At 40.5% G+C, this 72,089-nt stretch overlaps 1 long non-coding RNA gene across 3 annotated transcripts; it reads left to right on the top strand.

Moving 5' to 3' along the window:
* The first annotated feature begins 9,532 nt into the window (after nt 1-9,532).
* LOC139706385 (uncharacterized) lies at nt 9,533-47,791 on the top strand. 3 transcript variants are annotated; one of them, XR_011707921.1, is made up of 4 exons: nt 9,607-9,689; nt 21,242-21,355; nt 22,090-22,179; nt 47,258-47,791. It is a non-coding gene; the product is annotated as an uncharacterized lncRNA (long non-coding RNA). The 3 variants fall into 3 exon arrangements; XR_011707920.1 differs by lacking the exon at nt 47,258-47,791 and having other exon boundaries at nt 9,533-9,613; nt 22,090-22,802; XR_011707919.1 differs by lacking the exon at nt 47,258-47,791 and having other exon boundaries at nt 22,090-22,802.
* Nucleotides 47,792-72,089: the final 24,298 nt, after the last annotated feature.

The following is a 72,089-nucleotide window of genomic DNA, read 5'->3' on the forward strand; positions in this document are numbered from 1 at the left end:
ACGGCCCAGCCCAGCGCGACCGAGACAGTTCCGCTGGCGCCGCCCAACTCCTGGATCTCTGTCTCGGCCACCGCCACCGAATATCACGCCTTGGCGACTTCCGAGGATCAGACGCTCCCATAAAAGCGGCCACCAGGTGGAGCTCGACAACCGTCAACCAAATCAGGCGGAAGGGACGCGGAACCTCGGGCGGCGTCAGCGGGATCCGCTCCGCAGGGGTCGTAGAGAGTCACCCGGACACATCCCACCGGCCGGGTCGCCCCGCCAGGGGCGAAGAAGATGAACATCCTCTGATAGGGTCAAGAGACACTTTTCAGAACTGGATATACACTCTATCTACAAGCTGTCTACAAAGTGGAAAAAAAGGAAGAAAAAGAAAGAATTTGTTTTTCCTATTTGGTCACAGTTAATAAGGTAGAATATAATAAAGTCAGTCAATAAGGATAATGGACCAAATTAAGATTTTTCTAACAAACGCAAAGGCATCTCCAGGATGTTAGCTTGTACAATCTTTCCAAACAAGTTTGTTTCACATAATGGTGGATAATTGGAGTGACTTGACTCATTGGATAATATGGTAAGACTCAAACTCAATTGTTAAAACGCCAAAGCCAATTAAAATGTCATGGGCCAAGCTTACAGCCTTTGTACATTTCCAAAATTTATTGACCACAAATTTTAAACAACAGCCTCAATACTAGACTTGTGTATCTACCTGTAAACTGGTTATCAGGTTCCCTTTATTTAGCATTCTAAGTGTTCTGTCATTTTTACTCATTTACATGAATCTTACTGCTTTTACTCTTGCCTTCCTTTGTTGTCTGTGGGTTCTATTCTTCAAATTCATGAGATAAAAGTTAAGAAACAAATCGGCAGTAGGCTGCTAGTGTCATCCAATAAGAGCTGAAAAGTCACTCAACTTAAAGAAATCCCTGGTTCCATCAAAATCCAGTCTTTAAAATGGTCTTAAAAAAATACCTCAGACAAATGAACCTATCACTCTGCCTCTCAGAACAAAGATGCCTCCTTCACAGAATAAACAGTTATCAACTATCCCTGCCACAGCGACTTTCACAGTCTGATGGAAGTTTGTAACCAGATTTCTGAAGATCCCCAGAGGTAAGGTGGGTGCTCCTGGGGACAAAGGAATCTGGCGTGGGGGGAGTTTCAGAGCAGAAGCACAGAAGAACCTTGACCAAATTTATGATGACTTGGTAATCACCATCCCTAAGTTTCCAAAATTCACCTTGTAAGAATATTACTGTCTAAGCAATGTTTGAATACTTGTTTAAACGTTTAAACAACATTTTCCAGCGGACCTGTCTCTCAGAAGGTGTAGCTCTCGCTCCTCAGGCTCAATGGGGATCAGGGAACATAGAGAGTTAGCATGCCTTTACCCACAGTTGTGCTTGTCCAGAAGGTATGGGCACCGTGACAAAGCTCAACCCCAGTATGGAATAATGAATGGCAAAATGTCACAGAGAACAAAGTTGGCTTGGATTTTACCTTACCTTCTCAATCCTGTCCAGAAAGAGCTCTTGGGCACAAGTTCAGCTGCCCTACAGCAGGACTCTCACTTGGAGCCCAACACAAATGCTGTGTCCATGGTGAACGCCGAATGCTTGCAGCTGCTCAGAAGGCGCCATCACTACCCTCCAGACGCCATGCTGATCAGCGCTGGCACTGACCCCCGTGACTCCACGGAACTGTGCTGCTGCCCCAGGGCATGTGTGTGCACACCCATCAGGCCTGCTGGGAGATGGGTGGGGTAATCCTGGGACCTCCGGGGCAGGGCGTGGTGGCATCTGTTTGGCCAAGGGCAATTGAGGCCTGGAGAAGGCTTTTGTGAAATACCAGCACAGTCCGGATAAAACCTAATTGATCTCAGGGTGCTCAAAAGTTGGATGGTGGCCCAGAAGCCTCCTCTATCCTTTTTCCTGTCTCTTTTGATCCCAAGATCTTGGTAAAATAGAGGAAACCTGAAGGAGTGTACCAGATTCGCTTCCCAGGCTTTTTGGCAGGAGCTCACGGTATGAGGAATATTTCATTTTTAAATGGATAATATAATAATGGAATCGCTTTGTTTCGCTTCCTACCCTGCAGATGTTAGAGTTCAAGTACTCCAATATGGCTGAGGCAGGTTACCACTACATTGATACAGGATGACAAGACAAGGAGATTAATCATCACGTCCCTATTTACCATGACAACTCCCGCCAAAGGACTTATCGCCATGGCAACTCCGGCCTCAGTTTTGTCTTCCTAATATAACCAATGAGGATAAAGCAGACAGAATTCAATTTTGCCTTTCTAAAGTAACCAATGAGGGAATAGTGGATGCTCTTCATAACCAATGGGAACAAATGGGGTAAGTTCTTCAATCAGGTCTGTGTAGGGGAGTGATTTCTTCATACTCAGCATGTAAGACTAATTTTACTGAAATGTGAGCCTTGAGCTTCTCTCTTGCTTGGCCCACTCCACTTTAACCTCACAGAGTGCTACTTTCACTGTCACCTTCAGTAACCAAGGACCTGAACCCCAACTTCACAACCCATTTACATGACATCTTTTCTCAGAATACACCAAAGTTAAAAAAGGCGGCTGGAAAGAAGCCATGCACAGAACTGAGAAGGGATAATACTAGATGGAACACAACATAGAAAATGTTAGTGTAAAAAAAGAAAGAAAAAAAATTACCAAAGATTAATTGTAATTATTTGGGAATGACATTCTTTTCCAATGATGGTACTTTTATGTAGAATTTCAGGTACTAGAAGATGCCAGAGTCAGGTAAGAAAAAAATGCCACTTGTGAACTAGACAGGGAGATGGGTCATCACATTCCTATGTCTCATTGCCATGACAACTCCCACCACTAAAGACTTATCACCATGGCAACTCCTGCCTCAGGTTTGGCATTCTAAAACAACCAAGGGGTTTGAACTGGAGAGTATTCTAATTAAGTTTTCTGAAGTAACCAATGGGGAAAAACTCAGATGCTATTTTAATCAAGATAATCAATGGGAGCAAATGGATTAAGGTTTTAAATGAGGTCTCTATAGGGAAGTAAATGGTTTACAGCTAAGTATATAAGAAATTGCTTTCTAGACTTTCTAGATTTGTGGACCTTGAGAATCTCTGTCAACCCACTCCACTCCACCTCCTTCACCTTCACCTTCAATAATTCTGTCCTTTGCCTGTTACTTCTGTGTGTCTTGCTCAGGACTTGAACCCCAACAGGAACCCCAACAATAACAGTACGTGACCACTGCAGTGGTAAAATGCCTTGTGTTGTAACTGTAGGCAATGATGTTAAGGCAAGGACAGAAATTTAAAGGCAAAACGCATGAGAATTACAAGAGCTAACTAAAAGCTGAACCTTGACCACCATGGCTAAAAACATGAGTGGAATTCATCTGAGGCTGCCCAAATGATTGTTGGGCAGATCCTTGTAGAAACACTTTCTGTATAAAGCTATGGTGGTCTCTGTGCAAATTGTGATTATGGTGCCATATTTTGTAATACACTAACAAATAACTATTGCTCCCTCTCTGTTTATATTCAGTTTTAGCCAGTCTGAAGTACAGATCAGGGGTGAGGGTGCATGAGTTTGGGACATGAGGACCACCTGTGCTCATTTCTCAGAAACATGGCTAACTTCACAGACTGCAGGTGTAGGAAAGAAAGGCATGTAGTTGAGGCATTTGAAAATACCTTTATTTTTGCTTCATTAAAATTTCCAGTAACAGGCAAATGCACTGTTGCCAGCTCTTGTACTGAGCCTTGCTTTCCGTCCCTCACACCATACAGAGGCAATTGGGCTTCACACGCAGCAGCAACAGATAGGTAGATAGCACACAGGCCTGGTGTCTCTTTTTAACCTCTGGTGTTGCATATTCTGGGAAGGGACATAAGAACATTAACACTGGGCAAAAATCAGTAGAAAGCCAAAGGAAACTAAGTAGAAAGCAGTAATGACCAGCTGGGTGTGCTATGTCGTCTCCTCAAATCCCTGGCATTTATCTGCTCTCATCTCGTTTTTCCTTTTCCTTGTTTACCTTCACAGAAACAGGTAAGTCCTCCCCAGCCCTGCCTGTCTCAGCCCATGGGTGCACCAGCTTCTCTGTGCTTGATACACTTCTGGCTTTCACTGTCTCTTTTTTTCCACCAGAGGGCAGTGGTTCTACATTTTTTAGTTTTCTTTCCAAAGTGGTTCTACATTTTCTAATTTTCTGTCCCCTGTAGTTACTAAAACATTTTTTTAAATTTTATTTTGTGTGTGTGTGTGTGTGCGTGTGTGTGTGTGCGTGCGCACAAGCTGTGGCTGTCAGTGCTGTTTTGTGGGAAGGTGCTGGAATGCATGCTCAACCTATGCTCTCTCTCTGTTGGATATTTTGCTCAAATTTTGTACTCTAGGTTCTGCCATCCTAATTAGTGTTCTGTGGAGATAGGATAGCTAAGTCTGCAGCCAGCATGGCATGAAACTGCTTAGCTTGTAAGAGGAGGAGCACCAGAAAGACATAAAGAGTCAGTGGATTTGTAGAGATGTCATTTGCCCACCAGCCTCCTCTTCAGTACTATCTACATCTTAACTTCAGGTCGTTCTCTGGGTGTTCCCCCCCCCCCCCCAGCTTAGTGGAGAGATCCCAAAAAGTTTTTTCATCAAGATTTAAGCAGCGAATTTTACAGGTACATTCCTCCTAATTTATTCCTCTCTATACACAGTTCAAAGGGACTTCCACCCAGTCACTTTGACCTCAGACAGACCTTAGGGAGGCAGCAGGGAATACATGCTCATTTGGATTAGAGTAGAAATTTTACTTGTGCTGAAGCTGCTGCACAGAAATGAGATCAAAATTCTTCCTGCTCCCAACCCCACTTTTGTCAGTGTCAAATTCCCCAGCTGCCTTGCATGGTAGCATGACAAAAGGTGAGAGCCTGAATCCAGAGTACTCTGTCCCACCTCTTCTACTAGTGAACTGAGATAAAGATTTGGTGAAATTTTGCATAAAAATACTTCTGATGTATATGTTTTCAAATCTTTCTTAGTATTTATTTCTCACTTGTGGGGATTAAACACAGACGCACATAGCCACTAAGATATACCCCCAACCCCTCCCCCAGCTTTTGAGACTGTTCAACCAAGTTGTCTCAAACTTGAGGTCCTCAGCTTTCAGTTCACTGGTATAGCTATTCATCACCATACCTGGCTAGTTTTAAAATCTTTATTTTTGATTTTTATGAATTTTCTTTGGAGGAACCCATAATTACCAGTTCTCGCATGTGATACAGAACTACATCACCAGAGGAGTATCCATGTCACTCACTCTAATCCATGACTAATTCATGCTTTCTCCTAGATTCCTAGTTTGAAGAAAGATATTAAAGTTCACTTAATAGGTCTACCACCTTTGGCCTCTGTTACATCTGCTGATATTCACCACTTCTCTACCATTTATAACATGGTTGCTGATCATTATCTGGGGTCTACAAAGAACCTAATGCAAGTCAACGTGCATGGGCACCATGTCAAGGACAGGCACATGTGTCATGACCTCCTTTCCTCACCAGGACAGCACATCCACTCTGCCCATCAGTACCTTTGTGATCTCCACTAGAGGGCACTCATCCAGTAAGGTATATATGGATGGCAAGAAACTATTGCCTTCTGACACCACCTGCCACAAAATCCATGTGGGATTAGAGTCCACCGTCACTGTAACACATGACAGCAATACAAAAAAAAAAAAAAGAGTAAAATAAATAAAGACTTTTTAGGTCACAAGTGCTATGCAAGTCAGAGGACACAGAGACCAAACAAGCCATAAAGGATATTCAGGACAAAAAAAAAAAAAAAAAGTCAATTTTGTAGTCAATACAGGCTATGTAGTCTGTAGAAAATACTAATGACATATTGTCTTAGCAAGTCATAGACACTAAGTAGTTATAGGGGCTATTATGATCACTTAGGCTACTCAGGTCATAGATTACATGTAGGTCATAGAGGTGATATAGTTTTAGAGGCTACTGGTGCCATGATGAGAAGAAAGTTCTGAAAGGCTACAGAGGTATTTTAGAACAGTCATGCATTAAAGAATCTTTTTGCAACATAGTCATTGTGGCCACAGAAGCTATTCAGATAGTAGAGACTCCACAGATCATAGAGAATTGCAGGTCATGAAGTTTACTCAGGTTTTAGGGTTAATCATGACACAGAAACTGCTGAGGACACAGAAACTACAGAGAGCATAGAGGCTTCTCAGGTGATAGGAGCTACCAAGGTAATTTAGAATTATAAGGACAAGGAGATTAGGCAGGTAATGTCGAATTCTCCAATTATAAACTCTATGCAGTTTAAAAAGGCTGCACAGCTTTTAGAGAATATACAGATTATATAAACTACACAGCTGATAGAGGCTATGGATGTAATACTGCCTAAAAGAGGTTATAAAGACTGCTAGGTAATTTAGGCTACTCCAGCCACAAAGGCTATGCAGGTCATAGAGCTTATGTTGGGAGCAGTATCAAACCATAAGATAAAAGAATTTTTTTTCTGTGCTTACAACACTGCAGGGCTATCTGAGGTGATTAATTGCATTTTCCTGAAGATCTCAAGGAAAATGGTTGATGGATACAGAGATTAGCTTCTGAGAAACTCTTATACCCTCCTGTGGCTAACTCTCTAATTCACCTGGGCAAGCTTGAAGTGGATGGTCCCAAATATAATGGATTCTTTTGGCTGCCTTAGCAATAGCTCATTTCAATTTTTCTCAACTGGGAAAAGCAATTTTGAAATGTTTGGCTAAAACAAAAGTGGTTTAAAAGACATTGGGAAATAATTTAATGTTTTTGAAAGAAAATCTAATCCTATTAAGGTTTGCTAAATTATGATCACATATAGACATTATTTTCTCCCTTCATCTCTCTCTCCTTCCTCACTTACTTTTAGAGCGGGCAAATGCTTTCTCTAAGTATATTTCTGTAAATTAAGAAAGAGGGGGCTGAGGATGTGGCTCAAGTGGTAGCGCGCTCGTCTGGCATGCGTGCGGCCCGGGTTCAATCCTCAGCACCACATACAAACAAAGATGTTGTGTCCGCCAAATACTAAAATAAATAAATAAATATTAAAATTCTCTCTCTCTCACTCTATCTTAAAAAAAAAAAAAAAGAAAAAAGAAAGAGTGGAGGTCCCATGAAGCTGATCTTTTGCAAATTTCACTAAACATCTATAGCAGAAAAAATTTATACTGGGCTTTTGACATTCACAGATTGAATGCTCTCCATTTTGATTACTCATTAAGACCCTGACAGGGATCCACAGGCAAATGTCCTGTAAATAAATGTGAATCATGAACTTGCAGCTCGCTGAAGATCTGAAGAATTCCATCATGATTACAAAAGTATCAGTATACATTCAAATGATATTTGAGAAAAACCAACTTCCTAAAATAAAACTATTTACTACTGTTAAGGTTGGAAATAAAACTGAAGATTAAGAACATTATAATTGATAGGTATAAAATGAATTTTGAGTGAAGTCAATCATAGTTTAGATCTATAACATGGAACACCAAAACAGAAAACCTACTTTTTTCCAACTTCTATTATTTAGTTGTGGTCCCTTATTAACTAACTTACGAATTCAGAAATGTAATTTTAAAACAGGCTTTCATGAAAGTTTAGAAAAATGAATCTTTATTTTTTAAAAATTACTTATACATGACAGTAGAAAGCATTTTGGCATATCACACATAAATGGAATATAATTTCTCATTCTTCAGGTTGCACATGATTTAGAATTGCACAGGTTGTGTAATAATATATGACATAGGCCAATAATGTCTTAATCATTTGACTATGCTTAATGTTTTAATCATTTGACTGTGCTTCCTATTCTCATACCTCATATCAGAAAGTAATAATGAAGAAGATAATGTAATAATACCTTCAAAAAGCCAGGGGATGTAACTGTCAGGATAGAATTCTGTCCTGCTAAACCAGCATTCAAAGGTAGAGAGAAGGTGAAAATATTTTCATATAAGACTGAAAATTTGATTTTGGAGATAGAAGATGGCAGCGAGGGGAGTGCACTGCCCCCGTGTGCTGCTTCACTGTGTGGGAGTATGACAAGTCAGGACGGCTAAAGGCTATCTTGTTAGGAATTTCCAGCAATAGTGGGGTGCTCCGGAACCTGGAGGAAGGATTTCCATCGCACGAGGATTGGCTACGGGGACTCAAACGCGAGAGGTTTGTCGCACGGAGGGTAACACTGCTTATTCAGCAAATCGCCCCGCGGCTAGAGTCTGCAGCGCGCGCTGGGAAACGAGGAGATAGCGACGCAGGAATACAGCGCTGCAGTTTCTGCCAGCCGTGCAAACACGGTACTCAGGGCTGAATTCTGGGTTTGAGACGGGGGAAGGAAGCGGTCCATCTCGGTTCTCCACACCGGTCAGACCACAGAGGAGGCCAGCAGCCACCATGTTGGAAAGCTGACGTCACCATCCCTGTTTTCGACTGACCGCAGCTCATTCAGCCATAGAACAGGTAATTTCAGGCTGCAATTCGCCTGCGGCTTGCAGACAGATTGCTAGGGTTCAGTGCCTGGGGGCTTCTTAGAACCTGATCTTATCGGAGCGAACACCGAGCTCGGGGCGGCCGAGCCCGGAACCGCCCTGGCCCAGGGCTGGGGAGCCTGCGGAGGCTGCTTCTCGGACCCTGCTCCTATCAGAGCTTACACCGAGCACGGAGCGGCCGAGTTCCGGCTCCCGGAACTGCCCTGGCCCAGGGCTAGGAGCCCACGGAAACTGCTTCTCCATCCGGGTCCTGCTGAGGGCTGGTCAGGACTTGCCACAGTCTGGCTGGGCACAAATGCCGCAGTCTGGCTGGGCACACAATCATGAGCCACCACACAGCTTGTAGATTCAAACAGCAACTCTTTATTCCCGAACTCACACCAGCCGTCTACAATCACGTTCTGGGGAAATCCACGTTCTCTGCCCAAATCCACTTTCTCTGCCCAAATTCACCTCCACTGGGCTTCTATCTCCAAAATATACTGTCTGAATCCCGTGAGAACTCAAGGGGAACTCAGGCAGCAGGATACGCCCTATTCCCAGCAGGAATAATCTTAAACTTTAAACCTGGAACCTAAACCGGGAAACGCCCTAATCTGCCTTGGTCCTTGAACAAGGTCACCTACATTTAGTGTCACTGCAACATGGGGTACGCTGGCAAGGAAATTGTCATACCTACTTGGCTAATGGCTCCCAGCAAGGACTCACCCGTTGCTTTGGTTGCCCGGCAAGGGGAACGAAATGCCGCCATTCGCATAGGATACCAACATGGCAGAGATCTGATGTCATCAGAAAGTGGCGGAGGAGAGAACTTCATCAATACCAGCGGCGACAGAAACAGTTGGTCTCCTGGTAGGGGGGGTGAGGCACAGACACCCGAGTCTCCTCAATTTGTCGAGTCTCCTCAATTTGTCGTCGAGCCAGAGGGGAGGAGCCGGGCCGCCGCCAGCACCCGGAGCAGGCCCAGCGGCTCGCCAGTGTGGTGACCGCGTGACCCCAATTGGAGAGGGGGCGGAGCGGAGCCGCCACCCGCACCGCAAGGTGGGCAGACCCGCGACCCAGTGGTACATGGGCGTGGTAGGAGGCGCAGGGCAGAACCGCCGCCCGCGCTTGCAAGGTAAACAGACCTGTCACAGACTGGCGGGTCAGGCCCAGTGGCCTGCCAGTGTGGTACACACGTCACCCCAACTGGAGTAGGGGCAGAGCAGATCCTTCTCCCACGCCCGGATCAGGCCCTGCCAGTGTGGTGGCCACGTGACCCCAATTGGAGTGGGGGGCGGAGCGGAACCGCCACCCGTGCCCGCAGGGTGAGCAGACCTGTGACCAACCTGCAGATCAGGCCCAGGGGTCCGCAGGCGTGGTAGGAGGGGCAGGGCAGATCCGCCGCCCGCGCCTCCAAGATAGGCAGACCTCCGACAGACCGGCGGATCAGGCCCAGTGGCCTGCCGGCGTGGTACACTCGTCACCCCAATTGGAGTAGGGGCAGAACAGAGCCGCCGCCAGCGCCCAGAACAGGCCCAGTGACCTGCCTATTGCCTGCCTATCACCTGCCATTTGTCCCCCATTTATGGATCACCACATGTTAGTCTGGAGACTGCTTGCAGACTGCAGGTGGATCATGGATCACTGCCCTCTGATGTCTGCAAGTCTATTGTCACAGTACTCATAGATCTGTTTACACATGACCACAGCAATCTTGGGATACCCACTGGGGACTGCAGGTTTGCTGCCAATACTGCCACCATCTTGAGGCATGGCCACCTCAGTCTGGAGACACTGGCCAGGGCCTGGAGATACGTTGGCGTGGTACTTGTGGCTCTGGTTGCACCTGTGGTCTTTGTGCTGGGTGTGCTAGTGGCCACCATCTTGATACCTCTTTGCAGGGTCACTCCTTAGTGTAAGTGCATGTCTTGTGGTCTTTATGCAAAATGAAATGGCATTGAAATCTTGGTACTGCAGTAAAGGCTGGGGAAGCTGAAACACAGTTTCATCAGATTGCAGCTAGGTTTGTGTGGCCAGTCTGAGTCTGGCAAGCTGTGGAATGTCAGAGACTAGGGGCAGTTCCTCAGGGGAGCTCAGGTTGGAGAAACTGGAGAAACCCAGACTCTGTCCAGCTCACTGAGTCTTGAACTGCATGGGGAGAGAAAGGACTGGCTAGAGTGGGTGGGAAGACTGGAAGAGGATGTGAGAGCATATTGCCATCAGCTCATGCACCCAACTGGTCTGGCACCCAACTGGTCTGGTGTAAGGCCAAGCCCCAGCTTCGTGATTCTCTAAAAGGAAGTTTGGCATGGATGGGGCAGGGGATCTATTTTTGACAGTGTTATCATTTAGGTTTTTTTTTTTCTTTTAAACATTTATTTTATTTTATTTTTATGTGGTGGTGAGGCTCAAACCCAGTGCCTCGAACATAATTGGTGAAAACTCTACCTCTAGGCATAACACAGCCCTCATTTAGTTTTATATATGGAAACATAACACCTTGAATTTTAAAATAAAACTATCAATGCCAGGCTTTGTTCTAGGCAAAGAGGACATAGACATGAACAAAACAGCAAGGAACCTGTACTCCTATACTTGTGAGGGCTACTATTCCCGAAGTCTGACCCAAGAATTCAAGCACTAAAGAGATCTGGAGTACCGACCCCTTCTATGATGATCTAAGGTTACCATCCATGAATGTTTTACCTTCTCAATTATTCTAAAACACCCCTCTCCATGTCATTTACCTGCTCCAACCCTTTTCTACCTGTGAGATAAAGACCTCCTTAAGAAGCCCTCCCTTTCTTGCTTCTCCACTTGCATCTCCCACCCCTTATTGAGGTTTCAAGAATTCTTGTCTCATCCCTACTTGTAATTTTGGGTACTTTCCATTGTTAGACGTGCTAACTCCTTATTAGACACCAGATGGCGCCAGAACTATACTTTTGACTTTTTTAGCGTCCAACAGAGTATCTGCCTACTTATTGACTGACTTGTTTTCTAAAAATTTTAGAAAGCCCTTCAGTACTTGTTTTACAAGTAGCTTTTTAATTTTTTTCATACAAATCTTCATTAATTGTATGTATGAAATTAATCATCCAGCGGTGAAAGGGAGTTACACTCACCATCCAGTGTGTGTGTGTGTGTGTGTGTGTGTGTGTGTATGAACATACATATTTATATACATATATGTATATTTATTTTTCAAAATTTTATTCAGAAGTGGGGTAAGGGTTTCAATGCAGTCATGGCTTCTTCCTACTCCTGTTGTGCCTGGGATGTTTCAGGAGTCCTTACTAATATTGCAGGCATTTCTTTCTCTTTTCTATGCTGTGATTATTATAAGCCAATAAATAAAATAAATATATCTCAGAGATGTCAAGTGTTATCTCACTTGTGGTTGTCCATTGGGCATCTGTAGGCATCAGTGAATAATCTGTGCTTTTTGGCAAAAGCAGCTTTTAAGTCTCTTGGTATGACAAGGATTTGTGGCCATTTAGCAGAACTGTCCCCATGGATATGATTATCAACAGAATATGTATTATATAACATGATGGCATGACTTGGTAACAGGAATAAAGTGGTTTAACCTGATTTATGTATTTAAATTTATATATTTTATAGATATTTAATATACATATAATTGTATACTTATATATTTTGAATATATGTATCTCTCTGTCTCTCTCACACACATATATGTTTATAATATTGTCTGTAGGATAAGCTGGTTTTGGGGATGGATTGAGGTGAGTGTAATGGTGAAAACACCAAGGGCAATTGCTGAATTTTTGACGTGAGCACTCTAGGGTACTTGCTGATACCCAATCCTGTATGGGGCAGAAAGACCGCATGAGACAGGGAAAAGAGTGCTGTCTTGAGGAAGGCTTTTGCATTGATGTTTGTGATTTCTCTTAGATATCCACATGAACATGTCTGAAGGTGAGAGGAGAGGAGTGGGAAGAAAATGGATATTTGGAGGCAGGGGAATGTGGAAAATTCTGCCATGAGACTTAGCATAATCCTGGGTGTGGGTGAAGATACAGAAGTACAAGGAGCATTTCTCTGAGCTGGGGACACACCTATATTTAGCAATGGAAAAGAGAAGTCTATGAAGGAGACGGAGAGTGAGGGCATCCAGTTAAGGAGATAGAAAACCAGGGAAATGGGCTGGGGATGTGGCTCAAGAGGTAGCCCGCTCACCTGGCATGCATGCGGCCCAGGTTCAATCCTCAGCACCACATACAAACAAAGATGTTGTGTCCGCTGAAAACTAAAAAATAAGTATTAAAAAATTAACTCTCTCTCTCTTTCAAAGAAAAAAAAAAAAGAAAAAGAAAACCAGGAAAATATAATGACATGGATTTCTGGAAGAGATGATTTTAAAAAGAAAGGTAGAACTTCTTGTTCTGAAAACCACTAAAATGTGAACTATAGGGTGACAAAGGAGGGACCTTGAGATTTGGTGCCCTAGTGGTTTCTGATGATCTCAGTGGAACCCCTGTTCTCATGTGGTGAGAATTGAAGCCAATTGGATGATTTATGGAAAAATTAAGGTCAGCATAGTAAAAGCAGTAGCTGGAGATTGTTTTTCTGATTGTGTACAATGAGATAAAGGGGACTCAGCCAGGTGTTAACATTTATGGTCTCTGAGATGTGGGGAGAAGTTCATTCCAGCAAGTGCTTGTTTGTAGCTGCAGAAATCTTTTTTTCTATTACTGTGTTTGCCACCTACACCCTGGAATTGATTTTTTTAAAGTAATATGGAAGCTCAATAGTAATTTCTTGAGAGTAGAAAGGGTGCTGGGGCAGGACAAGGGATGAAAGTAGAAGATAGATAATTAGATATGATCACTGTGTACCATGCATTTGGAAATATTATGCTCGATTCCATTAACATGTGCAATAAATATTTGTTAATTAAAAAAAATTAAAAGTAATTATTCTATTTGATTACTAAAAGGTAGGCACTCAACATCGAGGGAGAGAATATCCTATAGTTTGTTTCCTGCTTGCGAAAATGGTCATTGTCAGTTACTTGTAAAAATAATTGATTAAATAATTTTGGAAGGAATAGTATGGATTTGAAATGCCTTTTTGCCACAGCATAATGAGGTTACCTGATGGTCACTGAAATATTTGAAGTGCTACAGTCCATCCATTTTCAAAGTAGTAGTTTGTGCCAGGTTCATCCTTTGGGAATGTAATACTTTCCCCTTATTCCTTAACTATTTGTTGCATTTAAGTCACTGAGTCTGCCCACTCCTAATAAGACAAGGATGCTAAGCTCCACATGAAGGAGGGGATGCTATTCTCCTGTATTGTTTTGAACTCTTCTATATGAAAGATTTGTCTGTTCTCATCACTTTTTATCAATGAAGTCAATTATTTTTTTATCACTAAATACATATGAGTTTGTTGCTTTCACTGATATTTTACTGTTAAAGGTTTTTATTTTATTGCTCATATTTTTTTCAGCTTTCACTCTTTCAGGATCTTTTACTTTAGTTCTTATGCCATTTGTCAGGCATCCACATGTGGGACACCTTGGGAGACTCTCCTCCTACTCTTTCTTCTCTTCCTCCTTCTATGTTCAGGCTCATTTTTTAGTTTATCTTACCAGATCCTAGAATCAGCACCTTCTGCAGTGAAATATGCTCCTTTTTACTGGTATTTTTAGGGCAACTTGTGTAATTTGTCAGGCCCAATGCAAAATGAAAACTTAGAGTCCCTGTCTAAAAGCAGGTGACCTGTGCCATTGACAGCATGCCACAGAAATCTATTTCTTTCTTCTGTGATCTCTTTACATGTCATAGTACACTTTATGTGTATTTTAGTTGTCCTTCTTATTACAGCATTTTAAATTATTAGCAAGACTTCTAACATTTATCGTTAAGTATGACATATCAATTCTAAATGCAAACTTACAAGTAAGTCATATTGTAGCGCTTGCACATCCATGTTGTGTTCATTAATGCCAAAGCATTGAATATGTTACACAGAATCGGTGCAATAGTTTTTACTACACTTTGATAACTGTGGACAGTTTCTCCAACTGATTTGTAAATGAGTTTGAAAGAACTGGAAGAAAAGTGACTGTGGATCACCCTGCTTTACCTTTCCCTTCACATCCTCAGCTGGAGAGGTGGGTTAACACACAGAAGTATCTTGAGTGACAAAGCTGTCTTCTTTCTGTATTTTAATCTAATTCTGGTTGGACGTTAATGTGTGGCCTCCCTGGGTTTCATCACCCTCCCTTTTTTTACTTATTTGTGGTTAGAACATGGTCATGTTTTACCGAACTCTCTCATAGCTCCCATATTTCCTTGGCCCACTGGACTTCTGTGACTATGGGAATGAAAACTCAATGTGCATGAGGTGGCCAAATGCAGTACACCTGCAGGTTACATTTATGTGCTGGGTTCATACCAGTAGTCCATTGCCTTCTTGGAATTTACTTATGAAAAATAAGTAGTAAGATAAAAATCAATAAAAATTATGATAGCAACAGCAGAATATTTATTCAAGGACAGGTCCACTTTGAGCAGAAATCCTGACTGTGTAGGAAGAGCATCTTGGGGCTAGTCCACCTTTCCCTACCTTCTGCCTCCTCCTCTCTCTCTCCATCATCCTTCTCTCCCTTCATCCCTTCCTTCCTTCCTCCCTTGCACAATAGTAAGAATACTAAGTAGGATATATGTACTCTGAAAACATAAGTGAATATTATAGTATTGTAAAGCTTTAAGTACAGAATTATTCTGCAAATATCTAGAAGTTGTTTATCTTATACAATTGAAATTTTATATCCATTGAAGATTCAGCACCCCATTTTACCCTAGCCACATTTCTTTGCAAACAACATTCTACTCTCTGTTTACATTTTTTTTTGACACTAGGATTGAACCCACAGCATTTAATCACTGAGCCACATCCCCAGATTAATTTTTTTTTTTTTAATTTAGAGACAGGGTCTCACTCAGTTGCTTAGGGCCTGGCTAATTTGATGAGGCTGGTTTTTAACTTCTGATCCTCCCACTTGAGCTTCTCAAACCACTGGTATCCAAGATATGTCCCACTGTGTCCAGCTTGTTCACTGTTTTTTCCTCAAGTTTTTTTATTGTAATAGAGACATAGGGATTTTTTGTGTGTATTTTACACTTTATACTATTCTCAGGTGATGTGTAAGTAATTTATCTCATTCCAACAGTTGAATCTTTTCCCTGTTCATGCTTTACTGTGCTGTGCAGAAGCTTTTGGTTTAATGAAATTATACCTGTCTGTTAATAGATCCTGTCCCCTGTTCTTTTACTGTCATAGCCAAAGGACCATTTCCTAAAGCAATGTTGTTAAGTGTTTCTTCTGTGTTTTCCTTTTATATTTTGCTTACAAACTTATGCTCTTCTTTCTTTTTTTTCTATTTTAGATTGAAAAATATCAACTTCAACTGCTTGTGTGGTATAGCATGATACTTTAATACATGTAACACTGTGTAGTGATCAAATCAGAGTAAAAATCATATTCGTCACCTTAGTAGGATGGGAAGAGATTGGTAAATGGGACCCCAGTATTTTATTCCAAGAATTTTACAGATTCATATCTCACTGTTACATTTTTTCCTCTTTGAGTTGATGTTTTAATATGGTGTAAGATAGGTTTTGGTTTTCTTTCTTCCACATGTTGATAGTGAGTGTCCTCAGCACCATCTGTTAAAGAGACTATCCTTTATCCATTCTGTGTTATTGGCCCTCTTCTCAAAGATGAGTGTGAAGTGAATGTGTGGGCTTATCCTTCTTCTCTTTACTGTGCATTGGTCTGTATATTGCCTTCTATTTCAGTAAAACGGTGTTTTAATTCTTATAGTTTGTAATTTGTTTGATTCTATCTTTTTTGCATTTGTTACAATTAGCTATACATAACAGTATAATTGACACAGCATATATAAATGAAGTATAACTTCACATTTTTCTTGTTGTACATGATGTAGAATTGCACCAGTCATGTAATTGTATAAGCATGCAGGGTAATAATATCTGATCCATTTCATTATCCTTCAAAACCTCATACTTCTTTACCTCCCTTCACTTCCCTCTCTCTAATCCAAAGTGCATTTATTCTTCTCTAGTGCCTTCCATTGTGAATTAGCATCTGCACATGAGATAAAATATTAAGCCTTTGGAAGTTTGCTATTGGTTTATGTACCTTAGCATGGTATTCTCAAGTTCCATCCATTTGCCGGCAAGTGGCATAATTTTATTCTTTTTAGGGTTAAGTAATATTACACACACACACACACACACACACACACACACACACACATATATATATATATATATATATATATATATATAACATTTTATTTATCCATTCATCTGTTGAAGGGTACCTAGGTTGTTTCCATACTTTAGCTATTGTGAATTTACCTACTCTACATTGACGTGGCCGCCAGAAATGCATGAGTGTACCTTTTCTCCCACATCCTCATGAACACTATTATTGCTTGTATTCTTGATAATTGCCACTATGGCTGTAGTGAAATTAAATATGGAAATAGCTTTGATTTGCATTTCTCTAATTGCTAAAGATGATGGTCTTTTTTTAAAATATATGTTTGTTGATCAATTGTATTTCTTCTTCTGTGAAGTGTCTGTTCAGTTCCTTAGTCCATTTATTGATGGGTTATGTCTCTCTCTCTCTCTCTCTCTCTCTCTCTCTTTTTTTTTTGGCATTAAGTTTGTTGAGTTCTTTACATATCTTGGAGTTACTGCTCTATATGTGTGTTGTAAAGATTTATTTTCCCATTCTGTAGTCTCTCTTTTCATGTTATAGATTGTTTCCTTTGTGGAGAATAAGCTTCTTAGTTTGAATCCATCCCATTAATTGATTCCTAATTTTACTGTTTGTGTTTAGGAGTCTTGTTCAAGAAGTCAAGTCCTAATGATGAGGATGTGGATCTTCTTTTTTTTTCTGTTAGGCACAGGGTCTCCATTCTCATGTCTAGGTCTTTGATATACTTTGAATTGATTTTTGAGCACAGTGAGAGATAGAGGTTTAATTTTATCTTTCTACACATGGATTTTCAGTTTTCCCAGTACCAATTATTGAAGAGGCTATCTTTTCTTCAATTTATGTTTTGGGCACCTTTTTCTAGTAGGAGATTGGTCTACATGTCTTTTGGTATCTTTTTTTTTTTTTTTTTTTTTTACTATTTCTCTGTAGTATAGTTTAAGGTCTAGTATTGTGATGCTTACTGATTCACTCATTTCAAAAGAAAAATAGATACAACTTTTTTTTGTTTTAACATATCTCTCTACTTTTAATGTTTTTGCACATTTCTATGGTATGTTAATTACTATGACTTTAACATAAATTTAATATACTCCTTGTTTCTCATAGAAAATGAAAATAGATCAATGTGAAATACTTTTGAGTATGAATAATTCTGTCATTTTTATATGTCCAAATCTGAGAAACTAGAGAAATGACCAGTTATTACAGTATGGGATACCTGTGGCCTCTGGAAGTAGGGAGCTTGGACTTTTCTTCACCGTTGACCACGATATTTTTTCATCATGACCATGTAATGTGTACTACCTATTTTCACATTTTTTTCTATGATGAAAAATTTAAACATATATTGTTGATCCTTGATTTTCTAGGTTCAACTCCAAGCCCTTGTAAGTGATGTTCTTCTCTAGTATGTGCCTTCATGTCCCCTATACTCAAATTCTCCAGCCTGTGAGGTGGGTTTCTCTCAGCTACCCATTCAATGGGACATCTAATACCAAAGAAATGAGGAAATTCATCTTTCTTAATGTGGCCAGATACCAAATATCAGTTTTTATTTTCAGGAAGGCAATAAAAATGAGGACTCTCAAACCCTGAGGTACTGGCAAAATGTATCGTCCTAAGATTGGAGCAGCCAATTCCAAAACTAGTTTGTGCCAGTGTTTGTAACAAAGAAGAAAGTGAAAATGTAAAAGACCTTCACTGTTGCAGCCCCTCTGGATGTCCCTGAAGCCCCATAAGGCCTGTCACCAATGACACCACATCTCATGACCCTAGTAAAGGCCATGGCTGCTAAGTTAAAAACTATGTCTCTTGTCTCATTCCAAAGTAAATTAGTCAACTAAAGCTAATTTCAAGATACAAATATTATATTTTTATTTTTAATATTTATATTAAAGTAAAAAATTAAATCTACATTAGTAAAAATTAAATTTCTATTCACTATAATCCCTCTCCAACTCATTAATGTTAGACTTAACATAGCCAATAGATGACTTTTGTCAAAACTCAGGAACAAATAAAGATGTTAAATTATTATTATTATTATTATTATTATTATTTAAATACTTGTACTATTGTCTATAAATTAAGCTAAATACTATTGCTCTTTTCAATTTATTAAATAAAAAAGGGGGAAAACAAGACCCCATAGGCACACTTAGATATTAGAAAATTTTTTCTTAATTGTGACACTGAGAGTCTTACTGCTACTAAACATGATTCAGTAAATTAAATCAGATTTCAAAGGAGACTTTAAACTTGTTGTCATAATAATTACTGAAAAACCTGGCACAGGAAGGTAAATTTCCAGCTGCAAAATTTACAGCATTGCAGCTTCATGAGTTTGCAAAGTAAGTAAAAATTATGGGGGGGAAACTTCTCTGACCCAATTTCTCAGGACCATTTTTAATGTACACTGCGGTGTGTACTGGAAAGTCCACCCATAAATAATTTGACTTAAACTATACTTCCAAGATCCTTCATAGTAAGATAAATGCTGATGGAAGGGTTGAAACTAAGTTAAATCCTAGATTAATTGTACTGACTATAATGGTCAATTTTACCTATGTTTATCATATGGTAAAATGTCTGTCTGGAAGTACCTTTTGAGGAAAAGAAAGCATATAAGAAACCTAAACCAGCCCATCAGGCTAGTTCTTAAAGATTAATACTATATTTGCTTATTTGGACAATAGTCAGAAAGATTATTAAAATAAATTTTGTTCCTATACAGGCCAGTTATTTACATAAAATATCCACCAATGTAATATTGCTCAAAACATTCTACAATAAAAATTGACACCTTTCATAAATGGATGGATTGTGAAAATGCCTTGCCAGTATAACAAAAGCTGCCTAGAAATAGTGTGTATATTTTAGACTGGTCTCCCAGAATAGACAAAGGTAATTATTTAAAGATGCCATTACACTTAGAGGTTTATTGGTATTACCCTAACTTTCAGTGAGATGGCACTCAGAAGGATGTTTAAATTCTTGACTTCCGCCTTCAGATTTTTACATTTACTAAAAAACCTAAGAGACCCCTTAAACATGAGAAATAAAACTTTTCTCATTTTATTACTAGTTATTGTCAGCTAATATTTCAGAGCTTTAATGTGCTGAAGTTACCGTTCAGGCTTCAAAACAGGTTCATGCCAATTAACCAGACCTAAACAAAGTCTTGATCTCATGATCCTGGAAGTTACTACATTAAATATGACTCTTTGCTTCTACAATCACAGCCTTTGTGGCTACGTGTCAAACTTACAACATATGAATCCTCTTCATAATTTGACTTAAATTGTACTTCCAAGATCCTTCATAGGAAGATAAGTGCCGGCTCTGGTGCGGGGAGTGGGCTTCGCTTTGGGGTCGCAAGGCCTCATCTCTCCGCTGAGGCCGGTTGCCGCGCGGGGTTGGTGGCCAACGGCGCTGCACCTGCGGGCCCCCTCCCGCCCCCATCACTGCCTGCGGGGCTCAGGCCTGGCGGGTCCTGCCGGCGCGAGCTTCCTCCCCGCGGCCCCTGTCCTGCCGCCCGCCCGCCCGTGCGCACCTCGGCCTACCCTCCCACGGGGAGCCGCCTGCGGGGGGCGGGGGGCTGCCCTCCAGCTGCGAACTTTGCTGCTGAACATGGATGAGTGTGATCGGCGCTTTCGGGAGGTGCTGCCGCAGCTGCGGGAAGGGGCGCCCCGGGCAGGCGGTGTCGGCGACAGCCACTTTGTCAAGCTGTAGCGGCTGCTGCTACCCTGACTGGGCTTCACCTGCCGCCTCGCTTTCTCTTTTTGCCGCGTGCTGGCCTATGGGCCTGCAGCTGTGGACAGGGCAGTCCTGCAGTCGGGAAGGCGAACTCGGGGTGCATCCGCCTCGGCCGACTTGCCCGCGGCCTGGGCACTGCCGCCGCAAAGGCTTAGGCGCAGGGTGCAGCGCTATTGGGACCGCTGCGCCCCAGCGAGCCAGGAAGGAGGAGGGGTACCTTTTTGTGCAGTGTCCAGAATCCCCTCTGGAATCCCGCAGCCCCCTCCCTTCAAGAGATCCGGCCGCTGGACCCTGGGCGGGGGAGGACGAGGACAATTCCTGTTTTGAGATTTTTAGGAATTTTGATAGCCAACAGGATTTTAATTTTAGTTTAACCCAAGCGTCCACCAGTCTGCAGTGCAGGAAAAAGGGACGGGCTGTTTCTCTGTGGCAGGATTTGCCAGCTTCTAAAAGATGGGGTTTGCTGAGGTTCCCTGAGGCCATTTTTCCACCTTCAGCCAGGAGAACTTTTTACACCCTTCGAAGTACAGCAGAAAAGCAAAGAGGCCACTAGGCCTTGAGAAATGACTGCCATTTTGAAGAGAAGAGTCATCTTCTTAACTTATCTTATTAGCTCAGATTGATTACTGTGATTTTGGATTCCAGGTTGATGCTGGCCCAGGATGGATCAGACCTGTGAACTATCTAGAAGAATTTGTCTGCTACCCTTTTCCAGTCCAGTGAATTTAGATGCCCCTGCAGACAAGGACAGCTGTTTCGGTAATGGTCAATCCAATTTTTCTGAGCCACTTAATGGGTGTACTGTGCAGTTGTAGGCTGCCAGTGGAACATCCCAAAATGCTTATGGACAAGATTCTCCATCTTGTTACATTCTACTGCGGAGACTACAGGATTTGGCCTCCATGATCAATGTAGAATATTTAAATGGGTCTGCTGATGGATCAGAATCCTTTCAAGACCCTGAGGAAAGTGATTCAGGAGTTCAGTCGCCAATTGTTTGCACTTCCTTGAGTCCTGGTGGTCCAACAGCACTTGTTAAGAAACAGGAACCCTCTTGTAATAACTCCCCTGAACTCCAGTTAAAAGTAACAAAGATGATCAAGGATGGCTTTCTGCACTTTGAGAATTTTACTTGTGTGGACGATGTAGATTCTGAAATGGACCCAGAACAGCCAGTCACAGAGGATGAGAGTATAGAAGACATCTTTGAGGAAACTCAGACAAATGCCACCTGCAATTATGAGCCTAAATCAGAGAATGGTGTAGAAATGGCCATGGGAAGTGAACAAGACAGCACGACAGAGAGTAGACACAGTGCAGTCAAATTGTCATTCTTGCCATTAGCTCCTCAAACTGAAACACAGAAAAATAAGCAAAGAAGTGAAGTGGACGGCAGCAATGAAAAAACAGCCCCTCTCCCAGCCCCCTTTTCACTAGGAGATACAAAAGTTACCATAGAAGAGCCATTAAACTCAATAAATTTATCTTTTCAGGATGATCCAGACTCCAGTACCAGTACATTAGGAAACATGCTAGAATTACCTGCAACGTCATCATCATCTACTTCACAGGAATTGCCATTTGTAAGCAGTTTTGGTACAAATTAAATATATACATGAATGTATATACACAGGCCACTTAAAGAGAAGCTTAAAACTAATTTGTTTTTGGTTATCAGTTCACAGTTGAAAGCTAATTATAAGCTTTAATGGGGGAAATTTTACTTTGATTTTAAAATTTGTGTCTTATGAGTGGTTCCTTTTGGCTTTTCCAATAAATCTCCATTGAGGATTGACTAAATGTTAAATTTATAAGGGCATTTGATTGAGTTCAAATTTAAGTTTTCAAGATGTAGGAATACATTTTATTATCTCTTACAAAAAACAAAAACTTGGTATTGCTAGTATCATGAATGTAGGTGAACCAGTTCCTTACTTCAGAGTCCTGTTTCCACATAAGGCATGGCTTGTTTTTTTTTTGGTCAGTGGGTGACTTGCTGTAGGTTGAAGTACATTTTAAGTACAGATTGAAAATGGCTAAGAAGAAAAAGGTTTCCTGGATATCAGTCAACTTAAATTAGGTTGATTTTTCTGAACTCCTTGTGAAGGTATAGGACGTCCTAGGCTTTTGATGGTTGCCACCATCAGGGTAGGCTCTTTAGTCTTTCCTGATTTTAAAATTTGAAGCATATTTATATGAGTGTGTATGTGTATGGAAATGGAGAAGAACTCACTTGAGTTTTTCAGTATTGTAATACTGTTAAAGGGTGGTAAATGATAAGGTTATTATTTATTAGAAATTAATGTAAAATTTCTTGACCTCTTTATTTAACTAAATGATCAGTTGACTTCTCTTAGCCTTGGTTTCATCACTTCTAAAATCCAAAAGTACTTTGATTTCTAAGATTCCTGCTCCTTTCAGCTTTAAATATGATTTTGTTTCTCTCTAAATATCACATTGTCGTGGTCAGAGGTAGTGTCACCAAGAAGATATTTTTTCTTAATTTTTTTTTGCCAACAAATCCCTCATAATATGAAGATTTTATAAAAAGGATTTTGATAATATGTAATGATTGCTTTGAGTGCCTTAAACATTCACTGTAGCACACATCCCTGTTGTTCTTTATAGTTACAGAGGGAGAATGTGGGTATGTTGAGTTTGTTTCTGTTGATTCATATCTTAAACTTATTTAAATATACTTTAATAATCTGGTTTTTAGTTTGGAAGTTGCAAATTTAAAAAATATTACTGTGGTGGTTATCATGAGTTTGTATTGTCCCAGACACATTGAGGTGGATAGGGTGTTTTGAAAACCTTCCAGTGGGGGTTGACGATGGTGGCAGCACAGGCCTGTAATCCCAGCAGCCCAGGAGGCTGAGGCAGGAGAATCTCAAGTTTGAGAACAATCTCAGCAACTCAGCAAGGCCCTGTCTCAATGATAGAAAAAGTTGGGGAAAAAAGTTCAGTGGAAAATAGACCTGGGTTCAATCCCCGGTACAACAAAACAAAACAAAGCAAAACTCCGACAGCTGATGAGAAAGATCACTCTGACAGCTGATGAGACAGATCTTTTTTTTTTTTTTTTTTTTGGTATCAAGGATTGAACACAGGGATGCTTAACCACTGAGCCATATCCCCAGCTTGTTTTATTTTTTTATTTTGAGACAGGGTCTTGCTAAATTGCTGAGGCTGGTTTTGAACTTGTGATCCTCCTGCCTCAGCCTCTAGAGTGGCTGGGATTACAGGCCTTTGCCATTATTCCTGGAGAGACAAATCTTTTGCTTGGGTTCATGTTGGAATTTATTGTAGGCTGGGCACAGTGGTACATGCCTGTAATCCCAGTTATTTGGTAGGCTGAGGCAGGAAGATTGAAGTCTGAAGATGAGCCTGGACAATTTAGTAACACTCTGTCTCAGAATTAAAAAAAAAAAAAAAAAGGCTAGGGCTAGGCTGGGCTCAATGCTCCTGTAATTGTAGTGGCCAGACGGGAGGCTGAGACTGGAGGAATAGGAATTCAAAGCCTCAGCAAAAGCAACTCAGTGAGAACCTATTTCTAAATAAAATACAGAATAGGGCTGAAGATGCTGCTCAGTGGGTAAGTGCCCCTCAATTGTTCCATCGCCATACCAAAAAAAAAAAGGGGGGGGGGGGCTAGGAATGTAGCTGAACACCCCTGGGTTCAATCTGTACTGCCACAATGGAAAAAAAAAAAGAGAGAAAACTTTATTGTACATGTATGTAGTTTTGTCTTTGTTTTCACATAAATTTTAGATTGAGGATGGAGATAAAGGTATTATTGAAAGCATACAAGCATAAATGTAAACCTGTCTGATTCTCATTAAACAGAAGTTAATTGAGTACTGGTCCTTTTTTTTTTAATATTTAGTTTTTAGTTGTAGCTGGACACAATACCTTTATTTATTTTTATGTGGTGCTGAGGATTGAACCCAGGGCCTTGCAGGTGCTGGGAAAGCGCACTACCACTGAGCCATAACCTCAGCCCCTGAGTATTGGTTTCATTTGAGAAAACTGAGAATCATGGAGCCTATAGATAGTATGCTATGGTCTGTAACATGGTAGTTGACAAATTTGTTTAAATGTAGAAATTTTTTTTTCAGGGAGAAAATCAAGAGACTACAAGTTCCTGATTTATTCATTTAGATCTTTGGTTCGAGCTTCTGGTTGAAATTTGTTGCTTTATTTTCGCCATTTATTTGTTTATTTATGGTACTGGGGATTTAACCTAAGGTCAGTTTACCACTGGGCCACATCCCTAGCCCTTTTTTCAGATTTTTTTTTTTTTTTTTTTTTTTGGTCCTGAGGATTGAACCCAGGGGTGCTTAACCACTTAGTCACATCCCCAGCCCTTTTTTATATTTTACTTAGAGAGAGGGCCTCACTGAGTTGCTGATGCTGACTTTGAACTTTTGCTCCTCCTGCTTCAGCCTCTTGAGCTGCTGGGATTACAGGGGTGCACCACTGTGTCTGGCTCATTCCTAGCCCTAATTGTTTTTTTTTTTTGGTGGTGCTGGAGATTTAACCCAGGGCCTTGTGCATGCAAGGCAGGCACTTAACTAACTGAGCTATATCCCCAGCCCAGCTCTAACCCTTTTTATGTTTTATGTATTTGTTTTTTAAACAATATTTTTCTCAGGCATCTGAGAAATTTTCCCTGGGATTCTAGTCTTCTCCCCCAAACCTGTCAGTAACCAGTTCCCCTTCAGCTGTCAACCCCTTGTAGCTGGGGAGGCCAGGAAAGGGTTTCTGCAGGGCAGTGATGTGCACAGTTTAGCCAGCCTGTAAAGTTAGCTCAAGTGAAGAGGACCAGGAGGCATGTGGTGCAGGGGTGGAGAGTCTGCCATGGACATGATACCTTTGCTTAACTCATTTATATGTGGCACTGAGGATCAAACAGTGCTGGGCCAGCGCTCCACCACTGAGCTACAATCCCAGCCCTATGTTTATTTTGAGACAGGGTCTTGCTAAATTGCTTAGGGCCTTGCTAAGTTGTTGAGGCTGGTCTTGAACCTTATGATCCTCCTGTCTCAGCCTCTAGAGCTGCTGGAATTATTGGTGTGTGCCACTGTGCCCGTTGACATGGATTTTAAACTGAGGACTTAAAAGTGAAGTCAACCTCAGAATGCAAATTTGGCTAAACAATATAATTTGGGAAAGATGTAATTAAAAATAGTTCTTCTATGTAGCCTTACAGTTTGTTGTTTTTTTTTTTGTACTAGGGATTGAACCCAGGGACAGTTAACCACTGAGCCATATCCCCAGCCCTTTTTATTTATTTATTTTTAAAATCTTATTTATTTATTTATTTTCTATCTTTATTTCACTTATTTATTTTTATGTGATGCTGAGGATCGACCCAGGGTCTCGCACATGGGAGGCGAGTGCTCCACCGCTGAGCCACAACCCCAGCCCTTTATTTTTGTTTTGAGACAGAGTCTCACTAAGTTTCTTGTGTCCTCGCTAAGTTGCTGAAGCTGGCTTTGTTGTGATCCTCCTGCCTCAGCCTCCCAAGTTACTGGGATTATGCCCAGCTGTCACCATATGCTACTGACATTTGAATTCACTTTTTTTTTTTTTTTTTCCTGTGGTGCTGGGGATTGAACCCATGGCTTTGTACATTCAAGTTAAGTACTCTACCAACTCAGCTATATTCCCAGCCCCCTGTACTGTTCACATTTTAAGTTCATTGATACCACAGGTATGGAGCCTATGCTCAGGGATAGGAATTTTGAAAATTCTTAGCATTATTGCCTTTTATTCTGTTTGTAATATTATAAAATTCTTTCTCTAGACAGTGGGAAGGAGTAGTTATTATGGTTGTAAACCCAGTCTAGAATTAGAAAGATACATCAATCAAGAAAATCTGTAAGCATACCGTTTGCATCCTGTCACAAAGGAGCAGCCTCTTCACTTTACTCTCTGGTGTTCTTCAAGTTTTGTTTAGTGGTGCTAGGATTAGACCCAAGGTCTTTTGCATGCCAGGCAGACTCTCTATCACTGCACTATATGCCTCCTGATCCTCTTCATTTATTTTCTGGGTACAGTGATATAAAATGATTGTCATTACGATTTATTTTTTGGGTACCAGGGATTGAATTCAGGGGTACTCGACCACTGAGCCACATCCCCAGCCTCATTTTGTACTTTATTTAGAGACAGGTTCTTATTGAGTTGCTTAGCACCTCGCTTTTGCCGAGGCTGGCTTTGAATTCGTGATTCTTCTGCCTCAGCCTCCTGAGCTGCTGGGATTATAAGCGCGTGCCACTGTATCCGGCTCTCATTATAGTTTATAATCCTGACCTTGTTCTTATATTTAATCTTCTAATTCCTCCCAGTATACAAAGGCTTTGTGCATAGTATGTGTAGATAATATCTTGAAGAAGAATTGACCCCAGAGCTACAGCTTCTTGTTTATTAACTACTTTGGTCTATATCATTTCATTGGGTCTTTATAATCTTGTGTGTCATAAAATTGGCAGAATCGTGCACACCTGCAATCCCAGCAGTACAAGAGGCTGAGGTAGGAGGATAGCAAGTTTTTATTTTTTTATGGTACCTATGATTGAACTCAGGGGTATCTAACCACTGAGCCACATCCCCAGCCCTTTTTTTTTTTTTTTTTTTGTATTTTATTTAGAGATAGGGTCTTGCTGAGTTGTTTGGGAACAGCTTGGAAGCCCTTGCTAAACTGATGAGGCTGGCTTTGAACTTTCGGTTCTGTTGCCTGAGCCTCTCAAGTCTCTGGGATTATAGGTGTGCGCCATGCCAACCCCATCTTTCTTTTTTGAGAAGAAAATTGATCTCTCCATATCTCTGTTGATCTGCTCTCTGACATTTTTTTTAAAGATTTTGTTTTATAATTACTCTTTTCCTCTAGGATCTATGTTCTCATTCTCTCCATTACGTTACCATTTCCTGGGAAAATAAGGAACATTTAAAGGAATCTTACCCTGTCCTATAACTCATGAAGTTATTGTGCCCATTTATAGGTGATGTTCTCAAAACAGGCATCTATTTTATTTATCTCTAATGTTCTTGTTTTGATTTTGTATCCTCCACTTTGCTGAAACTGTTTTTTAATAAATCATAAATGACATTTAAAAAAAAGCCAGGATGTATTATTTGTGATACTGATTATTTTATGTTCCACAGGATATTTTGCTCTCACCATTTAAAGTTTCAGAAAATGAATTCAAGAATGATTTAAAAGACACTAAACACTACACAATAAGGAGTATAGGAATCCCTTAATACACATGTGACACTCTAGGATGTGTTAAAGATGAAAAACGTTCTATGTGGACATACTGAATTTATGTCTTGACTCTCATTTTTTTTATCTACACAGTAACAACACACTTTAGAGAACATTCAAGCAAAAATTCACAACATTATATGTATTCATCAGAAGCCCAAGCACATATGCTTTTTTGGCTTTTTCTAATTTTTACTATTTTTACACATTTCATTTTCGGTGATCTTAAAAATATCTACTTTTCAGAATCTGTTATTTCTCATTTGGAGAAAGAACAAAATTACAAAGCAAGAGACACAAGAAAGCTACTTTGTATATTCCTTACTTTGACCATATTACATTTGATGATATTAACATCAGTGGGAATTTCACAGGGCTACAGTTTAGAAACAAAAAACAAGACCACCAAACAGACACAAATACATTCACTCAGCACAAAGTGAAAAAAACATGAACCAGCAAATCCCCTCTTCTCACTTAAGTAGAAGACACAAGCAATACAGAAATCTGCCAGTCTTCAAAAACAAAAATATATCTGATTAGGAAATTTGTCAGAATCAGCCATATACTTTTGAACACTTCAAATAATAAAATATGTTCAAATTTATTTTAGAACAAAATATTTTATAAAGAATAAGGACTGAGAAGTTATTTAAAGGATAGAATACTTTCTAAAGTCACATAAATAGGTCACATTGTCAGTAAGCAACAGTTAAGAAAAAAATCAAAATAAAATAATAAAGAATTTGCCTTACCATGCTTTTACTGTTTATAACGACAGTGTTGGCATCTTTCAATTATAATTTGCAAATATGTACACAGCCTGAACAAACACTTTCTATATTTGATACTACCACTTTAGCAGAATTCACTTTTGTCTCATAGTCAATTCAACTTGCAAAACATCCATGGACATTCCTAATGCTTCTAAAAGGAATAATCAGAAATATAACGTCTTAAAATAATAGAAACTCATTCTTTTATACTTATGGATGTTTTCATATCATGACACAGGATCATTCTAGCCTATAGTGGCTACTAGTATTTTTTTCTATGGTGACAAATATTTTCTTCTTTTTGTGGTGATAGAGACTTTAAAAGACAAACTGCATTTTTATATATAGAACATGGTGCTGTCACAAAAGTGTAAAACATTCAAATTGCATAGAATCCGAGAACCATAGCAATATTGGTGGTAGATCCTCCATTGAGCTTATTCTTATTCTTGCACAGAAAATGTAACAGAATTACACAAAAGAAAATTCATGCACAGTGGATGAAGAAGGAGAGGGGACACTGAGCCAGCAGAATAAAACAAGACAGGTCAAAGACCCACAAATCTGAGCGAGATGGACAGAGAGAGGACAGAGCCACGTTCAGAGTGCAGGTCTTTTTTTTTTTTTTGAACTCGTGAAACTCTCCCAATTCCATGGAGCCTTGGAGTATTCCAACTAACACTCTATTTACACTTTCTTCCAGTCCTTGGTCATCCTCTGACCATAAATGTGCATGTTACTTATTTGAATATTGGGAAGGAAGAAGACTACATATTATCAGTTATCTCTGTTACTAAAATTCTAAGACATTTCCCTGTATATTTCTATGGATTTATAAATCTGAAGGCCATTTTAAAAAAATATTTAAATCAAAGAACACCCAGTGATCAAAGTTAAAACATAAAGTGTGAGAAAAATACTTGCAGAATACATATGTAGTGAAAAGTTGATATGTCAGAATGAATGATGTGTTATATTTGTGAGGAAAAAACATAAAAGACATACCAAAAGAGTAAAGCGTAGTCAAAATGTTTCTAAATAGACTTAACAAAAGTGGAAATATTCAACTGTCAAATAAATATATAAAAAGGAGTACAAATCACTACTACTAAGGCAAGTTAATACTAAAGCCAATTCACTATTGCATACCCATCAGGAAGAAAAACAGAAATACAAAGACAAAAAGATTAAAAAAAGACTAAGATTACAAACATATTAATCGACTGGAATTGTCATTTTCCGTTTGCCAATCAAAATTTTAGAGCCAAAAATAAATAATTGATAATGTTGAAACTGGACTTTTGAGCTGTAACTATAATCCCCAATTTGCCAATTTCTTCTGGTTCTTGTCAAACAATTTTTGAAGAATAAAATTTATGGGCCCTCAGGAAAAGTAAGATTAAACAGAGTAGAATTCATTTAAGCAAGAAGAGATACCCAGATGCAGTGGCACATGCCTGTAATCTGACTGGCTCAGGATGCTGAGAAAGGAGGATCATGAGTACAAAGCAGTCTCAGCAAAAGTGAGGTGCTAAACAGCTCAGTGAGACCCTCTTTCTAAATAAAATACAAAACTGGGCTGGGGCTGGAGCTCATTGGTCAAGTGCCCCTGAGTTAAATCTTTAGTACAAAAAAAAAAAAAAAAAAAAAGAACTACCAACATACATGAGAGAAGATGATAGGGAAATAAAAACATTATAGTGTACCAACTTATGAGTTTATATATGGTTTTGTTCAGAGCATGGAGCGAATTTATAAAATACTTAGTGAAAAAGGCATCCTGACTACCATTTGAGTTCACTTCCATCCTTTCTTTCACTAATCTTCTTTTTTATAACATTCATCTGGGTTTACCCTTGAGACAAAGAACTTTGTTGAAGGTGTTTCCACAAGTGAACCTCAAGGTTTATTTAAATTTGAAATATGCCTTAATGATGCTCATTAATATATGAATAGGTTAGTCCCCAGGTGTGGTTGACTGATGCCAATTATCTTGGCTACCCTGTCATTTTTCTCTCTATTCTGTTTTATCCTCATTCACTGGGAACAGGAACCCTACATTGGAAATGTAAATAAAGAGGTGGAAAACTAGGAGTTTTTATCCAGACCTATGAAAAGCTAAGCTGAAGTTCTGGGTTTCTGATTGTTGTTCTGGATTTGAGATACTGCTTCCCCAACATTTAAAAAGCTCAGGAAGCATGAAGCTTGTTGGTTTAAAGCCAGTCTGAGCAATTTAGTGAGGCCCTAAGAAACTCAGTGAAAACCTGTCTCTAAATAAAAATATAAAAATGGGCTGTGGCTGTGGATCAGTGGATAAACACCCCTGTGTTTAATTCCCTGTACAGAAAAACAAAAAGCAAACAAACAACATTACAACAACAACAAAAACCTCAAGAGGAATAAGCCCTAAAAACCACAGCTTCCCTCATGCATAAACACAACAAATGGAGTTGATGTTCTCTCCTTATGATTGTCCCAGTCTTCATGACACATCTGGGGACATGGGCCAGTGGCACATGGATTCCAACACAGTGCTTCAGGAAGGAGCTATGGAACGGAAGGTCCAGTGTCTTAATTGCTGATCTAAGCTCCACTAGAGTATTCAGAGGGGTCTGAAATCTGAGCTACCACACAGAGGTTGTCTGGCTCCCAGGCTCTGGAGAGGACCATGAGAAGTCCAAAGTCACCATGTTCAGATCCCACCAATGTCACTTCCACCAGCTTAAAACAGTCTCCTTACAAGATGACAAGGTACACTTAAAATTTCCTTGCTTAAAGGGTTCTGAGTGTTGTCCCTAGGATTTTTTTCAGCACCTGTGTAGCACAGAAACCAGGGCTCCTGATCTAAAAAAGGAAGCCAAGAAAAGGATTCAAAGAATGAGGGTCTCCAGACACAAAGGGAACAGGAGATTGTGGAAGCCCACCCTTTCAACACTGGCTGTGGGTGGATTGAACGGTTCTCACCTAAAAGACTCACTGGATAAGGCTTCAGGCACCACCTCTAAACTGAGCATAGTGGGCCTGAAGTTTGAGTGACAGTAAACTGCATCCATCCAGAACCTAATATAGTCAGAATGCTAGTTCTTGGCTGCTCCATTTTTATTGTTAGAAGACTAGGGCTCAGGGCTGGGAATATAGCTCACTCATTAGGCTCCTCACTTCACATGCATAGGGCTGAGTACAGAAATAGCATGTCACAAAAGCGCTGAGGAGAAAACTTCCCTGACAGTGATGGTACAAGGTCATGACTGGGTCTTGAGAACTCCAGTGAGTTCGCCCAAGGACACTAGAGCTGGGAATATAGAGGCCAAGACAGGTGAGCAGAGCTTAACCCACCAGTCAGACAACACTGGGGATGGGCACAGGGCCCTTTCAGGGGTGTGTGTGTGTGTGTGTGTATGTGTTTGGACATGGGTTTCAATTTCTGGTTTTGTCTCTCATTGCCTGAGAATATGGAAGGAAAAGCATTTGTTCCATTGTTATTTGCCTGTATTGTAATGAGTCCTTTTGCCAAAGGTTACTCTTTCTGTGTTGATGTATTCCTTTTCATGTGTCATCCTAGATAGAAAAGAATACAACAGTGGAGGTGCCCTGTCTAAGAAAAACATTTCCAGCAATCATGCTGTAAAATTAATGAATGGACAGCTGCTTGTCTTGTGGACAGGGAAGACCTATTACGTTTATTTGTTCATGTATTCCTCCTGAAATTTGACCACTACAGTGAAGGTACTGGTGGATTCCTATAAAAGCTGTTTACTGGCTTCAATACTTCTGAAATGGCCATCTATGAACTTCAGGAAGAGACTCATGAGCATCACTGTGAAACTCAGAAATCACTGTGGAAGTTAAGGTTTTCAGAGGAGAATCCTGCCTGGATACATAGATATACAAGCAGCATGAACAATGCAAGAAATTCAGTGCCCTAGCTTTGGACCTACAAAAACAAAACAAAACAAACAAACAACAACAAAAAAACTCTTTCAGAGCTTTTATTATTTGCTACTGTTCTGCTCTACTCAGGTGAAGAATTTCTTTGCCTCAGTGCTCTCTTTTGTGAAGCCTCAGAAGAATCACTTTAGAAGTTTGCTTCAATGAGCCATTAAGCATCTTTCATATGAATCCACCAGCACCTTCTCAGTACACGCAAAATTTCAGGAAGAATTCTTGAACAAATAAAACAGTAGGTATTGATAAGGAAAGAATACATCAAAAAGCCAATCCCATCTCATATGACTATAGATTCATTGATAAATTAGGTATAATGACAGCAGTGATATTAGGATTATTTTCAACATTGAATGGGTTTAGTGTGAGTAGGAGAAAATGATTGATTGTTTCAGGAAATGTGACTATTCCTGGTATTGAAGTTATGAACATATGCCTAAGAGTCCACCTACATGAACCTTTGAACATACTTCTGAGAACACTGTAAGTCATATATTCAATATCTCATAGTTTGTGGACTGTACATACATTAAACACATGATTCTATATTAGCACATATCAGTACATGCCATGGATAATTTAATTGATAGCATTCAAACTACACATAACTATTCATTTTAGGGACCATGCTTTTATGTATACACTCATTTAGTGATGGAGGTCTGGTTAGGTTGCATTTTCATTTCAGTCGAAATTTATACTGAGTGTTGAGGTTAGGAAATTGGTGCAAAGCAAAATGAAAATATATGCGTATATGGTAATACGTGTTCTAACAAAGGGTTCATTGTGAAGAGAGACAGAATATTATGCATTTTTTTTACCACTGTGGACAACTGGATTAGAGTTATAATGAATATGTAACTAGTTTGGAAAGAGTTACCAATCCGTATGGAAAAGGAAAATCAAAATTCATAAAGCCTAATATGATCTAACTATATTTCTTGTAAATGGTTCAGTTGTATCAATAATATCAGAAAATGTGGGAAATAGTAGGATTAGAGCTAGGGTTTATGATTGAATCTCAGTGATAAAATATGAAAATGCAGGGAATGGCCTTGTGAGCAGGTGTTACACAAATACACTACAAAATGCCCTTTTAAGCAATCACATTCAATGACTAAGGCCAAAATCAAACACAATTAGAGAGGGAAGAAGAAGGATATCTGCAAATGGTATCTGGAATGGGATATGCTCAAGAGTCCCCAAAGATGAAGGTGGCAGAGAAGTGTGTACAAATAGGGTAGAGGGTAATCTTCCACCAACATGGAGCTGAGCTGAACTAACTCTTTATTGACAGCCTGCCTGTAAGCTTTGGGTACTTGAAATCCATGTTGCTTTCAGGAGCATTGGTTTTCTTGGCAGAGACACCATCACCGCTGTATCTCTTTTAATGTGATCTAGAAGACATGGTTTTCTCTTTACAATGTGCCTGAGACAGCACAGCTGAATCCTCTTTCTGGAGGTGAACTGAGGCCACTGGGAGCTTAAAGTCTCCGTGTGTGCACTATGTAGCCATTGAGATAGCCTTGAGTTTTTGCTGTGGTGCCAACTCTTCCACAGGGAATTCGGTATTTGCTTTAAGAAGAATATGAGGGTCAACTGAAACATGGTGCTGGTGCATGTGACATCACAGTTGGTCAATCAAGCTCTGCAGGGGAAAAAGCTAACCTTACTTCTATCACATGTATCTTTCTTATTTTACACTAGAAACCTGATTCTCAGCATATCTCTGACCAATACCCATAATAAGATTCCTTCACATATAATAGTCTACTGGCTGCATAATGTCAGAATCATGCTGTTTGGAAGGCAATGCCAGATAAATATGTGGCCTTGTCACATATTTCATGGCCAACACCTACTCTCTTCTGCCCAGATCCTTCGTCAGGAAGCTCAACTTACCGGATCTGTTATCTTTAGCATTTTCATGAGTTTCGGTCAATGATGTACCACTCTGCTCTGTCATGATGGGCACCTGGAGTTCCTAAGTTGCCCCAGAGTTTCCAGGTCATAGGAATTTGATAATTTTGAGGCTGTAAGCATAGGCATATTTCAACAACTAAGTAGCTGGCTAGGTAGTGTTTGGATAGAGAAAGAGGCCAAGAAGTGGTGAGAAATTTTCTTTAGCTGTAACATCCACAGAACTCATGCAGGGAGGAGTTTCCACATCATATGCACGAGGTCACATGCAGCTGGTCCAATCAGTCAAACTTGGAAGGAAAATGTATGCTTCAGGTTCTTTGGCTCACAAGGCTCTATAGAGAATAATGTGGGAAATCATCACTGAGATTTCTAATGTGATGAAGAATTCCACACTGGGTCTTACTCTCATTTCCCAAGGATATTCCTGAAGAAAGCGTGCCTAAAAAGCCAACCCAATTCACTGGAAATCTTCTTGGGTAAGCCACAGAACACAGGTATTTTCAGAGATTCACACCACTGTTGCATATGAGGTTGACCCAGCTATTGCTTATGATCACCACACAAATCACCACAGTCCATACAGGAACCCTTTCTTGAAGCCCAAGTCCTCTCATCTTCTTTCTTGTCAGCAAGCATACTAAAACCTGGCTGGAGTTTTCCACACTGACACAAACCCAGGATTGTTTCAAATGGAAGTTCCAGTGCCCCTCATGGTGGGATAGATAACTTTCCTAAGAATGAGGGAAGTTGAAATGAGCCCAGAGTTAATACTGCCCTTCAAACCAAATTAGATGACTAGTGTCTGCCAATAGTAGGTTTTTCTTTTTATGTTTTTTTTTTTTTTTTTTTTGTTATGTGATTCTGAGCTAGAAAAAAGTAAAAAACCTAAGTTCTAGATATTTAAAAGCAAAGACAAACACATTGGACCTAAGGGTTCATTGTCCTAATTACATGAATGTCTGAAATCTTACATTTTGCACCCTATTCTTTTTTTACATAATATGACTTTGGGATGGATAAAATATATTTATTTGATTTAAGTGGTATTGAGTATCTTAATGAGTGCCTCACACAGGTCACCCAAGTTCTTTCGCACTGAGTAACAGATGTAGCCCATACAAGCAAATTTCTAAAGTGATTCTTCTGAGGCTTCACAAAAGAGAGCACTGAGGCAAAGAAATTCTTCACCTGATAGAGCAGAACAGTAGGAAATAACAAAAGCTCTGGACCATTTTTTTTACAGGACCAAAGCTGGAGCAATGAATTTCTTCTTTTGCTCATTCTGTTTAGATATCTATGTATCCAGACAGGGTTTACCTCTGAAAAGCTTACCTTTCACAGTGATTTCTGAGTTTCACAGTGATGCTCATGAGTCTCTTCCTGAAGCCCATATGTGGCCTTTTTAGAAAGTTTGGGGGCCTTAAACATCTTTTATATGAATCCACCAGTACCTTTTCTATGAATCCACCAGTACCTTTTCTGTAGTTGCCAAATTTCAGGAGGAATACTTGAACAAATAAACATAGTATGTCTTGATAAGGAAAGTGTACATCAAAAAGCCCATCCCATCTCATATGACTATAGATTCGATGATAAACTAGGTATAGTGAGAGCAGTAATATTAGGATTACTATTCAACATTGAATGGGTTCAGTGTGAGTAGGAGAAGATGATTGTTTGTTTCAGGAAATGTGACTATTCCTGGTATTGAACTTGTGAACATATGCCTAAGAGTCCAAATACATGCACATGTTAAATGCACTTCTGAGTTCCATGTTACTCATATATTCAACATCTCATAGTTTGTGGACTGTACATACATTAAACATATGAGTCTATAAGAATACATATCAGTACATGCTATGGATAATTTATTTGTTAGCATTCAAACTACAAATAACTATTCACTTTAGGAAACAGGCTTTCATGTATATACTCATTTAGTGATGGGGGTCTGGTTAGGTTGCATTTTTACTTCAGTCCAAATTTATGCTTAGTGTTCTGGTTAGAAAATTGTTACCAACCAACATGAAAATATATATGTGTATGGTAATATGAGTTCTGAGCAGGATATTTTGAAGAGATGGAGGATATTATGCATTTTTTTTACCATTGAGGACACATGGATAAGCAGTACAATGAATATGTATATAATTTGGAAAGGCTTACCAATCCAAATGGAAAAGAAAAAACTCATAATACCTAATATGGTCTAAATGTATTTTCTGTACAGAAGGTTCAGATGTACCAAAAATATCAGGAAATGTGGCAACAGTTAGGGTTAGGATTATGGTAGGGTTCACGATTGAATATGTCAATGATAAAGTATGAAAATGCAGGGATGGGCCCTATGAGCATGTGTTCCACAATATACTACCAAATGCCTTCCTCCGCATTTCTTTCTAATTATGTAGAAAGAATCCACTTTCTACACGTGAACTGTGGCCACTGGGAGCTTAAAGTCTCCATGTATGTAGTGTGTAGTCATTGAGCTATTTTTGAGTTTTCGCTGTGGTGCAAACTCCACCACAGGAAATTTGGTATTTGCTTTAAGAAGAAGAATATGAAGGGGGCTGGGGATGTGGCTCAAGCAGTAGCGTGCTCGCCTGGCATGCACGAGGTGCTGGGTTCGATCCTCAGCACCACATACAAATAAAATAAAGATTTTGTGTCCACTGAAAACTAAAAAATAAATATTTTTAAAAAAAGAAGAATATGAAGGTCACCTGAAACATGGTGCTGTGCACATGACATCACAGTTGGTTAATCAAGCTCCACAGGAGAAAACACTAACCTGATCTCTATCACATGCATTTTTCTTATTTCAGACTAGGAACCTGATTCTTAGCATACCTCTCACCAATACCCATAATAAGATTCCTTCACATATGGGAGTCCACTGGCTGCATAATGTCAGAATCATGCTGATTGGAAGGCAATGCCAAAGAAATATGTGGCCTTGTCACAATTTTTTTGGACCACACCTACTCTCTTCTGCCCCAGGTCCTTCATCAGTAGGCTCAACCTCCTGGATCTGTTATCTCCAGCATTTTCATGAGCTGTGGTCAATGAAGTCTCACTCTGCTTGTGTCATGATGAGCACTGGGAGCTCCTAAGTTGCTCCAGAGGTTCCATCCAGGTCATAGAAATTTGATAATTTTGAGGCTGTAAGCATAGGAATATTTCAACAATGAAGTAGGTGGCTAGGTAGGGTTTGGATTGAGACAGAGGCCAAGAAGTGGTGAGCAATCTCCTTTAACTGTACCATCAAGAGAACTCATGCAGTGTGTGCATGTGGGAGGTTTCCACATCATATCCATGAGACCACATGAAGCGGGTCCAACGTGGGAGGAACATGATGCTTTAGGCTCTCACTTTGGCTCACAAGGCTCAATGGAGAATAATGGGTGAAATCATCACTGAGATTCCTAATGTGGCAAAGAATTTCACACTGGGTCTTGCTCTCATTTCCCAAGGACAAACCCTGAAGATAGGGTGCCTAAAATACCAACACAATTCATTGCAAAAACCTCATGGGTAAGCCCCAGAACACAGGTCTCTGCTTAGATTCACACCACTGCTACATCTGAGGTTGACCCAGCTGTCGCTTACAACCACCACACAAATCACCACAGTCCATACAGGAACCCTCCCTCATGCCCCAAGTCCCCTCATCTTCTTTCTTGTCAGCAAGCATCCTAAAACCTGGCTGGAGGATTCCACACTTACACAAGTCCAGGATCATTTCAAATGGAAATGCCCCTCATTTGCCTAAAATCATGGTGGGAGAGATGCACTTACTAAGAATGTACGAAGTTGAAATGGCCTCAGAGTCAATACTGCCCTTTAGAACAAATTAGATGACAAGGGTCTGCCAATGGGTGGTTTTTGTTTTTTTGTTTTTTAATGTGATATTAAGCCAGAAAAAATTCAAACACGTAAGTCCTAGATACTTAAGGGCAAGCACAAACACATTGGACAAACAGGATCATTGTTCTAATTTCATGAAAGTCTGAAATCTTACATGACGCAATGGAGAGTCTTCACACAATTCTTCCTTACATAATATGACTTTGGGATGAGTAACCAATATATTTAATTGTTTTAAGTGGTGTTGAGTATCTTAATGAGTGCCTCACACAGGTGAGGCAAGTGCTTTAGCCCTGAGTAATAGGTGCAGCCCATACAAGCAAATTTCTAAAGTGATTCCTCTGAGACTTCACAAAAGAGAGCCCGAGGCAAAGAACTTCTTCACCTGAGGAGAGCTGAACAATAGGACATAACAAAATCTCTGGACAGAGTTTTTTACAGGACCAAAGCTGGGGCAATGAGTTTCTTCTGTTACTCATTCTGCTTGGATATATATGTATCCAGACAGGGTTTTCCTCTGAAAATCTTACCTCTCACAGTGTTTTCTGAGTTTCACAGAGATGCTCATGAGTCTCTTCCTGATGCCCTTATGTGGCCATTTCAGAAGGCTTGGGGCCCTTAAACATCTTTCATAGGAATCCACTAGCACCTTCTCTGTAGTGGCCAAATTTCAGGAGGAATACTTGAACAAATGAACATAGTGTGTCTTGATAAGGAAAGTGTACATCAAAAAGCCCATCCCATCTCATATGACTATAGATTCGATGATAAACTAGGTATAGTGAGAGCAGTAATATTAGGATTACTATTCAACATTGAATGGGTTCAGTGTGAGTAGGAGAAAATGATTGTTTATACCAGAAAATTAGACTATTACTGTTATCGAACTTGTGAACATTTGCCTAAGAGTCCACATACATGCACCTTTTGAACGCACTTCTGAGTACACTGTTGCTCATGTATCATTTAAATCATCCACAGCACTAAGCCCAAAATATGCCTCTGAAGTTTCCCCACATCCACCTGTCAAGCAGGAGTGTTCCCCAGGACCTAAGGTAAAACTCGCCTTATAAGGGGTCCTGTAGTGCAACTGGAGAACAACGCAAAGATCTTTTATGAGGGAAAGAACCTTCACATTAAGCCTCAAAGAATCTCTGCAGAAAAAGTCTAAGAAACATGAGCTCAGTATTTGCAATGAATAAAAATCGAGCAGGAAGAGGAGCAGCAAAAATCACAGAATCAGACTACACGCTCTGCAGATTTGAGAATATTTGCATATAGTATTTTAAAATACACATCTAATTCCTACATTTTGCAATTTACTAGACCAAGGACAAAGTTGGAGGACTGACACCTCCTGACCCTGACAATTATTGTGATCTTAATAGCATTGCACTTGACAGAGCAGATGACCCAGGTAACAGAACAGGCCCACACAGGTATGGTCACACGGTGCAGAGGCAACACACTGGAGCATATGTGCTCTTCAAAACATGGTGCTGTATTAACTGAGCATCCTCTTGAAAATACCTTCATACAGAACTTAAACTCATCACAAAACTTAACTCAGCAAGGAGTCATAAATATTTAGGGTCATAGGCCTAAATGTAAAAATGCAAAACTATAAGACTAGAAGATAACATAAGTTTTTTTTTCTCATAAAAGATCCTTGCTTGGTTCTCCAGTTGCACTACAGGACCCCCTGTAAGGCAAGTTTCAGCTTAGGTCATTGCAAACACTTCTGCTTGACAGGTAGACAGGGGAAATTTCAGAGATATATTTTGGTTCTTTTCACATAAATGAGATAATATAACTAGCTTGCTTTGGGTTCATTGATAACCAAAACCATGGTCCAAAATCAAGTCCATGAAATATAAGATGCATAGGTTAACTTTATTAAAATTAAAACTTAAGGGCTGGGGATGTGGCTCAAGCAGTAACGTACTCGCCTGGCACGCGTGGGGCACTGGGTTCGATCCTCAGCACCACATAAAAATAAAATAAAGATGTTGTGTTCACCAAAAACTGAAAAATAAATATTAAAAACTCTCTTTCTCCATCTTTAAAAAAAATTAAAAAAACTTAAACTGTGAAAAACATTATGAAGAGAATGAAAATATAAGCCACAGCCTAGAAGAAAATTTTTGCAAAACTCATATGCTAAAAGCATGGAATTCAAAATATACAAAAAATACTTCAAACTTCTCCACAAGAAAACAAACAACCCAGTTACAAGTTGGGCAAAAGACCTGGACAGATTCCTCAACAAAAAGATATACAGACAGCAAATAAGCCACAGAAAAACTATTCCACATCCCATATCATCAGGGAAATTTAAGTTGAAACAATAAATACCACTACACGTCTGCAGAGTGGCCAAAATCCAGAATACCAGTAAGAGCAAGGGTCAGCGAGGAGGTAGTGTGACAGGAGGACTCGCTTGCTATTGCTGAAAGAGGACTCGCTTGCTATTGCTGAAAGCTGCTGGAAAGAGGTAGACTGGGTCTCACGAAGCAAAGATTCACTTGCCACATGATCCAGTAATCATTGGTTATTTTTCTAAAATGTTGGTAAGTCATATGCACACAAAGTTCTGCCCATGAGTGTTATAGCAGCCTTATTCACAATGGTCAAAGCTCAGAAGCAAGCCGGATGTGTTTCTGTAAGTGATTAGAAAAACAAACTGGGTCACCTGAATGTGGACATAGGTCAGTGAGCCATAAGTTATAAAAATACATGGAGGAAACTCAAGGGCAGATACTCAGTGATGGAAAGGAATCCAAGAAGCCTGCATGCTTCATGATTCCAACCACATGACACTCTGTAAAAGACCACCCTGCGGACAGTGAAAGACCTGTGTTTGTTAGGGTGAAGGAGCCTGGGGAGGAATGGACAGCAGGCAGAGAGGAATTTTAGAGAGAGAATTAATTATGTATGATGCTATGGTGATGATACTTGCCATTATCTTTGCTAAAACCCGCAGATTGTACACCATGAAGACTGAACCCTATGAAAACCATGGGCAGTAGTTAAAAGCAGTGTGACAGCATTGGTTCATAAGTTGGGCCAATGTACTGCCCTGCCATGAGGGACATTTACAGAGGATGAGGTGTAGGGGAAGTGGGTCCAGGGGAACTCGGGCTTTCTTTCTATATTTCAGTAAATCTAAAACTGCTCTACAAAATAGAGCTAATTGACTTGAACATACCAAATGTATTGCAGTTCACTAATGCTTAAGATGACATTTTTAGCAACAATTTGGTTAAATGTCTGATTAATGTATCTAAATAACTGTGTAAAATACTACACAAATTTAGGGGAATTGATTATTTCGTAATAATTATATTATAGGATGCTTTGGCTGATACACAAGGGAGCCCTTTATGACCACTGGTTTTTGAAACAAGGTGAAGCCAGGCAGAGGTCACCACTAAGCTGAGGAAGTTCCCCAGCCAATACCCGCTTCTTCACGGGAAGCATGGTTCAGTCACTCTGGGCCACAGAGCACAGTTTTCAACCTCTACTCCCCGTGGTGAAATTTCACACCTTGTCCACACAGCCATGGATTCTGCAGGCAGAGCAGCCCATCTCAGATTCATCAATGCTGCAGAAGCTCCACAATTTAGGGTGTACACTGTTTGTATCATAAGGCGGTTTATTCAAAATTTGCCTTTGTAATCACCACCACTAAGCAAATTGCAATTAATGTTAAAATTTTGCTAAACACATAGAATTCATAATAACCTTACTAATTTAATTTTTTGTTAGATTTAAGAAAGTTTTGATCTGAGTGTGGTGGCACATGCCTGTAATCTCAGTGACTCGGGAAACTAAGACAAGAGGATTGCAAGTTCAAAGCCAGCCTCAACAACTCTGAGGCTCTAAGCAACTCAGTGAGACCCTCTCTAATAAAATACAAAATGGGGTTGGGGATGTGGCTCAGTGGTTGAGTTCCCACTGATTTCAACCTTTGGTACCCACCCCCCCCCAAAATTAAGTTTTGAATAAAGTAGCAGATAAACTATTGAGCCATTATTAAAAATAGCTGCTACTTTTCTAGTTAACCACTAATGGTACTGATATAAAACGGAATTATATAATTTAATTATTATTATTATTTTTTTTTGCTGCAAGCCAACAACTTTTGCTTTACTTTCACATACAAACACAGGCACCCACACAGGAAGTAAAAATGCTGGATGTCAATTTAGAAGAATGTTTATGTGACATACATGGAAGGTTACACTTGGTGGTACCCATCTGTAATCCTGGCCCCTCAGGAGCTGAGGCAGGAGGATTACAGGTTTGAAGCCAGCCTGAGTAACTTAGTGAGACCCTGCCTTGAAAGCAGAATGAAACAAGATTTAAAATCTAAAACCTATGTTAAACCTGCAGTCCTCAGAATGACACATAAAGATCTTCTGACGCAGGGCAGACGATGGGCGCTGTGCATGGCAGTCTTCCCAGCATGTGTGGGTTTCAGAAAGTCTGTAAGGATTTTCTATGTGGATTTGTCTTCAGGTTGTGTGACATTAACAGCAGCACTGTGGTTTCCAAGGAGATGGTAAGTCATGATAAAAAAATTAATGCAAATTATGTTTGTCTTGAAGTTTTTTGAATAATGGAAACTTTGTACTTAGTTTTTAAATTAAATTTCTGCTTCAACGATGTTTGCTTATTGAGATCTTATTGCCAACAGCACAGCTTTTGTAACTAAGTACAACAACCGCCAGGACCTGCAGGTCCTTGGCAGACCTCCAGGACCAAGCCCCTGGCTGCTGGGCTTGTTCTGCATGCAGACCCCTCAAGACAGGCCCTCATGCTTTCCACTGCCCCTGGCTCAGAGCACCTTAACAGCATTTGCATCTGGAAGGCCAAGCCATGCCTGGAAGAAAAATCAAGCCAGGAGAGACAGACATGTCCCCAGCACCATGAAAAATGAGAAAGTCATGGCCCCTGACCATTTATAATGAATCACCCAGATGTTGGTTTTGAAGGGACCTAGTAATGTGGAATCTGGTAAGGTTTTTGAGGAAAATAGTAAGATTCATTTTTATAATGGTGTTTCCTTTTGTTCTAACCACTTATTAAAGTGGGAGTTCTTCTGATTTTTAAGTCTCTAGTATACCAGGAAGGCCTTGGCAGAGTCTGGCAGAACCCAGTGGGTACAGGTTCACAGCTTTCCTACATCTTGCCTTATTAATGCCATCATTAATGATATACTTTTAAGAAATTCTCAGAATCTCAGGGTTAAGCAAGAGTTTGTGTCTAGCCAGCTGGATGTAAAGATGGAAAGAGGTGGGTCTGTAGCCAAGCAGATGGTCATAGCAAATTTCCTTCTAATCGACAAGATTTGGAAAGACTGGTGGTCATGGCTACACCTTGAAGCACACACTGTCACCAAATCAGGGATTCTTCTGTGTTAATTGTATTCAGGATCCAAATGTTGTTCAGAGTTTAACAACAGGGATCTTGGGTCCAGACGAACCTGCAGCTTCCTTCAGAGTCACCAGCACATGGTCTCATGGAGACGAGCTTCTGCTGTTGATCATTTCTGTGGGGTCATGAGGCGAGGCAGGAGGGAGGACCTGCTGCTGTTCTGAAGGCAGCAGTGGTTATCTGGATCAACAGCACCTGGGGGCACTGCCGGAGCACTGAGAGGAGCCTGAGGTCTCTCATGCCCAATGGTTTCCCAGAAAACTCTACTCTTAGGAGGGCATCACCATTCCCTCTTCACCCATAGTAGTGACCCTGGGCTACCAGAAGAAGTACAGGAGCACCAGAGTGTGGTGGACTGCAGTCCTGGTGCTGGCGTCCTCAGGTTTCCTCCTGAATCTGACTGCATGGAAGGACATCTGCAGTCTCAGACAGCAGGAGAACTCCTCCAGGATCCCTTGTCTCTAATGACATGCTAGGCACTGACGTCCAACGTGTCATACCAACATCTCCGAGGGGCGCAGCGAGGGACCAACTGACAGGGACTGGTAGACTGATGCCTGATGGCAAACCTCACTCGGGCTTTCTACTCCAGGTTTTGGCCGGTTTCCAATTAATTACCCCAAAGTAGTATTATGCATATTTTTATCACTTTTTGAAAATCTAATAAATTCATAAGCACACTGTTATACCCTGAGGAAATTGTTGCACTTAAAAAACAAAAGAAAGAAAGACACAGAATAACCAGAAATAACTCTTGTCCACACAAAGAGTGACATTATTTAAAATAAAGAATATTTCTAAAGTCTTTGTTAATTTGTGAGTCTTTATTGTGTATTTTCCTTTAAAAATCATTACAGAATCATTTGAAAATATTATTTGTCCTGGAATCCTGTTCTAGAATACCTGTACAGCATTCAGGATTTCTCTACAAATAGTTTATACATGTGTCTGCACACACATTCACACATACACATGCTCATACACATGTTCACACAACATGCTTGCCCACAGATATGCTCACACACATTCACACTTGCACACACATGCTCATACACTCACACATGTGGTCACATGTGTGCACAATATGCTCACACACATGCTCACAGACATATTTCTGGCAGTCTACATTTAACAACTTTGTATTTTTCTTTTCCTTTTTATTTTCATTTTCCAAAATATGAGGCCTTTCATAGTAGTTAAAGTCAAATTGAGGCAATGACGTGAGATAGCCTAGATGCCCAGTGATGGTAGTTTGGAACATGGACTGCAACACAGAGAGGAAGGGTGGGTGGATAGGTAGGTTTGGATATTCCACTGAGTTAATCAAAGATGCATACATGCCAAAGTGATTCTTCCTCATGGATAGTTTCTGTTCTTATGAACATTGGCTTGTTGCTTTGGGCATTTAACATTTTTTTCATTTTTCCATGTGCAACTTGGTGGAAATCTGGGATATTTCCCACAGGGTATGAAAAGCACAGGAGCAGATGGAATAAGGTGGGAGACCATCTCTCCTGTTGAATCCTGTGCTTCTGTGCAGGCAGATGGATGCTTCTACAGCCATCTTGTCTGACCTGTCAGAAAAACAAAGTCAGAGGCCACATTGCAAGCAAACATAGGGCCTGCTCCAACTCCACCACCTGTGGGAAGGCCCCACCTGCTCAAGGGAGAGAGTGTGCCAAATGGCCTGGGAAGCCCTCTGGTGGGGCTTCCTGACCCAGAGTTCTGACGATCGCCAGGGGCAGAGCCCCCAACTTCTGCTCTGGGATCCCATGTCTTCCTCCCTCTCAGAGTGAACACCAACCAGCAAATAGTACCTGCTCAAGCATTAGGTCAAACCTGATCTAACAGAATTAGTGCAGCCTCTGAGTGCACTCCCTGAGGTGAAGTTGGAAGAAAGGTGCCATGCCCAGGTCGAATGAAACTTACATTGAGCCACCAAGAGTCTCAAGACCTCTGCACTTCCAGGGAGCAAAAGAACCTTGCTGCCCTCTGCTCATGCACTTAGCAACTGTGTCCGCCTCACCAGATGCATTCCTTAAAAGCAAACCTTAATTTTCAGCTTTTTAGAGAACTTCTAATAGATACAAAAGGTTCACTCAATACCCACTGGCCCTGTGGAGTTACCATTTTCCCCATCCCTTGGGGGTTTGTGGGATAAGCTTCCTGACTCAATCACCGAGGTTGTGGATACCAGACAGCTATGATTCGAAGCTGAACTCCAGGCTGCAAACCTTTCTCCAGCACAACATGGTGAGCACACAAAGACCTGAGCAGGGCTGCCTAGAGTGTGTAGACTGCATGGGCAAGGATGGCCTTCAGATAGGTCCAGCCTGCTAACTCTGGTCAGGGTCCCTTTGGGGTAGAAGGCACTGACTTATTATCCAAACATGCCTCACTCCCTCTGTGGTCTAATCAGTGTACTGTGTCCTGCTTGCTAAAAAATATTCTGAAGGTAGAAGAGGCCGTTTTGTGCCAGTATGTGGCAGTCTTTTGTCCCAAATTATTAACACCAATTAGAAGTTCAACACTGGTACAGGTGGTACGTGTGGGCCAGTCACTTACCCTTCCCAGTCTACCAACATCCTTACCAGTAAGCACTTACATCCCTAAAGCCCATCCTACCACAGTTTAGGAATGTGCAGACCAGAGAGAAAAATACCAACCATTGTGAATATTTCCAGGTCTGAAATAATTCATTTCTAACAGCATTTGGAAATAAATAAGAACATGACCCCATGTCGGGCATTGGACTAGAGTTTTAAGCGTGTGTGGAGGACATGAGTGTGAATTGCCTGCAGTGGAGCTCTGCTGCTTTAAGAAGTCTGGGCAAGTGAGGCTCCTGGACTTGGTCATCCACCAGAGCTGCGTGGCTACTCATGGAGGTTCCACACTTGTTTACCCTGCTGGCAGCTGCTGCCCTTCTCCACTGGACTCCGCAGAAGCATTCTCCTTGAGGATGCTGCAGCTGTGGCTCTTTCTAGGACAACTGTCCAAGCCACCTTCTCTCACCATACAGCAGGTGGTGTTTCTTGCATGACACATGGTTTGTTTTCTGAGATAGCTGCTCACCAGCTGCCTCGGGGTCTGATAGCTCACCTGTCTCTGCCAGGTCAACAGAAATGCACCCAGTTCTCACCTGAACACTACTCTTCCTTGTGTTCCTGTAGTTGGCAAGTCCCTTACAACACAAGCTTTCAAATTATTTTCTGTAAAGGAAGATTTTCTTTTTATTATTAAAGTGTTGAAAAGAAATAAAGGAAGATTGAAGAAAGGAAAGAAAAAGGAAGAGAAAATACTCTAAGCCTAAGGCTATAAACAGGCGAAGACTGAAGGCTGGGCAATTTGAGCTTCAGTCCTGCTCTCCAGAACACAGGTGCTGAGGTACACAGATTGTTCTTGGTAATTCTTCCCGTCTCTTTCTCTTTGTTCTAGAATGAAGCCCTACAATGGCATCATGACCAAAGGTCACTTGATCCTCATAGACTCTGAAGCTCTCTCACATCTGTTCTTCATCTGACAACTAAAATAGCCTTTCTGGCAAGAAGGGAACACCTTGCTCTTCCTGCACGGACATTTCTATCCGGTCCAGGAGGAGCAGCAAGCGGCTAGCCCTCCAGGGTCCTGCTGGCAGGGAGCAGCCACACAGCTTCCATCCCGTGGGCGAACTCCACCTGCACTCACCAGGCAGCATGGCAGTGAGAAGCTGTCTCCAAAATGAGTTGAACAGAGGCTTTGCCCACAGCTTTGCCACTGCAGCCACGAGTGCATCAGAAGACTTCTTCCCTCAACAGTTCCACCTAAAATATGAGAAACCAGAAAAGGCGTGCCTGGCCAACACACATGGGCAGACAAGAGCTAATCACCATGGCAGGGAATAGCTGCAGAAGATGCAGCACTGGAGAATGGATTAAATGTACACACAATTTGTAACAATTAACTGTAATGAAAATCAAATGAATTATAATAAAATATGGAGTTAAAAAACTACTCTATGCATAATATTGCTGGAGAAATATTTAATAGTTTCTCACTGCATGCTATTGACAAAGTAAATACCTATCCAAGACAAACTTACATAGTGGTTTTAACTCTAATGTGATGTAGAAAGTCAGTAATTTAATTTGTTACTTAGTATCAATTCTGAAACAATCTATCCAATATGAAGCAAATATGTTTACAATCTTATCTGCCATCTGTTTAATAGATGGGTGAACACTTAGGGCTGGATTCTCAAAGATGATTGCTGAAAATTGTTCCACACTTAGTGGAGCAGATTTTTAATTCTGGAAGGGTTTTTTATGTGTAGGAGCACCTCCACCATGAGACAGTACATCACAGCCCTGCTCCTGGGAGAAGTGAGAGCCTGTAATGGGTTCCAGCCAATGCTCACAGATCCAAAGTGGAAACATTTTTTTAAAAAGATACCTATGAATACTTTGATATATCTATACAGATATAACATTAGCTCATGTAAAGTAGATGTGGTTTTGCACAAAACAATTTTAAGCCCAAATTTATGGATACAGTAAGGTACCATTTACTTGCAACACATGCTATTTCTGTACTCAGCAATTTTTCAAGATGTCATACTGGAAAGCTTCTGTTTTGCAGTATGATACCATTAAAATGGATTCTCAGGGTGCTTTTAAACTGCTGCTTAAGGGTGGATTTTAAATCATTATTTGAAAGAGAGCTGAAAGTAAAATTAGTGATAGTCAAATGGATTATTTGCAGTGCCATTTCCATTCTGCATTGAGCACACTGGACTAGCAGAGGGCCCCAGGAAGAGACCAGAATAAAGTCTGAATCCCAAAAAATCCTTCTCAGTCCCATCTCCATTGCTCTGGAAAGGCCATTCTGCTGCAAATCAAACCCAGACCACCTGCATTCCAGGGCATTCCCTTTGACTCCTCTTGTTCTGTTCTCCTCTTTAGTTAAAGCTATGCCAGGTTTTGTGACTAGTTCTGCAGTATTTCATAATACCAATTACCAGTGCAATTCATCTTTAAGGATTTGGCTGAACACACCATCTGGTATTCACAAATGTCACTCAGACCCATCATGTTGCCCAGCATCCTGCACCGACAGAGCTTTGCTTTTACCTGTGCTCTGAGTTATCACTGGGCTGTGTCAACTCTTAGTAACAAATCAATACACACCTTTACATGACAGCCATCCAGAGCTGATGCTCCTCATTGTTGTTGTTTACTGGCACATTTTAAATCAGTTTTCTATTTCAGTTCTTCTCTTAGCTTCAAAGTAAAATGCAGTGTCAGTGTCTGTGTTTCGAATCTGGCTTGCACTTGGTGTGAGTGTTCCTCTGGAATTCTCTAAGGGCACACAATCCTTGCAGGAAAGATGAGAAAGCCCATCTAGTAAAAGCCTGAGGAAGGTCTTGCTCACAGACTGCTAGGTGGCAGCTCACTCCTTAACTGCTTCTTAACTTCTGTTTTTACTCCTCTCACATGTGTAAGGCCAGTGCTCCTGCATCAGCACCCTGAAGGAGCAAAGACTGAGGAGGATTTATGACAGGAGGAGCCTTTAGCTGTAGATCCCCCTTTTCTTCTGAACTTATTTTATGGTTTAAGGTGTGAGTGACCTCTGAGCTCTGGCCTTCAGGCCCACCTATGACCTGCACTGTGTACCCACCACAGCCTGAGAGGGGATTTCCATGCATAGATCCTATGTGTGCTCACAAGCCACATCAGGTGGGAATGCTTTACTGGGTTTAGGAATGATTCCTTGGCACAATGAAGGTGTTGCCCTAAACGTGTTTCCCCATCTTTGACTTATTCCACAGTGATCACTATCCTCCAGTGCTGAGAGCAGTATGTATGTGAGCCCTTGGGCAGGTGCAATCAATGCAGGTGTGATCATTCCTCAGATTTCAGCCCTGTGGTCTCCTGAGTGCAGAGGTTTTAGTACAAACCCTCCCCAGCCCTGTCTCCACATCTTCAAAACAAATCACATTCCTGGCTACCAGGGGTTAGCTTTGTGGGCACCTGATTCCACAGACATTTTGGACATAATGCAGAGTCCAGCAGAGACATTACAACATTAAACCCATTGTAACATTCTAAATCTCAATTCATCTGTTTCTAGTGGCATTTCAACAGTATCCTAGTAACCTCTTCAGTGAAGCTTCATCTGGTCTCTATTTGCAAACACTTTTAAAAGGCTTGGCATTCAGGGGCGAATGCTGCAAGAAATCTCTCCTCTGAGCTGTGAGGAGAGGTGCAGGCACCACTGTGAGCATTTTCCAATGAGTCTTAGTTGGAACTTTTTTTTCCCTAGAATAATTAAATGTTGATGGCAGAGTTCAAATGGATCATTAAAATTCAAAAGTGTAAGAAACAGATTTTTTTTTGTATGTTGCTGAATGCTCCAGAGGGCTGAGTAGTAGCAGAAGTGAAGGCAGGCTGCTGCACTGGCAGGGTGCTAATTTGATCATAATACAGTCATCTCTGAGATTACAGCTATTCAAAAATTAAATATTCTAACTAACCTGAAGTGTTAGGCAAATGATACTAATTACAAATAGTCTCCTGAGATTCACAACAATGGAAATACCACTTGCAACTGATACTTCTAGCCAATGTTTCATAACAAAATGTGCTATATCATAGGACTTCAGAATTTTAAAATGCAGTTAATTTGCCTAAACCTCATTGGTTTAATGTCACTGGTATTTTGTTTGAAATTGTATTAAATGTACATCCCACTTTGAAGTAAAATTTAAAGTGAGTGGTAACTTTTGGGGTAACTTAAGATTCTTGTTTAAAGACCTGGCAGTTTATTCAGCAAGCAGAATAGTTTGGAGTTAATTTTCATCCATTAAACATATTGAAATTGTTTAAAAATGCTAATAATTTGTCTTTTAAATTAAGAAAAAACAGGATATTTTGGAGTAAAATTTCATGATGCAACCCATGTGACAGGTTTCCCACTGTGCAGCCCTGGAACTTGAACTTGCCTTCCCATTCCTGGGAGAGCAGCTGCATTCTGGAAGGTGGATGGTGGCTTTGAAGAACCATTCTACAGGGAAAAGCTGCCACACCCTCCCCTGCATGGCACCAATGCTATTCCCTGTACATCACTTTTACTCCCTAGAGGTAGATGGATTTCAGCTTAGCCAATCTCCTATGGTGAGGAGCCTCACCCTGGTCAGCAGCCCCTCCCTGCAGCACTCTAAGCCTAGCTAGCAGGTCACGCTTGATGGACTGGGGAAGGTGCCACTCTGCATCCGGTCCTGTCTCCAAGTGTGGAGCCTCCACAGACAGTCTTGCTAGCCAGGCACTGAGTCCTGGTGGGCTCAAGGGTCTGCTCTGTGCAGCTGGCTCCTGAAGCTGTGTTTCTGGGGACAGGCAGGGCAAGGCAGGACTGGCATTGAGGTCTTTGTCATCCTGTTGTGCAGGTCAGAGGCACAGAGGGGATGGTCTTAGCCCACAGACTGTGACCCAGGCTCAGGGAAACAGGAGGCAGGAGCACCCAGGAAGGCTGTGGGTCACAGCTGGACAGTGGGAACACTGGGCATTTGTTGATGTGACCATAGGGTGAGGAGTTCCCAGAAACTGGAGATTGGGGATGGGAGGGATACACTGTGCACTAGCATGTTTAACAACATGGCAACAGACTCTGGAACTAAAGTCATCAGGAAACGCAGAGGAGACGAGGAGGGCACTGCACGGTGTGCCCAGCAGCTCACCAGGCTCTGGGCCTCAGATGGGGGCTCCCCCTGGAACAGGGGCTCCTGCCCTGTTTACACTGACACTGGACACTCCTGACACCCACCAGAGCAGGAAGTGACAACAGGATGCCATCTCTGTGCAGCCAAGTGCTACCATGTGAGGTGTGCAGCGTATCCTGGGGGGGAACATGCTGGATGATTTACCTATCTAAACACTGTGATAAAGCCACCAGGCAGCACATTCCTCCCTCAGAAGCAGAGGAAGTGAGGGAGAGGACTCTCATTTCTATAAAGTACATAGGGTGGAAAAATAAAAGGAGGTGCAGATGATGCCTCACAATGTGGACATTTACATTAGAGCAAACACTATGAAGGAGACAGCCTTTACAAGGAGGGATTTCCACAGTGTGGAAATGTGGACCCTGGTGCAGCAAATGAGCTGGGCAACTGGGCTCAGCCTCTTCCCCTAGGATTTCATCCAGGATGTACAAAATCCAGTGCTGATAAAGGGAATGTTTCTAGAACAGTGTATGTGGAGAACTGAGCTTCCTGCAGGTCAGGACTCTCCAGGTCCAGTAGCCCAACCCACATGAGCCTCCATGAGCTGCCAGTGAGGAATGCAGTCTGGCACCCTGCTGGAGCTCTGGAGAGCATCGACGTCATGTGCCAACCTGCAGAGTGCAAGCCACCAAGCATGTGCAGAGGCAGCAAGAGTTGCTGTCTAGCAGAGTCCTGAGGAGCATGTAGCTGCTCAGCAGGGACCTGAGACTTCCGGAGCCCTCTGTGTTTTGGGGAGCTTTCCTGAATAGCCAGGTAGCACGATGGATGAGACAAAAAAGGACAAAGGCTTCATAGAACAATAAAAGTAAAACTCATATTCTGGTGATTTTCCTCAGTTGTCACTGACACACACAGTGTGGACTTGCATCCAAGCAGTTCAGGTCTGGTTTTGGAAGATCTCTTTCCTGGTGCAAGGGCCCAGCCTCCTGGTCCCTGTGGAGATGGCTGTAGGAGTGCAGAGAGCTCACATATGGTGACTAAAAAATAATCATGGAAAAGGAAGGAAATGAGGAAGAAATCAGTGAAGGAAAAAGAGTCATAATAGAGAAAGAGAAAGTGAAAACCTCCTTCAGAAATAGGCCAAATCTGAAAGCTTCTGCTTAAAGTTTCAATGGCCCTTTTAAAGTGACAGATCCAGTTCTGGAAGTTTCTCTGGATGTTCTGGATTTTTTGCACATTTTTGCAATGGTGTCAGGCCTCCAAGTGAGCACAGCCTTCTGGAGACTATGAAGCAGGGCACAAATAGGGCCCTCACATTCCAAATGCTTTCATTTTTTTCCTCTAAATAATCAGCATGATGGGTGTTATTTAATGAGACAAGAAATCTTTGTCCAGTAGCTGGTGTTTGTGTCCTTTTAAAAGAATGTAACTGTATCTTGGGGTTAGGATGTTACTCCCCAGACCCTCTAAGAAAAGCAGAAGCATTTACCCAGAAGCCAGATTCCTAAACTGAGGAGGTGTGTGTCCACACAGAGGTGATCTGCAGCACTGTGTAACCTTAGGAAGACATGCTCATTTTAAAACATGCTCCCTGGGGGAGCATCTTCAGCCAGAGACCACAAGGCTGACCTGTGTGCATTGTACAACTCCTCTCCTTTGTGGTGTTCAGGAGTATCCCATCTCAGAAGTCACTCAAACTTCACACTGGGTCCTGGGGCTATGCAGGGGCTTCTTGACTGGTCCTCTGATGGGAAGCTTGGTCCTGCCATTGTGGGTTTCCGCCAGCACATGCTAGTTGGGAGACACATCAGGTTTCGGCACCTTTCTTAGCAAAGCCAGCCCCTTGCTCACAGTCCTGTAGACCTCATGATCCCTCCCACTGCCATTAGTCATGTTTCTGCACATTCCTTTTCTGTGCCTGAGTGGTACCCCAGCTGAGCACTGTATGTAAGATTTAGAACTCTCTGATCCCAACGAGGCCTTGAGTCTGAACCCTTGGCCAGACTGCACCTGAAATCCAGACTTCCCCTGCATGCATGGGAATGAAGAAACACAAAAGCAGGCCATGAGGACACCTGCAGAGGCAATTCCACATGGAATACAGAGTGGGGCAAAGGCAGGCAAGGCATACAGGATGTGACGTCAACTATTTTGTGACATGTTTTTATGACATAACTATATTGATCTGAAAGACACTCATCTGGAACCACAACCTTTCTTACCCCATGAAAAAGGCCTGAGCCTGTGTAATCTTTTCAATCCCTTGATATTTATAGTCTTACTCAAACGTTTCTGAACATGTCATGTGTCTAATAGTGATGCAAAATTTGACACTGAAGTCACCACCAGCAATATGCAATAAGGTAATTTTCTTGCTGCCTAGGAACATCAGCAGGGAGCAATCAGGAACAAAAACAGAGTATGACATTTATTCAAGCATACATATGGATTTCAGAATTGTTTTGACAAGTGGTGCAAATGCACACCCAGCTCACATATGGTGCAACAAGGGAATTAGTACTTCTCAGCCCTGGCAGCAAACCTGGCAGGCTGACAGGCATGGTAGGGCACCAGACCCTGGGAAAGACCCAGAGGAATAAAGGGGGACACCAGGAAGGCATCTTCTTGTGTTTCTCATTTTTTCTTCTTAGTGTTCAGAGTCATGGCACCAAGAGTTCCTTCAGGGAACACGCATGTAACTTTCCTGCCCTCTTAAAAGTCAACTGACAATTCTGCCTTCCTTTATTTTTTAGGGTCAGCCTAATTCTGTGTGTGTGAAGGGAGAAAGAGTACATTATTTGACCTTTTAAATGAATTTAAGCATTGACATTTAAAATAAATACTGAAAAATAATGTCAGATTTTAAAATACCAGCTGTGCTCAAACTCACGGAGAATCAAAAAATTGTGCTTTATATGTGTAATAAGAATTCTAATGCATTTCACTCTTGTTGTGTATTTAAAAAATAACATCATTAAAAGATTTATATATATATATATATATATATATATATATATATATATTTTTTTTTTTTTTTTTTTTTTTTTCCTTAGAGTTAAAAAAAAGAAGTGCCTTATTTAGCTTTCAAACATTTTGGCATTTTTTTTAACCTGGTAATTGAATTACATTGTAGACAAAGAACATACTACATATGCTTTAAATCCTTTTAGATTTATTCAGACTTGTGTTATGGAACAGAGCAGGTCCCCCTGGTGAATGTCTGCATGACTGTGAGGAGGGCGTGTGTTCTGCGGTTTGAATGGGCTTTTCTAAACATTGTTAATTCCTATTGGTGTCATTTTCTCTAGTGCTTACTGTATGCATCTCTGACTGATGAAGTGCGCTTTCCAACAGCACAGCACTGCCTGCCGGTGGTGCAGACCTCACCACATGGCTCCCCTCAGCTTCTGTGCTGCTGTCTCATGTCTCACTCCTGTGTCTGCTACCTGCTAGAGTACGCACTCCATTGCTGCTGGTTTGTCTGGAAAGGGGTAGGTCTTTCTGGGTTTCCCACACCCACTTGCAGTAGGTTCTTGTTGGTTCCCAAAGTCATGGTGGTAGCTTTGCTACTGTGTATGGAGTCTTGTTTTTTTAGCAGGGATTGGTGTTCCCCAAGTTGATTCTTGTCTGCACACCACTCAGGAGCATGCTGGCCCAGTCTGCTTTCTGAGCACTCAGTGAAGGGACAGGGGTGGGGGTAGAGTCCAAGGCAGATGATGATCCCCACATGCCAGAGTGTGCTGGCTCCTTTGTTCTCACAGCCAGACTTGAGCTGCAGCTACCCAGTAGACAATGTAGCTAATTCCTTTGGCTGGTGTATGGTGCTATCTGCTCAGCAAGCAAGCGGTAGTGTCTATATCTCCTTAAAGATGCCTGTCATTTCTTGTATTTTGAGTTGGTTAATGGCCTTATGCAAAACTTGAATTTGCAAGTCTCTCACCTTTCTTGGTGGTGTTGGGAAGGTAAGAATAATTCTCTTTCTAGTTTTCTACATTTCAAATGAAAACAAGGAGTGATAAATAAGTTTTTTGTTTCTTGTATTTTTCCCTAGATCAACATCTCTATTTGTTTTCAAGACAATTTCAGATGCGAGAGAAAACTTCTGCCACTCCTTGTAAGAACTCATCTTCCACATTAAATAGGCCCCATCCCCTGCAGCAAAGAACATCATGTTCTAGCTTCTCTGTGTCATCCTGGAAACACTACTTGATTGAGCACCTGGAGGAGATGATGCAGGAGGCCTTGGCTGTCTGAGCAGTGATTTGTCCTCTGCCACTGAAGGCTGTACAAGGAGACAGCATCAGATGCCAGAGAGCATGTATGAGCAGGGGCCATGTCTGTCTGTGCACCCACCTGTCTACTCACATGTGAAAAAGCACAGATGTGGAATTTCCTAGAAAGTGACTTATTAGAAATTTTGTCTATTTCTATCCATGCCAGGCAGAGGACACTAAAGACCTTGAAAGAGTATCTTTCTTGCCTGTTGACATTTCCTGGGGAATTCTCAAAAAAATCTTCAAAGAAATGCACTTAGTTTTCCTTTATCCATACTATGCAGGGGAGAGCACTGAGACAGAGGTGGCTGAGAGCACAGAGTAATTTAGAAGCAGTCTAGGATGAAATATTACTTCTGTGGGCCCAGAAGTGTCCCCAAAACCGCGGGCTCTGTGAGTGCTATATATAGACCTGTTAGAGTCTGGAGTCCATTAGACAGAAAGCCAGAACCAGCCATTCAGAACAGAGCTCTCTGGTGCTTTAGTCCACACTTGATATTAAAAATGAGAGGCATCCATGGGATTAAGTAAAATATCGTTTACTCAGATGAACAGACAAGGAGAAAAATTTTTACTTTGTTCTTATTCTCTGCTGGAGGGGTTTTCTCCATGCATGTGTGTTTTATTGGCAATTTATTAGACCCAGCAGAAGACACTGAAGCCCAGCAACAGGATCTTCTGATATACAAACATACACACTTAATTTGACTCAGTGTATATTACAAGCATCATAATCCCCTCTGACTCAGCATATCAGCTAACCTCCTCTGTGCAGAGGGTCAAGCCTGTCTCAGCCCTGATGGAGACCAATCAGGGCATCCTTGGAGATTATATACTGTGACAACAGGGGAGGGCACTGGGCAGGGGTGTCCACAGGTGGCTCTGCTCAAGGTCTGAGGCAGGTGTGGACCCTGTGGGAGGCAATAGGGGCCTTGAGGTAATAGAGGAGGAGAGGCTGTCTCCAGGCCTGAGAAGCCTGGCAGAGTGAGGTTGGGTGGTGCCCAATGTCATGCGGAGGGAGTCAACGGTGCCTAGACAGGCACCAGCCCCAGAGTGGCCGCAACCTGTGCAGGGAATAGTTTTCAAGACCCGTCCAAGGCAGCTGGGCTTCTGTAGGCCTCGTCTCGCTGAAGGGAACTGAGGCAGGGCATGGGGCCTAGGTGAGCGGCCAAGGCACCCCCGTTGCAGAGCCACTGGTAGAGCACACCTCACACACCCCAGAGGCCAGTGCAGCCTGGCTTTTTTAGAAACAACCCCTGGAGGCTACTTACCTCTGGGTCTGGGAGAACCTTATATCACATGGAGGTGCATCCTTCAGGAGGCTGCAGGACCACCATCCCATGGTCATTTACACGATCTGTAGCCCCTGCCCCTGCGGCTACAGCCCCTGGGGCTGTCCATATTTGGCCGCTGGGAGCATGGGACGCTGAGAATGGCATTGGAAGTAGTACTGTCTGCCTGGGTCTGGTGGTCCTCTTTCTCTAGGACACCTGCCCTGGGAGAGTCCTGTTAACCCCCACTTGGCCCTTTCTTACAGGAATATATTTGAGGTTAGATCCAGTGGTCTGACCCCACACTTCTCTCCACCCTATTAAACTGTAGAGTCAGCCTCTCTCTGCCCTGAAGTCTGCTGCCCTCCTCACTTGGTGGAGGAATAAGTTGTGACAGAGATGCGGGAAATGCTGGAACAGGTAAGGCAGGGCTGGACTGTCCAGCCCCAGAGGACCAGCTGGGGACAACCAGCTGCAGGGTGAGGGCTCCCAACCCACCCCTGACCAACATCCCTGTGCTCCAGGCAGTTCCCTTGTGACTGACAGCATGGGGAGCTGTGCTCTCACCCCAAGATCTCTTGGCTTCCATACCCCTCTTGTGAGGCCACTCTACATAGACACTCTAGTGCCCCCCTCCTGGGTTGTCTCTTCTCACTTTATGACTAGGCTCTGCCCTGGCCAAGGCCAGCTCCCCATTCTTCCTTCCCACCAGCATGACTGGGGACCCCACATGGAGCCAGCTTTCTCCTACTTCTTCGTCTCCCTACTTCAGTGCAGCCTGGGCTCCCTCACCTCTACATCCTCCATCATATGACTCTTCACCCTCTCCTCTCTCCTCCAGTCAGTATCTTTCTAAAAATAAACCATTCTAAGAATGGTTTTACCTTCACAGCAAAATTGAGAGAATGGAACAGCTTCCCCACATGTCCCTGCCCCCAATACACACAGAGCCCCACCATGGACATGTGCTGCAGGGTGGTGCTGGCTCCAGTGATGAGCCCCAGTGGACAAGTTGTCACCACGCAGGCCTGGGCTTACACCTATGGAATATAATAATCCTTGTAGTAACTCCACATATTGTTCCTTTAAGGACTGGGAGTTTCCCATGTTAGTTCTGAAAGTCCCCCTAAAGTTTCTTTCAACCCGGGGCGATACCTTTCGATATTTTGTTAATCCCAAAAGTCCCCCCTTTCGTTTTCTTAACCTGGGGTGCTTACCCTTTCAGTGCTGGATCCTGCCAATTACGCCAAATGATGCAGTAATTCACTTGCAGGTCAGCATGAGAAAGAAAGAAATAAGAAGCAGAGCAAGCAAAGCAGCAGCAGAAAAAAAAGTCCTTTATTGTGTACAAGCAATCTTTTTATAGTATTGTGAACAAAGAAGGAAGCCTTCCAACATCAATGAATCAGGTCTTTCAGCTAATTAAACATAGCACACAGAAGTTTTACTTTCTAATCAGAAGTGACCCCTTCTCATGGCTAATCTACTCTCGGCCCGGAGTATGTTGAGCTCTGCTCTTTGTTAAGAACAGATAATAAAATTTTTCTTAGTGCCCTCCTAGCCCACTTGGCAGAACATCCCGTTCACAGGTAAGTCCTCTCAAGGACAGCAGACACCTCGTTTTCAAGCATATCTGCTGTTACCTATCTATACCTTCACAGAATATCCCGTTTGCAGGCAGACTCCATCAAGGACAGTAATAGTTACGCAGTCACATCTGATTCTCTACAATTACCAGTCTAGAGATGAGCTAAAGCTTCATATAATCTCATTTTGGAAGCCTCAGCTCCAAATATGAGTAGAAGAGGAAGAAGAGGAGGTTCCTGGGTGCTTGCCAGAGGAAGGCATTTTCAAGTCTGATTCTTACTACATCATATCCAGGACACAGGTATTTATTCCCAAAATGCTACAAAATTTATTTGAATTAAAACTTATGCAAAGTTTTATAGTATTACTTTTATTATTACTATGATTTATAACATGAACATATTATCTTACATAATTAAATTATCTTATGGAATTTTTCATCATAATGACTCACAAGTAATAGTCATTCAAATGGCCAGGGTATCTAGACTTACATAATTATCTAGAACTGAAAACGTTCAAAATTATCTTTTGGCAATTTACAAATTCAAATATATACCTGCCTAAAAATTCTGGCTAATACAAATCTTCTCTTCTTATTAATCATAGCTTCCAATTACATGTACTCACATGAAGTTAGTGACATTGAATCTAAAAAAAGTTTTCTGGCTTATAAATATGAGTGACTTTATCTTCATCTTTACTACAGCATAGATTTTATTTTGAATTTAGACACTTTTAGGCTCAAAACTATCCTACAAATGCAAGAACATGTACAAGAGTAGAATAAATATGTGATCAAAGTAAATATACTTCCAAGTGGCATGGTCTAACAGAGAAGGCTTTCCACAGGGCACTGCCTTCAACCTCACCTGCCAAGGTTGTTTCCCTCTCTAGAATGTCAGCCACTTCACAACATCCAGCTGGCTCACATTCACAAATGACCCTTCCACAGCTGAGTTCACTGGTGGCTGCTGGTCAGCAATGAGGGCTGACCTCCACTGCCCAGGGTAGCTCCTCAGACACTAGGCTGGAGGGAGGAGACAGGTATAAAGGTGCAGAAGGATGGGGTGGTGTGCAATGGACACTTGGTCAGTTCCTCTATCTGTGGCCAAGTTCCCAGGAGCCCCCAGATATTTGTATGCAGGTCCCTGTGTAATAACAATCCTCTGGAGCATGCCACACTCCAGCAACTGCAGCCTGCTTGTCACAGGCTGTGGGCAGCCATTGAGGTCAGGTGATGTTCACCCAGCTCCCTAGGAGATGGAGGGCTGTCCCACCTTTTTTACTGAGCTGCCCCTGACTTTTCAAGCTGGACTGTGGTCTGCACCACTTATGTTGCCAAAGCCAGCCTGAGATCAACATGGAGTGGGCGATCCTTGCATGGACACTGGCCCTTGTTGCAGATGTAAAACTGCTGGTCCTGGTGTAGATGCCTTTTTGTGAACTCTAACCTAGAACAGTCTTAATCTGCATTTTATTTTTTTAGTTCTTTCTCTGTTGAAGGTAAACCACTTGCTAACAGTGCACCCCCAAACACATAGCCAAAGACAACATATGCTGGGCACGGGGTTCTCCATGGAGCAGCCAGTTAGAGTAACATCTTTTCTTTTAGCTGGAAATGGTTTGGCTAATTACAAAATGGAAACAAAACCTTATATAATGAATGCACTCTTTAAATCATACCACTGCTATGTATTTCACCATGTAAAAGCAAGAGATATTATCAAAATTAAAAGAAAAATTTGCTCCTTTTAGTAATAAATGCCATTTGAAACTAAGAAAAACAAGTAAATATTCCATAATTTACATGGCTTGGCATTGTAATATTGGTATAGACAATCACTGTTCCACTTATCTGGTGATATTTTATCCCTTCTGATGTCAGAAAACATTGTTTCTTGATACATAGCACATTTTAAAAATTTGTATCTTACCTCAGGTGATCTATTAGCTATTGAGTTCTTCTTTACCACTATATAACCTTTGAGGAAAGACAAAGAAATTAACACCATGTTTTTGCATAACTAATGATTCCATAAACACTGAGGAATATTTGGCTTATGTTAAAATAACTAATCCCTCTGGAATTAAAACTACAATTTTTTTTGCACTATTTTCACAGAAGTTTTTGTTATAGATGTAGTTTAATATACTTTAGAGAAAGAGTATTTTATCTTTTCATCAGAAATATTTTATATTTTTTGCTACTCCTACCTCCCAAACTCAAATGATGATGTTCACAATTGAAAACTTCCTTCACAAAAATATTTTCACAGTTCATTTTGATACACTCACTGAATGATTATATGCTTTATTTTTGAGCATTCATGTAAATTAATCACATGCTTAGGGATCTAATGCTTTTGAAAAAGAAGAATATAGTTACTAGATGAAAATAATGAAGATATTTCTTTACCCAGGTCCAAGACATCTGTATACAGGCATTGGTAGCAGAATGACAGCTTGGAAATAAGTACAGATTTCCTGAAGGAGATTCAAATGCCTGGGTGCCTACTTTGGGGCCATGAGAAGTCTAGGGCCTGATTGAATACCCTGCCAGAGTTCCCACAGCTAAGGAATATTTTGGCATTATCCAAATAGTGGGAAAGTATCTGAGAAGAATTTCAAGTGTTCTTAACCTTAGTTTTGGAGGAAATTTACTTTACTTTTTTTTGAATTGAACATGGCAGCTGCAGTGTGAGAAGTTAAATCTGACCTAGCAATACCTTGATCACAGGTTTGTATTATATTATTTCCATTGAAAAGGAAGGTTTTATTTTGAGTGCCTGTGTAACATATTTTCTTTTGCTATGAATCAAGAGAACTGACAAATTGCTTCATTAATAAATTGCTTCAATGGTTTTATTTCTCTAAAAAACATATCTGGGCTTCACCTAATTTTCTTAAAAGTATTTATGACATGACATCTTCTATTTCTCTATCTCCTAAACATGCAACACTCTCCTAAGTTCTCCTTCTTCACAAAGCAACTTTGTGGAGTAATATCCAATCAGCAAAAAAGAGTGCTAGCTCCACCTTTCATTGGTTTCAGCTCTGCAATCCCAAACTGTCTCATGATCTTCATCCTGCTCACATGGAATAATCATAATTTATATTGGGGCTATTTGGCTTGCCTGGATTGGGTCACTTGTGTTGCTTTATAATTCTTTATATGATTTTTGCATTTACTTTATAAACATTATGTCAAGAATTTGGACTCTCGGGGCTGGGATTGTGGCTCAGCGGAAGAGCGCTCGCCTAGGACGAGCGGGCAGGACCCAGGTTTGATCCTCAGCACCACATAAAAATAAAGGCATTGTGTCCATCTACACCTAAAAGTAAATAATGAAGACAAAGTTTATCAACTCGAAAAGAATATAGTCAACGCAGAAAAGATGTTAAAATATCATGAGCAATCCATGCAAGAGATATGGGATGTCGTAAAAAAACCAAACTTGAGAGTCATTGGGATAGAAGAAGGTATAGAGGTTCAAACCAAAGGAATGAACAATCTGTTGAATGAAATAATCTTAGAAAACTTCCCAGATATGAAAGATGGAATGGATTGCCAAATCCTGGAAGCCTACAGGACCCCAAACATACAAAACCATAATAGACCATCTCCAAGACACATAATTATGAAGATATCCAACATACAGAACAAGGAGAGAATATTAAAAGCTACGAGAGGAAGGAGGCAGATTACATTCAGGGGTAAACCAATTAGGTTAATGGCTGATTTTTCATCACAGACTTTGAAAGCGAGAAGATCCTGGAACAACATATTTCAAACGCTGAAAAATAATGGATTCCAACCAAGAATACTGTATCCAGCAAAATTAAGCTTCAGATTTGACAATGAAATTAAAATATTTCACGATAAACAAAAGTTAAAAGAATTTGCAGCCAGAAAACCAGCACTGCAAGGCATTTTGAGCAAAATACTACAAGAAGAGGAATTGAAAAATAGCACCCAAAACTAACAGTGGGAGATATCTCAGTAAAGGGAGAGAAAAGTAACCAAAGAGGAAAAACTAGCCAAACTAAAATAAATAAATAAATAAACATGACTGAAAGTACAAACCATATTTCAATAGTAACCTTAAATGTTAATGGCTTAAATTCACCAATCAAGAGACATAGGCTAGTAACCTGGATTAAAAAACCAGATCCAACAATATGCTGCCTTCAGGAGACTCATATGATAGGAAGAGACATACACAGGCTGAAGATGAAAGGTTGGGAAAAATCATACCACTCACATGGCCCTCAGAAGCAAGCAGGAGTGGCCATACTCATATCGAATAAAATCAACTTCAAACCTAAGTTAATCAAAAGGGATGAAGAAGGACACTATAAACTGTTAAAAGGAACCATCCACCAACAAGACATAACAATTATCAATATGTATGCACCAAACAATGGTGCTGCAACGTTCATAAAACAAACACTCCTCAAGTTCAAGAGTCAAATAGACCACAACACAATAATTATGGGTGACTTCAACACACTGCTCTCTCCATTAGACAGATCCTCCAGACAAAAGCTGAATAAAGAAACTATAGAACTCAATAACAGAATCAATAACCTAGACTTAACCGACATATATAGAATATATCAACCATCATCAAGTGGATATACGTTCTTCTCAGCAGCACATGGATCCTACTCAAAGATAGACCATATATTATGCCATAGGGCAACTCTTAGTAAATATAAAGCTGTGGAGATAATACCATGCACCTTATCTGATCATAATGGAATCAAACTGGAAATCAATGATAAAAGAAGGAAGGAAAAATCCTGCATCACCTGGAAAATGAACAATATGTTACTGAATGATCAATGGGTTACAGAAGACATAAAGGAGGAAATCAAAAAATTCTTAGAGATAAACAACAATACAGACACAACATACTGGAATCTATGGGACACAATGAAAGCAGTTTTAAGAGGGAAATTCATTTCCTGGAGTTCATTCCTCAAAAAAAGAAAAAAACCAAGAAATAAATGAACTCACACTTCATCTCAAAACCCTAGAAAAGGAAGAGCAAAAAAACAGCAAATGTAGTAGAAGACAAGAAATAATTAAAATCAGAGTGGAAATCAATGAAATTGAAACAAACAAAGAAAAAACCATTGAAAAAAATGATAAAACTAAAAGTTGGTTCTTCGAAAAAATAAATAAGATTGACAGACCCTTAGCCATGCTAACGAAGACAAGAAGAGAGAGAACTCAAATTACTAACATACGGGATGAAAAAGGCAATATCACAACGGACACTACAGAAATACAGAAGATAATTAGGAATTATTTTGAAACCCTATATTCCAATAAAATAGAAGATAGTGAAGATATCGATAAATTTCTTAAGTCATATGATCCTTCCAAATTGAGACAGGAAGACACACACAATTAAAACAGACCAATAACAAAGGAAGAAATAGAAGAAGCCATCAAAAGACTACCAACCAAGAAAAGCCCTGGACTGGATGGGTATACAGTGGAGTTTTACAAAACCTTCAAAGAAGAATTAATACCAATACTTTTCAAGCTATTTCAAGAAATAGAAAAAGAAGGAGCTCTTCCAAATTCATTCTATGAGGCCAACATCACCCTGATCCCGAAACCAGACAAAGACACTTCAAAGAAAGAAAACTACAGACCAATATCTCTAATGAACTTGGATGCAAAAATCCTCAATAAAATCCTGGTGAATTGAATACAAAATCATATCAAAAAAATTGTGCACCATGATCAAGTAGGATTCATCCCTGGGAAGCAAGGCTGGTTTAATATACGGAAATCAATAAATGTTATTCACCACATCAATAGACTTAAAGATGATCATCTTGATAGATGCAGAAAAAGCATTCGACAAAGTGCAGCATCGCTTTATGTTCAAAACACTAGAAAAACTAGGGATAACAGGAACTTATCTCAACATTGTAAAAGCTATCTATGATAAGCCTCAGGCTAGCATCATTCTAAATGGAGAAAAACTGAAGGCATTCCCTCTAAAATCTGGAACAAGACAGGGATGCCCTCTATCACCACTTCTATTCAATTTAGTTCTTGAAATACTAGCCAGAGCAATTAGACAGTCAAAAGAAATTAAAGGCATAAAAATAGGAAAAGAAGAACTTAAATTATCACTATTTGCGGAAGACATGATTCTATACCTAGAAGACCCAAAAGGGTCTACAAAGAAACTACTAGAACTAATAAATGAATTCAGCAAAGTGGCAGGATATAAAATCAACACACATAAATCAAAGGCATTCCTGTATATCAGCAACAAAACTTCTGAAATGGAAATGAGGAAAACCACTCCATTCACAATATCCTCAAAAAAAATAAAATACTTGGGAATCAACCTAACAAAAGAGGTGAAAGATTTATACAATGAAAACTACAGAACCCTAAAGAGAGAAATAGAATACGATCTTAGAAGATGGAAAAATATACCCTGTTCATGGATAGGCAGAATTAACTTCATCAAAATGGCAATATTACCCAAAGTTCTCTACAGGTTTAATGCAATGCCAATCAAAATCCCAATGGCATTTCTTGTAGAAATAGATAAAGCAATCATGAAATTCATATGGAAAAACAAAAGACCCAGAACAGCAAAAGCAATTCTAAGCAGGAAGTGTGAATCTGGAAGTATAGCGATACCAGATTTCAAACTGTACTACAGAGCAATAGTAACAAAAACAGCATGGTACTGGTACCAAAACAGGCAGGTGGACCAATGGTACAGATAGAGGACACAGAGACCAATCCACAAAATTACAACTTTCTTATATTTGATAAAGGGGCTAAAAGCATGCAATGGAGGAAGGATAGCATTTTCAACAAATGGTGCTGGGAAAACTGGAAATCCATATGCAACAAAATGAAGCTGAACCCCTTTCTCTCGCCATGCACAAAAGTTAACTCAAAATGGATCAAAGAGCTTGATATCAAATCAGAGACTCTGCATCTGATAGAAGAAAAAGTTGGCTCCGATCTACATATTGTGGGGTTGGGCTCCAAATTCCTTAATAGGACACCCATAGCCCAAGAGTTAATAACAAGAATAAACAAATGGGACTTACTTAAACCAAACAGTTTTTTCTCAGCAAGAGAAACAATAAGAGAGGTAAACAGGGAGCCTACATCATGGGAACAAATTTTTACTCCTCACACTTCAGATAGAGCCCTAATATCCAGAATATACAAAGAACTCAAAAAATTAAACAATAAGATAACTAATAACCCAATCAACAAATGGGCCAAGGACCTGAACAGACACTTCTCAGAGGAGGACATACAATCAATCAACAAGTACATGAAAAAATGCTCACCATCTCTAGCAGTCAGAGAAATGCAAATCAAAACCACCCTAAGACACTATCTCACTCCAGTAAGATTGGCAGCCATTATGAAGTCAAACAACAATAAGTGCTGGTGAGGATGTGGGGAAAAGGGTACAATTGTACATTGCTGGTGGGACTGCAAATTGGTGTGGCCAATTTGGAAAGCAGTATGGAGATTCCTGGGAAAGCTGGGAATGGAACCACCATTTGACCCAGCTATCACTCTTCTTGGACTATTCCCTGAGGACCTTAAAAGAGCATACTATAGGGATACTGCCACATCAATGATCATAGCAGCACAATTCACAATAGCTAGACTGCGGAACCAACCTAGATGCCCTTCAATAGATGAATGGATAAAAAAAAATATGTGGCATTTATACACAATGGAGTATTACGCAGAAGTAAAAAATGACAAAATCATGGAATTTGCAGGGAAATGGATAGCATTAGAGCAGATTATGCTAAGTGAAGCTAGCCAATCCTTAAAAAACAAATGCCAAATGTCTTCTTTAATATAAGGAGAGCAACTAAGAACAGAGCAGGGAGGAAGAGCATGAGGAAAAGATTAACATTAAACAGAGACAAGTGGTGGGAGGGAAAGGGAGAGAGAAGGGAAATTGTATGGAATTGGAAGGAGACCCTCATTGTTACACAAAATTACATATAAGAGGTTGTGAGGGGAAAGGGAAAAAAAACAAGGGAGAGAACTGAACAACAGCAGATGGGGTAGAGAGGGAAGATGGGAGGGGAGGGGAGGGGGGATAGTAGGGGATAGGAAAGGTAGCAGAATACAACAGTCACTAATATGGCATTATGTAAAAATGTGGATGTGTAACCGATGTGATTCTGCAATTTGTATTTGGGGTAAAAATGGGAGTTCATAACCCACTTGAATCAAATGTATGAAATATGATATGTCATGAGCTTTGTAATGTTTGGAACAACCAATAAAAAAATTACATTTAATCTTTGCTGAAATGTATTCCACATGATAGATTGGTTCCTGTCAATCACAATCCTTTAAAAGGTTCTGAAATCTCTGCATATGCAGTTAAAGTTCTTGCCTATGTGGAAACAGGGATGTTTTAATGGACAAGAAATTTATAAATTATTGTCCCTGTCTAATAAAAAAAATTACAGCTTTTACTATAAAAAAATAATTTGGACTCTCAATAATTCTGACTTCCTTTTAAGATGCATATTGCTATAATTGCAAAAATAAGCATAGATCATTAAAATCACTTATTCCCTCATTTATATTAATCATATGGAAACTCAGAAAGAAATTATCACCACTTTCACAGTATTATGTACATAAATCTCTGAATGCATTGTTTATATGGTCTTGGGTTGTGGCTCTGTGGTAGAGCACTTGTGTAGCATGTGTGAGGCACTGGGTTTGATTCTCAGTACCACATATAAAAATAAATAAAATAAATACCCAATTACAACATAACAATATTAAAAAAAAGAAATTGAGTAAAATGTCTGTATTGAAGTCATGGCCCACACAATCAATGTGATTTTGACCCATATCTCCATATGTACCCAGAGAAATATGAAAGAGGAACCAAAGGATACCTCAGTTCCTACACCTGAGCAGTGGAACACCTTTCAGAATAATACCTTGTAAATAATCCTTAATGTAAAGTATGTCTAAGTTCATTCTGATAGATGATCTATTTTCTCTAATACACAGATTTGTGAAAATAATGGAAAGAAAATATGGCATTTCTTCTTATTGATAACTGAGAAGTCCTTTCATCTTCCATCTGTGCTCATGGAATGGATTTTGGAAGTATCTGAAGTTATTTTCTTGGGAAAATGGAAAAAAGTTGTTTTTTTAATAGATTACTGGGGGCTGGTGTTGTGGCTCAGAGGCAGAGCACTTGCCTAGCATGAATGACTAATACCAGTCTCTCAGTATTTTAAAATAAAATGTTAGAAGTGACAATTATTTGTGAAGATTTAAACTTAAAAATAAATGACTTCAGCAAGTCAACGCTTTCTAAATGCTTTTCATATATTTCCTAGCTCACTCCAATGATGCTTATTCTTATTATGTTAACTCATTCAAAAGCAGTTAACTGAGCTGACAATGCTGACCTCTGTTAAATGCTGCATGTGTCTAAAATAGTACTTAATTCTATGCCATCCTGCAGCTTTATAAAGAAACTCTGTGGATGTGTCCATTGGGATGTTTTACCTGAAAGACTTCTGTTTGTACTGATCTAAAATTGACATGAACAAACTTTGGAAACAATTTTTATCTAACAATAATGCGAGTGTACTGCAAAACCAAAGAAAAATAAGATGGCATCTCTACCTTTATGAAATCTGCAGGGAAGAAAAAAACATAAGCAAAATTTCTCCATTAAATAAGGTAATTTATTTATTTTTTTATTTTCTTGGTTTTTGATTTTTTAAAAAATAAATGACAGTGGAATTCATTACAAATCTTATTTCACATATACAGCACAATTTTTCATATCTCTGGTTGTATATGCAGTATATTCACACCAATTTGTGTCTTCATATATGTATTTTGGATAATGATGTATATCATATTCCACCACCCTTGTTAATTCCCTGCCCCATCCCTTTCCCTCCCACCCCCTGCCCTATCTAGAATTCATCAATTCCTCTCATGCTCCCCCTCCTTACTCCACTATGAGTCAGCCTCCTTATATCAGAGAAAACATTCAGCATTTTTTTTTTGATTGGCTAACTTCACTTAGCATTATCTTCTTCAATGCCATCCATTTACCTGAAAATGCCATGATTTTATTCTCTTTTATTGCTGAGTAAAATTCCATTGTGTATATATGCCACATTTTTTTATCCATTTATCCACTGAAGGACATCTATTTTGGCTCCACAGCTTAGCTATTGTGAATTGTGCTTCTATAAACATTGATGTGGCTGTGTCCCTGTAGTATGCTGTTTTTAAGTCTTTGGGGTATAGACTGAGAAGAGGGATAACTGGGTCAAATGGTTGCTCCATTCTCAGATTTCTAAGGTATCTCCATACTGCTTTCCATATTGGCTGCACCAATTTGCAGTTCCACCAGCAATGTATGAGTGTACCTTTTTTCCCACATCCTCATGAACATAAATAAGGTAATTTATTATGACATCAAAGAATGAATAATAGGTATTACAAGCTCATAGAGAAGGCCATAATATGCACATTTTCATGTGGTGAACAGGAGATATTTAAAAAACATGCCTCAGACACAAAAGTGATTCATGGATTTAAATGTTTTAAAAAAAATCTTAATGGCTTATTTTCTCAGGGTTAGCAGTGGAACCCAGTGCTTCATGAAGGATAAGCAAGCACTCTACCACTGTGATACACTCCTAGTTCTTGGGTTGAAATTTAATTGGGAAATAAGAACCATAGAATTATTTTGGTGAAATGATAATTTTAGAGATTGTAAAGGGTGACATGACTAAAAACATCTCAATAGAAACACTACAATTATAAAATGCTCCTACTTTTCTTTCCAGAAATGTTTTTTTCAACATCCACATGAATATGAATCAACGTGTCAATGTTATTGATGTAAAAATACCTTTTTTCCCCAGGCTTGCATTGAGATTTCAGCAAACACCTTTCTATTTTTGCCTCCAGACTTCCACTTGTGGGCACCAAGCCCAAGCTCACCGACCTCCCCATCACCCACTTGGCTCAACACACATCCTCATGCTCCTCCACAAAGGACTTCTGATAGTGACAAACATTTAGGAAATGCAGGATATTCCAAGTGACTTCAAATGCAAGGTACTTATCTTTCTGTAAAAGCTAATAAGAGGATGCTCCATCTGCACCATCTGCGTCCTGAGTGTGTTTCAGGAAGTCACCATCAACTCCAATGGCTCTGGAAAGGCCAACTTTACATTTACACCCACATATCCCATCCTAGGTTATTCCTCACTTTATGGGTCCTCACCATGTCCACCTACAGCAACCATTTTTTTTTTGTTGTTGTTCTGTGGCCACAACAAATAAGACCCAGCCTGGTCATCTCTTCATCACTGAACACTGTTCTTTCTGCCCATTTTACATCTACAGGGGGATTCTTATTCACCCTGATGGCATGTAGAGATATCTTCTTTGTATGCATCATGGTTCTTTCAATTGGATACATGGTGATTTTCTTGTATAGAAATAAAGAGTTGTCCATGTCTCTTCATAGTTTCAGGTTCTCCCCAAGCAGCTCCCCAGAACAAAAGGCCACTCACACTATTCTGAAGCTGATCTGCTGCTTTGCCATCCTGTACTCTGTAGACTTTATGCTTTCACTGGCCATAGATATGACATGGAGAAATGACCCCATCCTGGTGTGTCTCCAGATGCTTGTGGCCACTGGCTTCACGCAAGTGATAATTAGTGTTGACACTCAAAAAAATGATTTAAACCATATGGGGTAAGAAGCATCAGTTTGTGAGAAAACTTATCTAAAGCATTTTTCTACTCTAATTAGAACAATTCTACCTACTTTGCCAATTTTGATCTATGAAAGAAATTATTAGTTTTAGGGTTTCTGTGATTGGGATTGGGGTCTCTGATAAACTTTATGATTATGGCATGTTTGCTTGGTAGGAAGTTTCTGTGCAAAGATGCAGAATTCTTGGATGCTAGGAAACATTTGTGTAAAGACATGGGATGCCTGGCCACTGTAGCAGTATCCTTTGCAAGGAAGCTCTGTGAATCTTATCAGCCTCAACCTTGATTTTAGGCATATAACTCCTAGGAATAAAGAAACTTGCCTACTAGATAACTATAGTGTTTCACCAAGTTTCAGTGCTAGTGGATGTGCCTGCTTAATAGTAATTTTAGTCAATGGACTTTCTGAAGAGCTACACAAAGCTCCTCACATTGCATATAGTTACATGTGAATGTAACTGCAGAATAAGGAATCTTAATGATAGTCTAAACAGTAATGTAGTTATGGTACTAATGACTAATTTAATCCATTGGTATAAATAAACATGACCACTTGGACAAGCAGCCACTTTTTTACTGCCTCTGCATCTTATCTCTATGTCTCTTTTATTAATTTTCCTTACAATTAGTTTGAAAATATTCTGTCATAGCAAAGTAGCTATTGGGCTAGAAAGAACCTTCTAGATAATTTTGTATTATATTTATGTCAAGGTCTTCATTTGCATGCTTATGAATTCTTCACTTACTTTGTTTTTTTTTTTTAATCTCACATCTTTATTCTAAGATTAGATTCATCCTTTGTGCATTACATTTTTTGACAATAGTTTCACTGAAGTACTATTACAGGTAGGTTGTCGTTTTTTGTCTAAAAATGTTAATATTGTACTCTTTGTTAAAAAATTATTATAGTCATACATTTAGTCATTATTTAGTCATACATGGTGTCAGTCATTTGCAGTCCACAATGCTTGGGACTTTACGGTAAGTTGATGGCAACTTTGAGGCCCCAAAAAAGAAACTTAGTGAGACTCAAAAAAAAAACACTAAAAAGGGCTGGGGGATCAAGCTTAGGAGTAGACTGTCTCAATTCAACTCACTATACCAAAAATAAACAAAAATGTAAACTCAAAACTCCATGTAATAGGGTGGAAAAAGTAAAAAACAAAACAAGGAAAATAACAACTATACAAGATATAAATTGAAATTCTCATACATTTCTGGGAAGCTTGACTTTTAATTGACAGATGTGGGCTTTTTTCTTTGAGACTTTGTAGCCAGTTTTACATAAAAGAGTGAAAACCAATTGTGTCCCCTTCATGCAGTCTTTTCAGTTTTCCCCAGCCAACAGTCGATATCTACATATTGGAGCAATGTGTATCAACATCAGAGACCAGCATCACATCATTTTGTAGGAAAGACTATCAAATCAGAAGCCAGCACAGTTCTGAAGATTTTTGGTGAATTTTTGAAGCTCTGTGGCAGCCTTGTTCAGGAAAACTGGACTTCAGTTGAGGGCATTCATACTTCTAGTGGTCCCCTTGGTGGTAGTAGACATATTGACTTAGTCTCAGCCTTGTCCCTGGATAAGGTGGTCCTTCCATATAGATATTACTTTGGCCCTGCATCT

This window comes from Marmota flaviventris, chromosome 7 (genome assembly GCF_047511675.1).
Source record: "Marmota flaviventris isolate mMarFla1 chromosome 7, mMarFla1.hap1, whole genome shotgun sequence".
Classification (NCBI taxonomy): Eukaryota; Metazoa; Chordata; class Mammalia; order Rodentia; family Sciuridae; genus Marmota; species Marmota flaviventris.